Here is a 69,797-nt window from a genome sequence, read left to right as displayed (position 1 = left end):
ATAAATTCCAAGAAGTGGACTATCTGGGAAGGGCATAAGAGTAGTTTTATTTAAGGCTGCTGATACTTACAACAAGTAGCCCCATGGGAAATTTAAAATAATTTACACGCTCACCAATAGTGTGTGAGAACTTGAGTTCCTCTTCTTTCACTGACTTTTGCCAGCACCGCGTATTACTATTCTTTTCAATCTTCGTCATTCTTATTGAGAAAATGGTACGCAGTTGCATTTTCTTGGTTAAACATTTTTTCACATTTATTGGGCATTTGCATTTCTCCCTTTGTGAATTATTGTTAATTGGCATGTTCACATTTTTCTTAGGAATTTGTAATACCACTGTTTATATTGAGATCAACTCTGTATCTGGTATGTTTTGCAAACTTCCATCCTCAGCTTATCACTTTCTGGCTGTCTCAGAAGGGCCTGGGCACATCTTAGCACTGTGCAATTGTACAGTTTGGCTGGGTGGGGTGGGGGGCGTACTCTGCTTTTTAAACCCTGGAAGGCTTTCACTCAGGAGCTCTCAGAGAGCCAAGGGATTTCCAGATCAACTTGGCCACAGGAATTCAGTGGTTTTGGAGGGGGTGGGTAGGGAAGATTTCTTTAAATTGTATCTCCTTCAGATATACAATAAGCATATAAAATATACAGGACAAAAATTGTCATTTTAAGTGTATAGTTCATTGGCATTAATTCTGAAATTCATCTTTTATTGGCTAACCCAGCCCCTTCCCAACCTACTCTCACCCATTTCCTTATTTTCCTCCCTTATCAATAACCTGCCTGTGCTGATTATTAAGCTATGGTCTCTCAGCTCCAAACCCATTCTTCTGTGCTTTGCTTTGTTGCGATGTTGGGCCTGGGACTCCTTAACCACATTTCTGCTCTGTCTGCTGGCTCCCTGTTAGTGTCTGTTAACGGGGACCCGGGAGAGAAGCTGTGAGGCAGGAAGTGGGAGAAAGGACTTGCTCCTTCCTGCCTCCTTGCAGTTCCAGTGAGCCTCACTCCGGGAACTCTGCTTCACCCTGGCTGCAGCAATTCTTTCCTATTGCAGCAGTTGAGTCCATTTTGTGCTGTTTTTAGCACTGGCAGAACCAGCTTCATTGGGCAACTCTACCCCTCACTTTCCAAGACATCAGCACCAACTGAACAGTATCCCCTCCTCAGAGGTCTCAGCCTCACCTTAATGGGGTCCTTTCACTCCATGTCTAAGTTTTTACAGTTCCAAACTCTTCCCTTTGTTCCCCCAGCCCTCGGGCTGGTAGCTATTTCCAGCAGTTGCTACATCCATGGTACCTTAGAGTTCTCTCTCTCTCTCTCTTTTTAACCTTTTAGTTACTTACTTAACAACTTTATTCTTGACATTTATGTTAAATTCTCTCTGGTCAAATAATTAGTGTAATTTCTCTCTCTGGATTTGACCTTGACTTACTTAAAGAATCAAAATAAGTTATTTCTATTTATTGCATTGTCATTGTCTGGGACTTGGAAGGTCTGGATTCCAGACCTGATTCCACCACTAATATATAAAGTGATCAGTATATAAAGTATATACTACATAAAGTAATCAAGCAAACAATCCCTTGACTTGTCCTCTCATTCTGCTCTCATCCCCTTGGATTACAAATTCTGAATCTACTCAGCTCACCTCATTTGCCTTTCCACCAAAATCCAACCTCCCCCTGCCCCATCACCCAAGACTTTCTGATGTGAGACACCCTATGTGTCCAGTCATCTCCCCCTCTCCCATGCTGATCACCTCAAGACACATGCTTACCACTTCCTCTGTTGTACTCAAGAAACTACCAATTCAAAAGAATCAAATTATGCAACAGAGACAGCAATCTAGAGATAGGACTGAAACCACAGTCTAGAGAAAAGCAGAATCTCATGTAGGACCCCAGGGAAGATGTGTTTGAAACTAGGAACAGAGTCTGAACACTCCGAGTCATGAACAGGCCCTTGCCAATGATGAGGTGGGATGGCAGTTCCCAAGATGGGAAAGGGGGCCATGAGGGCCTTGATCTCCCTCCCTTCACTCTGTCAGCTCCACCAGTCAGTGGCAGTGTCCCAGATTCCCCATGATTGTGCAGGGTCCCAGCCTAGGCTGCCCTCTCTGAGCCCAGTACACCATACTCACTGTGCTCGACTGCTCCATCAGACTTCTGCCTTCAGAATGCCCTTGGTCAGAGACAGCTTCATGCCTTGAGTCACATTCACGGAACCTGTTTGTCCAGGCCTTGTTCCAAGATGTCTCCCAGAGGTCCTTGCATTCTCACCTGGAATATGGCTTTTAACCCTACAGGACAGTTTTCTCAATGATGGTCTCAGTTCCTCCTTTCCCATTCACAACAGGAGGAATGAATGGGGTCACAACTGTTCCCCAGTCCTCCTTGAGATTCTGTTCTCACTTCTGGGTCCACCCTTATTTCTGAGAACCAAGGCTCATTTATGTCTGACAGTTGAATTCATACCTTCCTCTTCATGACAGATTCTCTATCTTAAAAAGCTCAAGATGATCCTCAACTTGATAAAGAATATCTACAAAAAGCTTACCACTAACATCATACTAATGGTGAGAAACTCAAAGCTTTCCCACTAAGAGCAGGTACAAAGCAAGGATATCTCCTCTCACCACTCCTTTCTAACATTGCACTGGATATTCTAGCTTATGCAATAAGACAAGAAAAGGAAATAAAAGCTATGCAGATTGGGTAGGAAGAAATAAAACTTTGTTCACAGATGACATGATCATCAATGTAGAAAATCAAAAGAACTGATCAAAAAAAATCTCCTGAAAATAGTAAGCAATTACAGCAAAGGTGCAAGATACAAGGTTAATATACAAAAGTCAATCACTTTCCTGTATGTCAGCAATGAGCAAGTGAAATTTCAAATTTAAAAACAGTATCATTTACATTAGCACTCCCCAAAATTAAATACTTAGGTATAAATCTAACAAAATACGTACAAGGTATATATGAGGAAAACTCTGATGAACGAAATCAAAGAACTAAATAAATGAAATGATAGTCCATGTTCATGGATAGAAAGACTCAATATCATCAAGATGTCAGTTCTTCTCAAATTGATCTATAGAGTCAATGCAATCCCAATCAAAATCCCAGGAAGTTATTTTGTGGATATCAACAAACTGATTCTAAAGTCTAATATGGAGAAGCAAAAGACAAAGAATAGTCAGTACAATATTGAAGGAGAACAAATCAGAGAACTGACACTATCCAAATTTGACTTACTATAAAAACTAGAGTAAGGGGGAGGGTATGGCTCAAGTGGTAGAGCGCGTGCTTAGCGTGCATGAGGTCCAGGGTTCAATTCCCAGTACATCTGTTAAAAATAAAAAATCATTTTTTTAAAAAAAGAATCTTTAAAGCTCAAGATGGAGTCCTGCCTGTCCCGCTCACCCTACCTGCCATGACCTCGCCCCAGCTGACTTCCTAACCTTGCACCTGGTACTCCTGGGCCCCAGGCCTTGGGCTCCCTGATGACAGCCTGCGCCTCAGAACAAATCAGCTTTCCCTGTCACTGTAATCAGCCGCGGTGAGGAAGCCCTGACCCTGGGCAACTGCTGCTCGCCACTAATTTACTCGAAGCCTCTTAGCTCTGAACTCCACTACCCAGAGATCTTGTGAAACACTCAGAAGGGAGTGTGGTTTCTCACGCAGGGATTTTCTTGTATCTCATCATGCAAGGGCAGTTGTTTTATCAGTCTCTGCACAGATGAAATGCTGACAGTCTCTTATCTTTCTCATGACTCCAAACCACACAGTTGAGTTCCTGGTATCCCCTTCACTGCCTTGGCCTACCCTCGAAAAATAGCAGGTGGTTTCATGCTTGGGGGTCGGGGCCTCTTCTGCAGTTCCCCATTTTAGACTCAGGTGCCCCTGCCGGTGAGGAGATGTGTGTTGCGTGCTTCTCTGGCCTTGGAAGAGCTAGTGATCCAGGGCAAAGCTGTTGAGATGGTCCAGGGAGGGCAGTGGGAGGAGGGAATGAAGTCACTGGAACTCAAAACACAAATTCTCCGACCCCATGTGGCCACCCAGCTCCCCCTGCCAGAGAAACCGAGTCCAACCACAAGCCCTGAAAGAATGATTTCTGTGTGCAAGCCTCAGCTCTGGCCGAGAGCAACCGCCCTCGGAGGTCTCATCTCCCCAGAGACCTGCTCCTGCTTCCCATCCACCCACCCAGATATACTGAGAAACGCCTGGTGCCACCCCTCTCAGCCCCGTAGTGTTACACGATGATGTCATCCCAGACCCTGTGATCCTATCCTTTAAATGTGTCTAGAATCCTCTCAACCTTCTCTCCCCAGTATCACCACGAGAGAGTCCCAATTGGCATCGTCTTCTTCCCGACGAGTTCCTGCCCAGTGGTGCCCCGGTCTACAGCTTTCTCAGCCTGGCTGCCTGAATCACCTGTTCCAAAAGCAAATCTGATCATATCCCTCCTCTGCTCGAAATTCCTAGAGCATCTTAGTGTCTGGAGGATAAGTCCCAAATTCTTACTGTGGCCCAACAGCATCCTCAGAACCTGAACGGTCACTGTATCTCACTCTCCTCACATCCCCTACTCTCCCTGGCTCCCCAGATATCTCATACTCTCTTAGGGAGATTGTCGGATACTCTTCCCTCCCTAACCAACTCCTGCCCACCCTTCCCGTCTCCGCTTAAATGACACTTCCTCTGGGAGCGCATCCCCACATCTCCAGGCTAGATCAGGCAGCCATGCAATTTGCCTGCTGTAGCAGTTAAACTCTTCCTTTTACAAAGCTTCAAAAGGTCCATTGTACTTTTCCTTGTTATCTCTGTCCTGCACAGAACTTTGAGCTTCACAGAGGCAGGACCATGGCTGTTTGGTTCACAGCTCTGTTCTCAAAGCCTGCACCACATCCCAAACACTGTAGGAGCTTAATCTATTGTTGAGTTAGGGTTGCATTCATCTGCAATGATTTAATTTCTTTCACAGAATAGATGTGGAAGTGAGGGGGATTCCAGCGTTGGTTCATTGCCTTGATAATGTCAGGTCCAGTGTATGGTTCGTTCTCTTGGCTTTTCCATCTTTCCTGTTGGTCCATGGCTGGAAGATAGCTGTGCTCCAGGCTTCAAACCCATGTTCAAGGACAGAGGAGGGGGAAGAAGGGAGGGCAAAAAGCTGTCTCCTCACAAGCCTATGTCTTTTTATTTGTGAAAAAGAGCTCTCTCCAGCAGACTACCCTTGTTGTTCTGGTTAAAACAGGTGAGATGTTCATCCTTAAGCCAATCACTGCCCAAGCAGAAGAGGTTTCCAAAACTGCTTTATTCAGTCATGACTCTTTTTTTAAAAATTGTGATTCTTTTTGTGGCTTGCAATAAAGACCCATTTTCCCTGAGCCCAAGGGATCTCCCCAACACCTGAAAAACCATGGTTCTGTTAGAAAAGAAGGTGGGGGGTGAGGAGGAATACATAAACTATTGCTGTGTATTGAATTACCCCAAAACTGAACAATTTAAAACAATAAACATTGTCTTACATAGTTTTTGAGGGTCAAGAATATGGGAGCAGCTTAGCAAGGTGGTTCTGGCTCAGAATCTCTCATGAAGTTTTAGTCAAGCTATCAGTTGGGCTGTCGTCATCTGAAGGCTGGACTGGGGCTGGAGGATCCGCTTTCAAGATCCCTCCATGTTTGTTGGCAAAAGACTTCAGTTCCTTGTTATGTGGGCTTCTCCATTGCATTGCTCATGCCATGGCAGTTGGCTTCTCCAGAGTGAGTGATCTGGGCAAGAGGGTTGGGAGGGAGGGAAGGAAGAAAGGAGGAAGAGAGAGAGAAAGACCAAGAGAGAGTGAGCCATGATGGAAGATGCAGTGTCTTTCATAAATGGTATACCAACTTTTGCTCTTTTGGTCACTCAGACCAAGCCCGGCTCTATTCTACTGGCCACTATATGAATATGAATCAGGAGATGGGAATCATTGGGGTGATCTTAGAGGCAGCTAACACAAACCTGTAGAGTAGACAGCAGACCCTGGCTGCCATAGTGCATATTTGTTTAGTTGAACTGAGTTGACATGAAGGAAATGAGTTGAAATTACAAGTTCCTGTTTACAAGTTGAAGAGGAGGAAGAGGGTAAGAAGGCTTACACTAGGGGAGGGTATAGCTCAGTGGTAGAGCATGTGCTTAGCATGGATGAGGTCCTTGGGTTCAATCCTCATTACCTCCCCACTCCCTGGGGGGGGGGGGAAGGGGGAAAAACAGAAAAGAAAAAAGAAAGAAAGCTTACACTAATTTCATGCCTACTATATGCTAGCCATGCTGCATAGGTAATTCCATTGACTTTGTCCCAGAGTGCTGTGACAGGTAGGTGGGGACATCTCCATCATATGGATAAAAACACTAGAAGGCCAAATGTCAACATGCCTTCCCTGCATCTGACCCCATCTAAAGCCATCCTAACCCACAGCTGGCTATCCTTCCATGATACTGGATTAGTTGAGTCTGTTTGATTCTCTTTTGTGAACTTGAATGAAGAAGACTTGGTGAGAGAGTGAGGATCTGGTAGTGAGAACAGAAGCTAAAAACCACATTGTGGTGGACACCGACATAACACTGAGAACCACCCCCAGCAAGGAGGACTTATTACCCCAGGGCCTGGGGTGCTGTTGGCTCAGCTGGAAGCCCCTTAAGGGATAGCTGTGGAGTTCCACCTTGCCCAAGGTCATGCCCTTTCCCAGGGGAGTGGAGTTGGGGGGACATACAGTGACTAATGGATGCAGCATGAAGGCTTGGCTATCTTAGCCAGACTCCAGACAACTATGAAGGAACATTCTAGCTCCTATGGGATCAGCCAGAGCATTTGTGGTCCTGAATCACAGTTCAACTACTCCGTCTACTTAGTCCTTCTCCCATCCCCTCCCTTCCACAGTCTTTGATTCCAAGGTCACTCTTGAGTAAACATCCTGCACGCTAAACTGTCTCAGAGCCTACTTCCTGGGAAACCTGACCCGTAACACTCAGTGGCAGGAATGGTTCAAGACAGCAGGCACGAAGGTGAGGTTTTGGATCTGCCCAGCTGGCAGGGAGACCCCATCACTGGTGACACACAACATAAATGACACCCAGTACAAAGTAGCAGTTCAATTGTTCACACTTTCACCAGTGGCAACTTGTGATTGCAGACATTAATCTCACTCTTAAAGATCTTAAAGGATGCAGAGGTGGTGATCTGCATCATGACCCCACTTAATTCATCAGTTAATGGTCGCTGAAAAAATCACACAAATGGCAGGGGTCTACTACAAATTCTGCCAAGTAGCGGCAGCTCCAGCTGCAGCTGACATGTCAGATGGGTGTCCTTGAAAGAGTGGATGAACACGGCTTTAAGTCCATGGTATGTAGCCATTGATTTGGTGAAAGTGTTATTTTTCCATCCAATCAGAAAAGAGGATCAGAAACAGCTCACACTGGCATCAGGTGGACATAGCATACATTTACAGATTTTCTGTAGAGCTATGTTAACTCTCCCACCCTAGGTCATAAGATAAAGGACTTCTGGACTATCTGGACAGCCTGCAGAACATCACATTGACTCACTGAGTCAATGACATCATACTCATCAAACCAGATGAGGAAGAAAAGGCGACAATGTTAGAAGCTTGGATGTATCACACATACCCCAGGGGACAGGAAATAAAACTTATGAAAATTCAGGGGTTTCCACTTCAGTAAAAATTTTAAGGGTTCAGTGGTCAAGGAAGCACCGGGACATTCCACTCAGAGTAAAGGACAAAGCATTGCATCTTGCACGTTCCACCACAAAGGAGAAAACCCACTGCTGGGTGGGCTTCTGCAGAGCTCATTCTCAACCTGGGAATACTTCTCTGACCCATGTACTGGGCCACGTTAAAGGCTGCCAGAGTTGAGAGGGAGCCAGGGGTGGGAAGGGCTCTGTGACAGGGCTGAGATACTGTGAAGCAGCCCTGCCCCTTGGGCCATGTTGCTCACCAGAATCTGTGATATGAGAACATCAGTGGTGGGAAAAGATGCCACACGGTGAGATCCAGTGAGGGGACCACAACGGAGACCCTTGGAGCCTGAGGCAAGGCTATGCCTTCTGCAGTGGAGAATTGTACACCTTTTGGAAAATAATCCTTTGCATGCCACGGGGTCCTAGTAGAGACACAATGCTTGATTATGAGACACCCTATGACCACATGAGCACAAGTGGCCATCATGAATTGGGTTCTGTCCAATGCACCAAGTCATAATGTCGGGCAGGCCCACAGTATTACATCATCAGATGGAAGTGGTCCACCAGGGATCAAGCATGAACAGGATGCCTGTCTGCACTGATGCCTCTCCCTTAGCTCATGCTTAGACCGCATGCTTAGAGCTCATGCTTAGATTGCATAGGGTGGGAGGGTTCCTTAGGATAAGCTGACAGGGAGAGAAAAGGCTAAGCTTGGTTCAAATGTGGGTCAGCTGGGTGTGTGGGTGCCAGCAGAAAGGGCATGACAGTCACACGGCTGTCCCAGGTAGGAGTGGTCTTGAAAGGCAGTGGCATGAAAAATCTTCCCAATGAGCAGTATGGGGCAGAGCATTTGACCATCTACTTTGTACGGAAGGGAAACTGGATCGAGGTTAGCATATATATAGACTCATGTGCAGACTGTGGTTGGGTCTACATCACAGCCCAGCTGGTGCTGCTAGCCCTACTTCCTCTCCTTCCTTCTTCCAGGTTTTGATCCCAAGAACACATCTTAATAAACACCAACGACACACTAAACTCCATCTCAGAGTCTGCCTAACAGGGAGCCCAGCCTGTGACATAGAGAGAGAAAGCAGATGACAGGGACACTGCAATGGAAGTGGCTGACAATGTAACCAGTCCCTACAGCTACGTCAAATTCTCAGCCACCTGCAAGTCCCCAGCTACTTTCCTAGTTCTGCAAAGTTTGGGTCTGTGGGTTCCCGGGGATGCCCATCATCCCGTGTGGGGCAGAGACTGCCCATTGTCCCCCAGTGTCTGTACTTTCCTTTTCCTAATAAAAGAATGTGTGCGGGATACATAGCATAGTGGGTTGAATGATGGCTCCCCCAAAAGATATGTCCACGTCCCAACCCCCAAAACCTATGATTGTGACCTTACTTGGAAAGAGCCTTTGTAAATGTAATTAAGTTAAGGATCTTGCTATGAGACCATCCTGGATTATCCAAGTGACCTCTAAACCCAATGACAAGTGTCTTCATAAGAAGAAGGCAGAAGGTAGACACAGAGAGAAGGAGGGAAGACCATATGAAGACAGAAGCAGAGATTAGAGTTTTACAGCCATGAGCCACAGAATGCTTGGAGCCACTAGGAGCTGGAAAAAACAAGGATGGATCCTCCTGAGACCCTCCAGAGGGAGCACAGCCCTAGGACATGACAATTTTGGACTTTGGCTCCTGAAACTGTCAGAGGAAAGAAAGATTTCTGTTGCCTTAAGCCACTAAGTTTGCGCCGATTTGTTACTGCAGCTCCAAGAACTGATATACACGGTTTTTGTGAATAAAGACTGAGTTTCCCAGTTTCCCTCGCAGCTGAGTGTGTCCATAGGGCAAAGCCCCATCCGTGGGAATAGGCGAGGTGATGTGTGCCTCTCCCAAGCTCTGCTTCTATTGGATGAGGCAACTTTGAGACTCTTAGAATCCAGGAAGAGGACAAAACACACCTGCAGAGGGATGCTCCCAGGAAGAGCAGTAAACCAGCTCTTCCCAAATTTGTGTCCAAGACCAAGCTCTCACCAGTCTGAAGTGTAATGAGGAAAATTCAAACAATTGTATTTAGTTTATAAGACTATTATTTATTCTGAGATTGTATCTTTTCCTTTAAAATATACCAACATTCTTTCTCTGGTGAAGTCAACAATGGTAGATGGTGTGGTGTCTGGTTTTGACATTTTTATCCCATAGTTTCTTTATTTACAGAACATTCTAGGAAGGGAACTAGAAGAAAGATTAGCATCCCCAATGGAAGAATTGGTAATTGGTGGCAAGTTACATGAGCAGTCTTGAAAAAAAAAAGAACTGACTGACCTACAGTGGCTTTTCAAGATATCTTTACTCACTCAGCACCATCTCTCCACCCAAATGTTGGCAACACTACGGTGGTCACTATAATAATTTGGGGGAAACTGGGGTGGGAAATATTATCAATGTGTGACTTTGCAAAGTCTGAGGCCTTTGAGGTGGAGCACAACGTAGGGCAGATGTCAAGGGCCCAACACCATCTTATTCAAAGAATTCATGGCTTATGTTTCTGTGAGGATTAAAGATGGAGCAAGATGTCTGGGTGTGGAATTCAGAAGGCTTCATGGAGAAATGAAATGAATTTGAAATGGGTTTTTAAGGAAGAATAGAATTTATATTTTTTGTAAATATTTTGAATAGGTAATACAATCAAAAATTAAAATGTATAAAACGATATTCAATGAAGGTTCTCACTTGATCCCATTACAGTCTCCCTCCCACCCAAGGTGATCCTTAAAAGTTGAGGTTTATGGTAATTTTTAAATTATAAAAGTAGTGCATGTCCACAGTAAAAATTTGGAAAAGTCCATCTAGTTAATATCTTTCTACCTCTCTACCCCTCTACCCACCTCCCTACTCATTCCATTTTCCCTTGGAGGGGAGAGAGATTTTGTTTCACGTCTGTTTTGGAGATGTGGGAACCCTGGAGTATTATGCATGCCTCCACATGACACTACCGTGGCCACAAGGTCATGCTGGCTCCCAAGGTTCAGAAGGTGAATTTGCAACCCAGTGCTCTCTCCTTCCAGGGAGGAAAGCCTGGGAAAAGGGGGGCTATCTGGGATCATATCGAAGTGAATGGCAGGCTTACGATGCTGCCAACTTGCGAAGTCCTATCCAGGTTCTCAGCTGGACGTATTAAGTGATCAAGGAAAAGATGCCAAATTCCTTTCAGACCCACAGTTACTTCCTCGTAACTTCTTGGCTGCCAGTACAGAACTGAAAATTCCTGTTGTTTTTAGATTGCAAAAGGATGATAATCACAGATCACAACTACTATCTCATCACAGTGTTTATTACTGATCAGCTCAGACATTATGCAAAATAGCTGAGTGCATGAAAAACTTCAGATGCTAGAATCTCTTCAGGATTATAAAAGTAATAACACAGAATTTCAGGGAAATTTTTTCAAAACATTCAAGTTAAAAAATGGTGTCCCTTCAAATGAACTTATCTACAAAAGAGAAACAGACTCACAGACATAGAGAACAAACTTATGGTTACCAGGGGGTCAAGGGGGTGGGAAGGGATAAACTGGGAATTCGAAAATTCCACCTCTTGGGGAGTGATGGAAATGTTAGCTATCTTGATTGTGGTGGTGGTTTCATGGGTGTACACATCTATCAAAATTCATCAAATTGTACATCTGAAATATGCGTAGTTTACTGTATAGGAACCATGCCACAATAAAGGTATTCTTTTTAAAAAATGGTGTCCCTTAAGTGGATGCTGGCCAGCAGTAGTGCCCCACAGCACCCTTTGCACAAGGCTGTGTGGGAAGGCAGAGCTGCTGGAGGTCGGAGGCTCACAGAGGGGGTTGCATCTGAGCACTGGACACGAAATACCAAAATGTAGGGGGGAGGTATGCAGTATTGATCAAAGGCAGCAATCAATGATATAAAGCAAGAAAAAACATCAAGGAATTAAATAGGTAAATTCAGTGGTGTAGGCTAAACGGTTTAAGTTAAGGAGTTTAAGTCATGCCCTTGCTCTGCAGTCAGATCTTGGGGCAAACAAATGCGAAATGAGGCCAACAAACAAGCAGTCACTAAGGATGGGCTGATATTCTTCTGCCCTATAGAGTGAGAGACCCTGGAGCAGAGTTCCAGCCTGGCCAGATCGGGTCAGGAAACCCACTCAGGGCCTCCACAGCGGCTGCCCTGCCGGTGGTAATGGCATTACAAAGAGGAAAGTTAAACACATATGACAGAGACAGTAGTCAAGGGGAGGCACCATCTGGTCTAGGTCGTTACTCCTCAAGCTTTGATGAGCACAGACATCACCTGGAAATCTTGTTTAAAAATGTATTCTTGTTCACTGGGTCTGTAGTGAGGCCTCCCATCCTACTTTTCTGACAAAATGCCAAGAGATGCTGAGATACCACACTGTGAATTGCAAGAACCTGGTTGGCATCACCCTGTGGGAAGATCTGGGAGGGTTTGTAGAGCAAAGAAGGATGCCATGAAGGGGAAAGAATATATAGTATGTAAAATGGTGCAGTGGTGAGGGTTCGCTCAGCTGCAAGCAACTAAAAAACCACTGAAATTAACTGGGGTTTAAGACACAGTGCCTGGAGGTGGGACAGCACCATGTGAGTCAATGCAGGATCTCAACCTCATCATGAACCCATGTGCTTCCCCTCCTTCTGCTCCAACAGCTCTTTCTAATGATGGCTGGGGTGGCTTTAGATGTCACAGGCAGAGGACAATGTTCAGAGGTAGGAATGACATCTTTCCTTGCAAGGAAATGTTTCCCTTCGGGACTCGATGGTCAGATTGGGTGCAAATGCCTCTTCTTAAGCCAACCTCTGCCAAGAGGAGAATTTACCATGAGTAGCTCAGACTAGTCAAATTCTGCTGGACATAGGAATTTATCTTATATCCAAGATTTGATTATTCCAGTATCTTCGGTTCTTGGAGGTCAATATCTATTGTTTGTTGTTTCTGTTTACTCTCACCCATGGTGGCTAGTTTCCTTGTGAATATGGTTAATTATGGGCTTATGTGGCTGGATGGAGAGTCAACATGGTTTGGCCAAAAAATGGTGTCTTCTACCAACAGTCAACTAGAGCTTGGTACCTGAGATGCATTTGAGGGTCATCTGTCCCATTGTTCCTCCTGGTCAAGCTGGTGTTTGTAACAAGTCACATGGTTCCATGTCCACACTGTCACACCTGCTCCTTCTCTCAGCATGGCTGCCTGGGGGGAAGCCATGGAAAATATAAGCCCAGGAAAAGCAGAAAAGGATGTTCTTTCTTCTAATACCCTGTGTTGGGGTTCACGGTAATCTAGGCAACCTGCCTTTACCATGATTTCAGGGTTGGAAGAAAACAGACCATCACCATCAAAAATGGCCATTCACACCACAAGGAGGTCTCACTGGTGGTCCCTCTCCTTGGGCTTCACTTGTGACTATATTTCCAGGGTCTCTGCACCCCACAACAAGCCTTCTCCTATTTCTCCTCTTATCCTAGACCTTGAGCTCTAACCCAAGCCCTCCACTGCCTTCTTCCTGCTCTGCCAGGAGTCCACCAGATTCCTGAAAATTAGTGATGCTGATCAAGTTTCTGGCAGGAGGGCAGGGGCCTCACCTTCCCTAAACAACAAGGAGCCTGTAGATCTCTCCAGAGCTCAGGGCTGAAACATATTTGGGTTTCCCTGTGTGTATGTGGATGAAACTCTCTTGGGAAAGTGGCTTGAGATGAGCTGAGAGCATGGATGGGCCTTGGAAACACCATCACTTAAGGGTTGGCCAGAGAAAGAAGAGATGATAAAGGAGAAATAGAAGATAGAAAAGTGCAGTGTCCTCAGGCCATGACACAGACACGCGACAGGCACTGACTGTCCAGCAGCATCCTAGCTCTGTTTCTGCAGTGCATAAGGTGACCCTGGGCTCGGCAATGGGGAAATTGCCAGAAGCAGTGTTTATGGAGCAGATTTCCCTGGGTTGAGGAGTAGGGGTGAGGCGAGAAGTGATGGCAGTAATTATAGACAAGACTCTAGAAATGGCAAGAGTCCCCACTGCCCGCGGTGGTGGACCTGCCCATGCCGTTTAGTACTGCAACCTTCTCTCCCCTCGCCCACCCAACCCCTTTACCATGCGCTATTTGTCCCATAGCATTTATCCCCTTCCAAAATATTACCTGCCTCTGTACTTCACTAATCTATGATGCTCCTTACTGATTGTGTGTCTCCCCTGCAAGACTGAAAGAGTCCCAGAGACAGAGGCCCTTGTCACTTTTGTTCGCTGATACGTCCCAAGCGCCTAGAACATAGGGTTGGCACCCAGGCGCTGTTAAAAAAAAAAAAAAAAAAAAAAAAGGTTGAATGAATGAATGAAGAGGGGAAGGACAGGTATTGAGAGCAATGCTGGGGCAAAGGGGGTTTTGTTTTTAAAGAGGCAGAAGCTTGATTATGTTTATGGCTTAGGGGACCTCTCAGTTTGAAAACAGAAGGGAGAAGTGGGAATTAATGACTCAACGTCTTAGAAATGATGAGTTTGAGAGAATACTTAGAGAAAGGGGTCTGGTTCAGGGAAGTTGTGAGTGGTGACATGTCAGGCTGCGAGGGTAGGTTCATGGAGTGTCTTAAATAACTCTGATGGGCTTGGAGTTAATGTCCTGGGTACTGGAAATCCCAGGGTCAGTGCTCTTTTTGAGCAAGTTGGTGACAGATCACTCTGGTGAACACTCGGGGTCACAGTGTTGCAGTGTCTCAGGAGACACCATTCACAATTCCATAGAGCACAATGGGAATGGTGCTTTCTGGAGTTGTGCAATATGGCAGCCCTGTGAGGAAGGGCTGGTGCTGAGAGGGGGTGCAAGCTAGGACTACTGGATAGGAAACTCTTGGGAGACATAAAAAGACTTGCTAGGGGATGGCAGAGGGACAAGTAGAAAGTCACAAAAGGCTGAGGTTTTGCCAGAACAGAATCAACACAAAGTCGGATCTACTAGCAGGTGGGAAGGTAAGAAGTTTCAGAAAATACTGAATATAAACTGTTTATGGAAAGACCTTCAGGACAGGGGCTGGCTGTGCTGAGGAGATAATGAACTGGGGTTTTGGTAGTTGCAGTTGCTCAAGAAAAAAGAAGGAAGTCACTTAGATATCATACAATGTTTTGTTAAAAGTATGATTGTAGATAAATCCCCAGACAAGACCCGTAAAGGGAATTTAGCACTTACCCAAAAAAGGATGATTCGAAGAGTCTGTGACCTTTGAGACTGATGCAGGGAGGCCGCCTGTGTCCCACTGAGATCATCTTCTGGTACATTTACCTTTCTTATTTGATTCAATCCCATCCTGTCCGCTCCATTCAGTTCAACTACATCCTAGTCCCTTCAGTAGACGTTAACTGTCTACAAGTCCTTGGCATCAGAGAGAAGAAAGAAATGGTATGGTCCCCTGCTCCTGACAAGCTGTCAGGCTAACACAGGACAGAGAAATGCAGGCAACTATAATAAATTGTGGACAGTGCTAAGATGAAGGTTCTGCAGGGGACTGGGGGAGGGCAGAGGCAGGAGAAGGTGGGAAAGTGAAGGCTCCTCCTCTCGCTCAGTTTCCTATGGATTTGGAGCAATGTTGAGCTCTGCTTGGTCATCTTTCTCCCCAAAGTCCCAGGAGCTGGAGTGTGCAGTGGGAGGAAAGGGTACAGAAAGCTCAGGATTTCACATTTGCTCCTGGGATCCCTTACTGTGCTCAGAGCCATCAGAGGTAGCATTGACCTCAACTCAGCCTCTAACCAGCTGTGACCTTGGGGTGCTGACTCTGAGCCTGGAAGTGGGGATGTGGACCCAGTCCTATGTGGAGGACCTCTTGACTGCTTGGTGCCCTCCTTAGCGAGCCAGGGACAATAAGTCCGAGAGCAAAAGCCCTCACCTCTAAGAAGCCTGCCCAGAGACCCTCTTCCTCTGCCTGGTAGAGCCTCCGTAAACTCCAAGATCTCGCTCTGTGGGCACTTCCTCTGGGGAGCATCCTCTGACCTCCCAGGAGATGCATCTCCGGCTTCCCGGTCCTTCCACCGTGAGTGGGAAGTCCTCACAGTGCTAGGAGGGAGAGGTTCGCACATCATCCTCCCTGGACTGTGAACTTCACGCAGCCAGGCTGCGGGTTCTACTCCTCTTCATTCCCTAGCACACAGCACGTGTTCAGTGCTGACTGAATGGATGAATACAAGAATGAATGTCAAAATCTCATATCCTCCTTCACTCCACAGAGCCACCGTCACTGGCCCTGAAAGGCTTCCCCGGCCTCCCTGGGCAGAAGTCATCTCTCTTTTCCGCATACTCTCATTGGATGCTCATGTATCCAGTCTTACATTTAGGTCTTTAATCCACTTTGAGTTTATTTTTGTATATGGTGTTACAGAATGTTCTAATTTCATTCTTTTGCATGTAGCTGTCCAGTTTTCCTAGATCCACTTATTGAAGAGACTGTCTTTTCTCCATTGCATATTCTTACCCACTTTGCTGTAGATTAATTCACCGTAAGTGGGTAAGTCATCGGATGCTCTTTGAATCTCTGCTGCGGAACAGGGGCGGGCAAAGGGTTTGTTTTTTTTTTTTTATATATATATATATATAAAGGACCAGGTAGTAAATATGGCTTTTCAGGCCATATGGTCTCTGTTACAACTCGACTTTACCATGGTAGCGCAAAAAGGGTGGAATCATCAAGACACAGCCTCTGTTTCTTTAAATCATCTTTGTAAACTGACTATACTTCAATACACACACACACACACACACACACACACACACACACACACACACACATATATATACAGGAAAAGAAGGAACACAGACAACCTCTGGAGACAGGTGGACCTGTATTCAAATTCAAGTTCCAGACTCCCTCCCTCCTTCTCTTCCTTTCCTGTCCTTCCTAGGGGCTGCCATCACCCCTAGGTACCAAAATTGGGTGGCTCAAAGTGACCGTCATTCACTGGCTCGCAGTGCTAGAGATTTCAAGTCCAAAAGCAACGTGTGAGCAGGACCAAGCTCCCTCTGTCGGCCCTAGGGGAGACTCCTGCCTCACCTTTTACACTTTCCAGGGTTTGCTGACAATCCTTGGGGCCCCTTTGCACATAGGTCATCACGACAGATACATGGCTCTCTGCCCTCTGTGCGCGTGTCTCTGTGTCCACATTTCCCTTTTATAAGCACACCCATCATATTGGATGAGGACCCACCCCAATGACCCCATTTTCACTTGATTATTTGTGAAGACCCTACTTTCAAGCTCACTCCGTAGCCCTTATTAGTATGATGTTCTTGTCAACATTTGGCAGTATTCATAGAACCTGAGATGTCATTGATTGTAAGACACAGTATTATTCTATACGCCTCTGGGTAAATAAAAACATGCCCAGTGAAGCTGACAAAGCGATTCTCCTCACTTAGCATTTTTAATTCTTATTGAAAGAGCTCTTTTAGATTTATTTAAATGTAGACCTTTTTTTTAATTCTATGTCACTCTATGGATTGTATAAAAGGAAAATTACAGGCAAGATGAATTGGTTGAAGTGTGCTTGAGATTTCTTCATATTTGGAAACTGGTGCTCCTGGATCATTTAATTCAAAGTCTCTGTGTCTTTGCTTTTCTCCCCAACAGCATCTTTTGTACAATCGAGGGCATGGGGGATGCAGCATCGCTTATGTGAGTGCTCCACTGTCATCTGCCTCCCACCACGCATCATTCTGTGTATATTCAGACTTGATAAATGAGGAAAACGAAGGAAGGAAGAAAAGAGAGATGGAGGGAGGTTAGGAGAGAGTCTGTGACTACAAATTTTCTCCCTTTCTTACACATGTATTTTCTGTCTAATCTGATTATGCCAGTGTCTTTGTTTCTTGGGAGTCAGTATCTATTGTTTGTTGTTTCTGGTTACTTTCTCCAAGGTGGCTTCTTTCCTTGTGAGTTTGGTGATTGTTGATTGTGAGCTTATAGAAGGGAAACTGAGAGCACTTTCCTGCAGAGAGAGTTTTTTGAATTAATTCTTTAAATTGAAGTACAGTCCCTTTGCAATGTTGTGTCAATTTCTGGTGTGTAGCATAATGTTTCAGTCATCCATATACATACATATATTCCTTTTCATGCTCTTTTTCATTATAGGTTCCTACAAGGTATTGAATATAGTTCCCTGTGCTCTACAGTAGGAACTTGTTGTTCATCTATTTTACATACAGTAGTTAGTATCTGCAGATCTCCAATTCCAAATTTATCCCTTCCCAACCCATTTCCCCACCCCCGGGTAACCATAAGTTTATTTTCTATGTCTGTGAGTCTATTTCTGTTTTGTAAATAAGTTCATTTGTGTCGTTTTTAGAAATTTGCATTTGTTTCCGACGGGAGGCAGGAGCAGTCCTACCCTAGAATCGGCTGCAGCCTCCTCCATGGCCCTCAGTCTAAGCTGAGAATCTTGAGTTCAGCTGTCCACGTTGTTGGGAGCCCAGGGCTTCCATTCCAGTTGGTCGGAACTGCTAATCAGCACTTGAGCTGACTGCAAACTCGACACGACATTTCCTGTTTGCTTAATATTCAGGTTTCAGCTCACTATTTTTGTTGATTTTATTCTTTGTTTTCGGTTTTTGTTTGAAAAGAGGGGGTGCCTACGAGAATCCCTTCTTCCCTTGGGAATCCAGCAATGCATTTAAAGACCACGTTTATCCGCGATCTAGGGGGTTTGCGGTACATATCTAGTTCATCACACCGAGTGAAGTCATAGACCTTCTTCCGCCGTTGGGCATTTGACTCACTATGGGAAGTCACAGTGGAGCAGTGGAGACGGGCCTGACTTTTTTAAAATTTGATCTCCTGCAGGGGCTATGCAGGGGCCTCGAGGGCCTTTCCCCAGGTTTTTGCAGGACGTCTACTTTGACTTTTGACCAGCTCCTCTCCACGGTCAAGGGTACTTCTGTCCCTTGAATTCACTGACTCACCCTCTTTCTCAGTATTGCTTCTGGCTGAAGGGCAGCCTGCTGGCCTCTTCCACATGTTCCTGGCTTCTGCATCGTAAAATCGAGAGCAGGTCACTTCCATGTCCTCCACTGGTAGCTTTGGTTGCTACTGATATGTTTTTGTCCAATTTTCTTTTTTTTTGATTAAAGGATAGTTGATTTACAATATTGTGTTAATTTCTGGTGGGCAGCATAGTGGTTCATTTATACATATACATATGTATTCTTCTTCACGATAGGTTGTTACAAGTTGTTGAATGTAGCTCCCTGTGCCATCCAGTAGGACCTTGTTGTTTATCTATTCTGTATCTAGTAGTTTGTATCTGCTAATCCCAAACTCCTAATTTATCCCTCCCCCTGCCCCTTTCCCTTTGGCAGCCATATGTTTGTTTCCAACGTCTCGTCCGATTATCTTAATGAATTTTGTGTTCGTTTTGATTAGTATCTGGAAGACAGAGTCTACACTTCTGCTTCACTCTCTCGCTTAATCTAGAAATCTAAAATCTGCATTCTAAACAGCACCTCAGAAGTTGTAGGTGGTCTTTAGACTAGAATTTGAAAGTCAGATATGGGGTTACCCATGGCGTGAGCGAGTTCAAATAAATAAGCAGAATGAAGCAGGCTGTGGACAACACTGAGGTCAGAAAGCCTTTGCCTATCACTTTAATTGAAGCCTTTAAGATGCAATTAAGTATCAAGAGATTCCTTAACAAGTGAAGTTCAAAAACAGAGGCAATGCAGAATGACAGTTCCTCAGTCACTTAAACAGGAGGACTGTATGGCCATCAATTCCACTTCTGGGAATAGTCTCAAAGGAAGTGAAAACAAGGACTTGAATAGATATGTCTACTTCAATGTCCATAGCAACATCGTTCACCAGAGCTGCCATGGACCCTGGTGTCCATTGATATCCATACAACGGAATATTACTGAGCCTTAAAAAGAAGGAATTCTGACCCATGCTACAATGTGGATGAACCATGAAGACATTATGGTAAATGAAATAACCCAGTCACAAGTCGATAAATACTGTATGATTCCACTTCAATGAGATACCTAGAATGATCAAATTCACAGAGACAGAAAGCAGAATGATAGTGTCAGGAACTAGGGGGTGGTGGGAATGGGGAGTTCTTGGTTAATGTGTACAGACTCTCAGCTTGGGCTGATGAAAAATGTCTAGAGATGGATGGTGGTGATGGTTGCCCAACAATGTGAAGGTACTTAATGCCACTGAACTGTACAAAGTGGTAAAAATGGCAAATTTTATGTTACATATATTTTACTACAATTAAGCAAAAACAGCTAATTTACAGGGAGAGAAATCAGAGCAGTGGTTATCTTTGAGAGACCGTGACAGGGTGGAGGCTCAAAGGAGCCTTCTGGCATCTGGGAACGTTCTATATTTGATTTAGTGGGGGTTATGTGAGTGTATAAATTTATTAATACTCCCTACACTGTCCATGTAGGATTTGGGCACTACAGAGTATGAAATTTTAAACTATTTTAAATGCAGATATAGTAGAGAGCTCTTGACTCACTGTGGGAATTTTAAAAAATTATACGAGCAAAATTTCTTAGGTTCCAGGCAGAAAGGAGCTGGGCTCCACGACATTCATGACAGTTGTCCAAGAATCACGGAACCGAGAAAAGCAAGCCTGTGAACTGGTGGGGTCCGTGCATCCCCCACCCTCTCATCAGAACGGAGTTGAGTAACCGCGCGCCTCATCCCGCCTCCTGGGAGCGCACAGCCACGTCACAGGGACTCAAGAACGTAATTAAGCTTCTCTTGCTTTATTTTTGCTTGACTTTTTGTTGCTTGTTTGCCTGTTTTTATATCATTGGCAACTTAATTTTCAGAGGCTGACCACTGTTAACCTCGGATGTTCCATTTTCAGGCCACCTCGCTGCTGAGTTTGGGTCCGACGTCCCCATCAGTCAGTGCATCACACAGGGAGCCGGGAGGCTGAGGGGAGGAAAGGGTATGACCCTTGTCCGGAGCTCAGCTGAGCGGGGAGAGAGAGCTGAGTGCCCAGATGTGGGAAACCCGATTATTATAGCAACAAGCTGACAACGGAATCACTTCCTGTGATGGTAGATGATATAAGACCCTATAAGCAAGATTGCAAAGCCCAAGAAAGCACCGACTCCCTGCCACCCTTTCCCTCTTAGGGTCCTCTCACTGTTGAAGCCAGAACACAAGGTTTCTGCCTTTTTATGGACCTTGGGGTTGGGGGAGGGCTCGGAGGGGAAGAGCACAGGGTTCTGAGTCGGACTGGAGAAGGGTCCTCCGGGTGTCCCCCCTTTCCCCCATAAGGAGGTCTCTGCCCAAGGCCTCAGCTAAGAGGCCTAGGAATGCAAATATGCAAAAGAGCACGATGTGGCCGGCCAGGCGCCTGAGTCTTTGACCTTAGCCGCTTCCTCAGAGCTGCCTTGCATTGTGTGCGCCCCATTGGGGGGTGGGGGGAGGGCAGCCATGGAAAGTTTGTGACTGCCTGTGGTTAGGGCTGAAAAGCACACAGAGGTTTTTAACCAGGAGCCAGGCTCCTAAGAGGTGTGGGTCTCTTGCACTCTCTAGGTGGGAAGTGGGGGGTTCGCCCTTCCCTGAAGTGACAGGATGGAGCTCCCCATGCTCCCGGAGACCAGGAGAGCCCAGTGCTATGTTGGGCTTCTCAGGTCCCTGAGCTCAGTCCAGTGATGAGCAGAAGGCAGAAGAACGCTGCCCCATCTTGACCTCTGGAAGGGCCTCTCTCCTCCCTCTAGTGACCAAGCCTGGGGGTGGCCCCTTCCGGGTGGGGTCCCCAGACCCCAGCCCACAACCAAAGAGCACAGCGAGGACGGGGTGGGTGGGAGCCCCTGGGAGAGAAGAAAGACCTAGGACTTTACCAAGATCCTCCTCTCCAGCCCAGGACAGAGGCCCCCACAGACCTCTCCCCACCAGGCAGGGACTTCACAGGGGCAGGAGCGCCACAGAGAAGTCTGGTCCTGCGGCCACCTCCCTGCCCTTCAGCCTGAGCTGTCCCCGCCCTGTGGGGCATTCCAGGCACTTCCCAGCCAGGCCCTTCCTGGCAGGAAGAAAGCAAAGAACAATCAGATCAGGATTCCAGTGGCCAGAAATCCAGCAGTTACAGGTTCTCCCAGGGGCCCCTGCCCTGTCTTCGCTCAGGAGAAATTGTACTGCCTGTTCCTTCTGCCAGACTCCAGTCCGGCTCGGCGTGGCATGTCACCAAGCTTGTCTTTATCTAAAATTTCATATTTTGTTCATCTTGGATTTTTTTTTACAATATTGCATTAAAATATTATCTTGATTACTGAATATTTGGGTGCCTCCTTAAATTTTGTGCCCAAAGGGGATGCTGTACTCATTTGGTCTTAACCTCAGCCCTGCTGTGTTCAGGGAGTCATTCATTCATTCATTCATGCATTCATTTATTCCACAGAGTCACTAAGGGTCCCGTCTGTGCCAGGGCACGCGCTGGGTACTAGGGAGAGAAGGGGAACCCCACACAAGACAGTGATGGAGAGAGACAGCCCGCAGCCCCAGGACTGTGGGACAGTGGGGCCAGGAAAAGGACAAAGCGGTACCAGGGGAATCAAAATCGTTCCAGCTAACCCTTGGGGTTATCGCGCACCAGGCTCTGAGCCGCTGTCTTGCAGTGTGATGTTTCAATGGCTCTTCAATGTTTATAGATGCTTGTAAGTAGCAGATGGGGCTATTGAGCCTTGGTGAAGTTATATGCGTGGAATTTGCACAAGGTTACACTCTGAGCAGCAGTGGAGGTGGGAGCCCAGCCAGGTCCGTGTGGCTCTGGGTTCTCACCTGCTCTGGGGTTGCAGCCGCCTCCCCCTACTTCCCCCCGGGGGGTCAGGGACGGCTGCGTAGGGGGTACTTTGCATTGCCCTGACAGAGGATGCATGATTTCCAGGGAGACAAAGTGTAGAAGGGAGGCGTACTTCTGGCAGAAGGAATAACATTCGCAAAGTCACATCTCAGGAGAAAAAAATGATATCTCGGCGTCCACAGTTCTAAGAAGCTGGGCAATCTCGTGAAGAGTCGCTTGTGCAGAAACAGGCCAGGGCCGGCATCGCTTCCTCTTTCTGCTTTTCTGTTTCCTAACGACGTCAGCATAAATAGGAAGCCGGAGAGACTCCGGGCTGCCTGGAGACTCCAGCAGGAGGTTGGTCTGTCCTGGCACAAAGAGGTATGGCTGGTTTCAGGGGCAGGCTGAAGGGTGGGGTGGGGAGCAGGGCAGGGTGGGAGTCTGGGATGGAGAGGACAGGGAGAGCTGGGGAGTGTGGAGTGGGCAGGTGTGTTCTGGGGACTTGGGCGGTTAGGGCTTGGCCTCTTGGGAAGAGGCGAACCCAGACTCCTCGGGCAGCCCGTGGGCGAGGAGACAGCGGGTGCCGGCTGGCCTGGTGTTGTGTGAAGAGCTCTTGGGGGGCTGGGCCTCACAGGCAGATCTGCCTGTCCTGGCAGAGGGGTGGGGGTTGCCTGGGGTGGTGGAGTGCTCAGGCCTGGGAGTCAGTCACCTGTGTACTGTCCTCTTTGCTTTGTCACTAAAGTGTCACTAAGGTGTTGGTGGCAGTGAGAATATCCTGTCCAGGGCTTCTGTCTCATCTTTGGAACGGGGAGGGAGCGCCAATATTCTCTGACATCCTGGTTTAGAAAGTGTGTATGTGTGTGGTGTGTGTATGGTGTGTGTTTGTGTGTGTGTGTACATACGTGGGTGTCCATGGGGATGCAGAGAAACTAGGAGGCTGAGGATGAAGCGAGAACCTTGCTGCGCTGGAGCCCAGAGCTTGGTGCTCCTTGAGAAGCTCACTTTGGAAGATAAGAAGGGGCCCAGTCCCTTCCACAGAGACATATTGTCCCCTCTCAAAGAATGGTTTCTTTACTGTCGTGCTCCACTCTGAGCCGCAGTTGCCTCGTTGGGTTTGGGCCCAGGTGCGTAGTCCTGTACTGATGTGTGTTGGCTGCTGGTGGGCATCTGGGGGTGTCTGCATCAGGATGTGTGCACTTGCCCTGTGGATGGGTGGGCAGGTGTTTCTGTGGGTCCCCTCTGGGGTATGAACCCATGGGGACTCGCCAGACAGGCTCCAGCGACAAGTTGCAAATATGCGATGTTTAAGTTTTCAAAGGCTCTGCTGTTATATTTTTGCATAACTAGATTCTAATTTTCTCTACTTATCATCTTCCCTGCTTTCTGATAGTTTTATAACGAGTAAAACCTTTCCTATTAATTTTTGGTCACTCCTTTTCCATCCATCCATTTTCCTTATGTTGTGCTGTATCTACCAACACTATGGGATAACTAATGAGTTCTTCAATCAGCGCATTTAATATTAAACAAGTAAGGGTGGAGGGGATGTCTCAAGTAGTAGAGCGCATGCTTAGCATGCATGAGGTCCTGGGTTCAATCCCCAGTACCTCCTCTAAAAATAAATAAACTGCCCTCTCATCTGCCAAAATAAGATAATTAAATAATAGAATAATAAATATTAAACAAGTAAATACATGGATATATGCTTTGTTAAAAATTAAAATGATGCAGAATTATGTAGTTTAAAAGACAAAATCCCAATCATTTCAAACCCCTAGTTGTCTCATATCCATTCTTTTACAACATGTATTCTTTCAAAACATTTTCTAAGCATGCTGCAACTATGTAGGTTTTGTGTGAGTGTGGTTCATAAATGAGATTATCACATACATATTATTCTGTGACTTGATTTTCCACTTAATATTACATTTTGGACAACTCCCCAGAATAATACATATAGACTTAACCCATTAATTCGCCCCAAGAAACACGTGGCATTTATTAGTATAGGCATGCCACAATTTACCCAGTCCCATGTTGCTAGACACTTAGGTTGTTTTCAATTTTTCCACCATTGAGAGTATTTCTCCAGCTCAGATTCCTAGAAGCAGAATTGCTGGGCAAGAGATTTTACCTTTAAAATAGTAATAGATATTGTCAAATCATCCTCAAAATAGCTGAATTAACATAACCTCCACCGCTGTATGTAAAAAGGCTGATTTCTCTTTAGGGAAGCGATTCATCTTTTAATTGTTTCATCCAGTGCAATGGATGAAAATTATCTGGTTCTGGCTTGGATTTTTCCCTTCCCTGATTATAGGTGAAACTATGCATCTTCCATACGTTTATTGGCCATGTGAATTCCTTTTACGATGTGCATGGAAATGTCCTGTGTCCATTTCTTGATGGGTTCTTTGTCTTTTATGTATTATTTTTGGAGTGATTCATCTATTATTTGTATTAACCATTTATTTGCATATGTTGAAAATCGACTCTTCCAGATTACCACTTGTTTTTATTTTTTATTTTTTTTGACATGTTTAAGTTATCTTGCATCACATGAAGATGTGTTAGTTGCATTTAAGTCAAATCTGTCAATTTTTACTTCATGCTTTCTGGATCTGGTGTCTTGTTCAACCCCTAAGATTAAAGAAATAATCTTAATGCTTTTATCATTTTAGTTTTGACTTTTAGATCTTTAATCCATCTAGAATTTGGAGGTGTGGATAATAGGTAAAGTAATAATCTAACTTAAAAAAATGATTAACTAATTGTCTGAATATCATTAATTGTGAGGATACAGCCCATGCTTTCCTCAGTGACTTGAAATGCCATGATTTCTTCCTAAATTCCTACTTGGTTATTTTCCTTACTGTTTCCTGTTCCATCTGTCTACTCTTATATTCCTTATTATTTTTCTAGCTAACAGAGCAAGTCTCTCATGTTTGATTTTTTATAATCTAGACTCTGATGTTGCCACAGGTTTCCAGTAGACCCAGAAATGCCAGCCTTCCCCTCACTTCCTCATTTACTAAGGTTCATTCTTCTATTTGATCAGGAATGGCTTTTGTATCATCAAATATTTAGGAGCATCTGTCGAGATAAACTTATTCTTCTTTTCCTTTTAATCAGTTGATTTTTTTTTTTTTTTTTGGTGTGTGTGTGAAGGTAATTAAGTTTGTTTATTTGGTTATTTAAGTTTTTAAATGGAGGTACTGGGGGTTGAACCCAGGACCTCGTGCATGCTAAGCATGTGCTCTACCACTGAGCAATGATCTACTTCTTTTTATCATGAATAGATTTGATGCATTCTTCTTTTAAAAGTCCTTGTCAGATTGTCCTAGGAAATTGTTTTTGTCCAGAGTGAATGTGCTTTGATTTATTTTTTTCCTTTTCCAGTTTTTATTTTTAGCATTAAATTGCTTTATGAATTGGGGGTTATTTTGAGTGAAAAGGTGTTTGGCTCTTCCCTTCTCTAGCTCCCTCTTTCTTTTGCCTTTCCCCCACTCTGTCATCCTCTTGCTTCCATGCTTACCCCTCACTCTTAGTGATTTTTACTCCTTACATTTTAAACACACATATTTAACTTATATTTTCCATCAGCATTTGGGCTTAATGAGTGTATGTACACTCCTCTAAAATGAGACAAGATCTTTAAACAAGCTTTCAGTTCTCCTCCGCTTTCCCCCTCTCACCTCACAGCCAACTTCCACGTTACAATTATGAGTTTTACTTCAATATTGTTATCATGTATTTATTTTCACTTTATATGGTAACGATTCTCTACTTAGCTATAAGCCCTGTTGGTTTTCTTCTCTCAACACTGATTCCGGTATCACAGGCTGTCTCACTTTCTTGGACTTTTTTTTTTCTTTCTGGAAAAGCACCCTAATTCTTTTTTTTTTTTTTCATAAATGATCTGAAAAGCTTTCTCTGTTTATGCATTTCCAAAATGTTGTGGTTTTCTGCCCTTGGCTTTTGGTAATTTGAGTTTCCAGCATATTTTCCTCTCAGTCTTTTCAAGACATTGCTATCTATTTAGAGTTCAGGGTCACTTATGTGAAAATCTTGCCAACCTGATCTTTGTTTCACTGAAAATAACCTGTTTGTTTCCTTCTGGAAGCTTCTAGGCTTACCCTTTTATTCTTGAAAGACAAAGTTCATTAGCATGTGACTGAGCATGGCACTATTAAAAATGAATCTTGCTTTTCACTTAGTGGACTATCGTCTCCTTTAAAGCCCTGTGAAGCTTTCTTCTATTTCCAATTGTATCTCTTTGGTTATATAAGGAAAATCCCCAAATAACAGTGGCTTAACAACAAAGAAGTTTATTTTTCCCTCGCATAAAAGATGTCCAGAGGTAGACAGTCTTGGGCTAGTGTGATTGCTCCACAGTGAAAAGAGGGATCCAGGTTCCTCTTTTTCTGTTGCATATGAGTTCCATTCTCAAGGTAACCTTATAATTCAAAATGGCTGCTGGAGCTCCAGCCATCACTTCCAAGTTGCAGGCTGGAAGAAGAATGAAAAGCAGGGAGGCAAAAATGGACTCCTCCTGCCTTAGCCAACTACCTTTCAGTAGCCTTTTTTGGAAGGCACACCCAATGACTCCACTCACATCTTCAGGGATAACGTTGAGTTACATGATCATAACTAGCAATAGGAAAATGTAGGAAATACACTATTCTATCATATACTCTTCTGTCTATACAGCAATAAGCCCAGCCAAAACCTGAGCTTCTGTTATCAAGGAGGAAAGGAACTGCTAAGTAGCTGACACTGCTATTCCTGAACTCAGTTCTGTCTGTCCTCTGCTTCTAGATGTTGGAATTCCTGGATTTCTTTCCCAGGTCTCAGCTTTTCTCTAAAACTTTCCATTTCCTTGCCTATTTGCTCTGTCTTCAATACCTACCTTTGTGACACGATTATTTTATATGGTTAATTCTATGATTTAGCCTTATTGAGTTTTGGGGGTTTTGTTCGTTTGTTTTTTATGGATTTCATACCTCCAAATTCCAAGAACTCTGTTTATTTGCTCTTTGCATAGCAGTTTGTTCTTAAATGGCTATGATTTCTCAAATCTCCCTGAGGTCGCTAATTAAAAATTTTTTAAAAATCTTTATACAATATTTAGGGGTTACTTCCCATTTACAGTTATTACAAAATCATTGGCTATATTCCTTGTGTTGTACAAGACATCCTTGAGCCTATGTTGCACCCAATAGTTTGTACCTCCCAGCCCCCACCCCTGTACAGGCCCTCGTCCCTCCCACCTCATCCATTGGTAATCATTACTTTGCTCTCTGTAGCTGAGTCTGCTTCTTTTTTGTTATATTCACTAGTTTGTTGTATTTTTAAGGTTCCACACATAAATGATATCATACAATTGTCTTTCTCTGTCTGATTATTTCACTTAGCATAATGCCCTCCAGGTCCATCCATGTTGCTGCAAACGGCAAAATTTCATTCTTTTTTATGGTTAAGTAGTATTCCATTGTGTGTATTACATCTTCTTGATCCATTCACCTGTTGATGGACATTTAGGTTGTTTCCATGCCTTGGCGATTGTAAAAAATGCTGCTGTGAACACTGGGGTGCATGTATCTTTTCAAATTAGTGCTTTTGTTTGTTTGTTTTTGGATATATACCCAGGAATGGAATTGCTGGGCCATATGGTGGTTCTAATTTTAGTTTTTTGAGAAACCTCCATCCTGTTTCCCACAGTGGTTGCACCAATTTAATCAAGACGTTTTAAAGTTTTGTTTTGTTTTTGCTGTATCTGTGCAAGTCTGTGGAAGTGTCTGTTGGATCAGCAGATGTCAGAAAAGACACGTATGATGCCAGAAATTGGGAAATAGAACCACCATTGGCATAATGGTTAAGGGTACAAACTCTAAAGCCAGTCTGCTGTGGGCTTCAGTCCCAGCCTCTTCCTAACTAGCTGCGTGATCATGGACCTTATATCTTTATCCTCATCTACAAACCAGGGATTTTAACCCACACACTGAGGTATCAATATCTGGATAGCCCTTTGAACAATGCCTGGCTCATGGTAAACATTTCAAAATTGTTAGCCACTAATAGGAATTCCCTACATGTATGTGACTTTTATGCTCATATCCTTTGATGACATTAGCTTGTTTGAACTATGTATAATGTAAAGATAATCACCTGTCCTCCTTGCTTCTGGAACAAACTTTTTTTTTTTTGTACTTTGTCCTTTGCTTTCTGGTTCTGTCATTTTTATAAAATACAGAAGATTTCACTTTTGTGCACTTCTATGTCAGCCTTTGTCCTGATTTCTTCTGGTGCTTTGATGCTTAAGGAGTTCAAAGATATTCACTTCTATGGTTTGCAAGTTTAATATGATTTCCTGCCTACATCTAAATTTTTAATTGACCTTGTATTTGGGGAATGGTGGGAGATAGGGATGTAGGCTGATATGTTTTATGTTGTTATTCAATTATCTCAGCACTTTTTATCATTCCATCACTTCACAGTGATATGTGGTTCGTCCTTCATAACATAGTACATTCTCCAGTGAAACAGAGTTTGTGTGGTCAGTATGTCCATTAATCTATTGTGTGTGTGTGTGTGTGTGTGTGAGCAACCCATTGCTTTCCTTATCAGATCTTTGTATCAATTTTGCTATTGGATAGAGACTCCTTATTTTTAAAAACCTCATTAACTGTCCTCACATATATATTTTTCTTCTAAGTTCTTGCAAAAAGCATCATGTTAATTGTTGATTAGAACTGTGTTAAACCTGTAACTTATTTTGGGATGAATTGCCCCCTTAAGGTAAGACCCAAAGAGGAGCCCTGAGGTTTTAGGCTCATCCCAGGTATGCAGAGGAAGCTGCATCCGCTCTCCAGACTCTCCCACGCCTGCCCCACGGCATTGCCCCCACCTGCGGGAACTAACAAGGACCAATACTCTCCCCTAGCCCCAGACACACCTGCTCTTTTCTCCTGAGCTTTCCTGAGCTAGTTACCCTGTTACATCACCGTGTGTGGTTCTCCTCACCACCGCCATGTGAGATTCACCAGGTTGTGCCCATTTTACAGATACAGAGAGCAAGGTTCAGGGAGCATTGGTGAGTTAGCCCAGGCCATCACCATGGGAGGGGCAGAGCCTGTGCTGAAAGTCCGTTTGGCTGAGCTCAGAGCCACGCTTTTCCCAGCAAGACAGCTGCTGGTGTGCATGCATGTATTTGTGTGTGTGTGTGTGTGTGTGTGTGTGTGTGTGTGCGTGCGCATGTGCAGTTTGAACGAAGTCTTGGACAATCTTACGGGCAGTAAAGGAACCACGGTCTCTGTTCTGCTCTCCTGGGTACTTCCCGGAGCTGGATGAAATGAAAAAAGGAAATCCCCAGGCTTCTGCGGAGAAAAGGGAACTGGCCTGTCACAGAGTGGTGTGGGAGGAGTGAGGTAAATGGAGGAGGGCGGGGAGAGCATGAGGCTCCTGTGAATGTGAGTGTGTGCATGAGTCTGCGTGTGCTCATGCCCATGGAAGGATCACACCCCCCATAGTCAGTGACCCTCCACCAAGAATCCGCAGGGAGCTGGAGACTAACCCAATACCAGGCCTCCCTCTCAGGGGCAGTGCACAGGGGTACCTGATGCGCGACCCCATGGGAACCACCATCTTCAGAGGCTGTTAAGTGTATCCCCCTCAGCCTCATCCCAGGCACTGAGGCTAAGGAGCAGGGACTGTCCCGGGTGCTGGGCTGAGGCAGCGCTGAGGGCTGGAGTCCATATACCAGGGCCCCTCCTGTGTTCATCTCACCATGTGGGCCAAGTCCCATGGGCTGATGCCTCCTTCAGCAGGCCTAGAGGAGGCAGGGTCCTGGAGAGAGGATTCACGAAAGCCAACGACATGGGTCTGCCCTGGCCTCCAGCCAAGGAGGAACGCAAGATTCCAGGACACTGAGGAGCCCAGACCCCACCTAGACCTGGACCCACTGGAGCACCCTGCTTATCAGAGCTGACCCTGGAGATGGCACAGACCCTCCAGCTGCTCCCCATCGCCCTGCTGGCGCTCTGCTGGGGGCCCAGCATGGCAGGGGCCCAAGGTGAGCCGATGGCTTCCCCCCTCCCCATCCACCTCCTCACTGCTGGGCCCCAGCCCCTAGGACGCTCCCAGACCCCAGGGCTCCATTATGCCCTCCCCCCTCCCCGCCCCTCCCCTCCTCATTTCTTCTCTCTCCTGATCTTCCCTTGGTCTTCCCTCTTCCCTCCTCCCTCACTCCCGCTCATTCTTCTCTGGCTTCCTGTAAACTCCATCTCCAGCTGTGTGGCTTCTCTGCCCACACTTCTCAGTGAGGCATTCAAGGCCTCTAACCTCCAGGCAGCCAGTCCAGTCTTTTCTCTGCCCCTCCTTCCCTGCAAAACATTCTGCTCCCCTGAAGGTCTTGACCTGTTTCCACCCCTGTGCCTTTGCTTCTGGGGACCCTCAGCCTGGGGAGGTCTCTCCTCCTGCCTGGAGGCTCCTTGGGCTCCTCAGGCCAGTGAACCCCCCTCCCCAGGGGCTCCCAGAGAACTTGGCTCCTCTGATGACTGGGGGAACCACACTCCCTTTCCCAGCGCTGACCAAGAGAGCAGGCACCGAGGTCCCAGAGGAGGCCCTGCCCCTGGGTGCGGGGTCTGAGGGGTGGGTCTGTGCCTCCGCTCCCAGGCTGCACCGAGGGGTCCCGGGGCAGGGCCTGTGCCTGAGGCCCGTCTCCATCCCGGGGTGGGGGGACCCTGTTCCAGGGGCAGGGCAAGGCAGGGGCTCAGAAATGTGCTGTGAATCAACTAGAATATTGTGTTTCTGTCCAGCCAGGAGGGTCCACAACTGGCACCCTCCCACCTGCAGGGCCCCAGGGACCTCTGTCTGGAAGTCAGGAGCCTCCACGGGACTCTGGGAGACCCCGTGGGAGGCACCCAGGAGGTGCTGGGAGGGGCGGTGACAAGGGGCATCTGGAGGGGGTGTGACCGCCTTCCTGCCTCTCCCCCGTCAGGGACGGTCCCACTGCAGACCCTGCGCTGCCATAACGACTACACCAGCCGCATCATCTGCAGGTGGGCGGACACCCAGGATGCCCAGCGGCTCGTCAACGTGACCCTCTACCGCAGGCTGGACGAGTGGGTGATGTGGGGCCCCGGGCGCAGGGCGGGCGGGGCGCTGCTGCGGGGGGCTGTGCCTGGGCCGGGGCTGGACGGAGGGCACTGTGGGGAGGCCCCTGGAGGCCGCCCTGGGGAAGGAGCCGCTCTCACCTCACAGCATCTTCATGGTTCTGCTCTCTGTCCTGCTCTCCTGGGAGCCTCCATCTTCCTTGTCCACTGTCCTCAGCCCCCACCCCTACCTCCCCCCTCCAGCTGTTACCACTCCTTCCTGCACTGGGACAACAGACACCCCCAGAAGAGAAGGTCCCCACCCCACCCCCACTGTCCCCACCCATAGTCTGCCACCTCCCTGAATCCGTCCAGCAGTGACGACCTGTCCCAGGCCTGTCTGAGTCCACCACGGGGTCCCACCTGGTCTTGCTGACCAAGGACATCCCTGCCACCACAGTCCCCAATCTTCTTGCCATTGACGGGCCCTCTTCTGGGATCCAGTTACAGATGCCAACCACCTGCAGTCCTGGGGCCTCCTGAACCCCGTCTCCTCAAGCCAGCCCTTCCCCTTCTTCCCTCTGAGGCGACCCCCTCTGAAGTGTTGTCTAGACCCCTGTATCCAATGCCTTTCCAGTTACCTTCTCCTGTACCCACTCCCCCAGGACTCTGCTGCCCCCACCAGGTCACCCGAACTCTTCTGGCCAAAGAACTCAGCAATGCCCTTTGGTGCTAAGTCAGTGATCAGTCCTGGCCTTCTCCCAGGGAAACCATGGACAGCACCTGACTCGGACTGACCAGTCCTGAGCCTGGCATCCTGCTGCGGCACCCCTGACCCTGACCCTGGCCAGTACACCTGGCTTTCCCTTGTGTCTCCCCGGCTTGCCCTTTCCTGTCTCCTTGTCTGCTCTCTTCTTGTGTCTCCTAGTCAGAAGGGTAAGATGCCCCAGGGCTCTTAGACTTCCTCTCCTTTGTATCTGGACCCAATGGCAGAGATGCAGCCTCAGGCTTAGTTGATGACGCCCACATGCTCTTTCCAGCCCAGACCATCCCCCAAGTTCCAGACCAACATATGCACTTGCCTCTCCACATCTTCCCTTAGATAATGGGTATCTTCAACCCCAAACATCCTAAACCAAATTCCTGCTCTGTCCCCCAAAGACGCCTCCTGTTCCAAGTCTCCATCTAAATGGGAGCTCCAAGTGGCTCAAGCCAAACAAGTGGGAGGGGTTTTTCTTTAATTTCTGGTTTTTGTTTTTCACTCTCCTTTCCTTCCTTTCCGTCCCCATTGCAAAATCCAATCCATCAGCAAATGCCGTCAACTTTATCTTCAAATAGAATGTGAACCTGGCTAACACTAACACCGCCACCCTGATTCAAACACCTCCAAGCACTGAGATATTCTAGAAGCCCCAACCCAATCTAGCCACAACCCAGCAGCCAGAGGAGTCCTTTCAAAGCACGTGTCAGACTATGTCACTCCTTTGCTCAAAATTCTAAATTTCCCCCACTTACAGTAAAATCAAAATTCCTTAAATTCCTTTTAAGTGCTGGTCTCCTGTCACCTCCCTCAATGAGGCTCCTAGACTTCCCACCCTTCACATTTCTACTCTTTGCACACTGGTTAACTACCTAGTCATACAACACTACAATCCTGTGCCTACCCCAGGACCTTTGCACTTGCTGCTCCCTTTACTCGAAATCCTCTTTCTCCAGAATTTGTATACTCCCTGCCTCACTTCCTTCAAGTTTCTGCTCAAATGTCACCTATTCCATGAAGCCTTTCCTGCCTCTCTTATTTCAAGTCGTATCCCCAACCCAGCCTTTCTGGTCTCCTCATACCTCATTTCTGCTTGATTTATCTATGTAAATCTTTCTCCGCTTGACATGTGACATAGTTTATTCAGTTGCTTTGTGTGTCTCTCTATATTAGGATGTTGATTCTGTGGACAGGATCTGAGTGTTTCATTCCCTGCCAGGCCCCTAGTCCTGGACAAAGCCTTACACATAGAAACTACTCAATAATTTTGGTGAATAAGTGATTCTTCTTCACTCTGAGCTAACCTGTGTCCTCTCCTGGCAGGGACCTTCCACAGCCAGTGTCCTGCGATCTTAGTGAAGACATGCCCTCATTAGACGGCCCTTGTCCTGGCTGTGTGACCAGAAGATGCGTCATTCCCCATCAGGTTTTTGTCATTGCCAACTCTGACTACTTCTCATTCCGACCAGACCGGCCTCTGGGCACCCATCTTACTGTCACTCTGACCCAGCACGGTAAGGCTTGGGGCCCCTGGCCAAGGGTGGTACCCTGTGTGGAAAGTGGGCCCCAGGGTTGTCCAGGCTACAAGAGGTGGGCCAGGGAGTGAGCACTTTCAAGGGGTGGAGACAACGGCTTGAGTTGGGTTTGGTTCTTGGGAGTAGAGGATATGGTCTCTTTGGTCTCCGTGGAGGCTTGGGGGCGGGTACAACTGGAGGCAGTCAGGCCAATGCCTAATGCTCCACCCCCTCCCCTGATGCTCCACCCTCTGCCCTGATGCTCCACCCCCTCCCCTGATGCTCCACCCCCTCCCCTGATGCTCCACCCTCTGCCAAGCCGTGGCTTCCCAGCACTGAAAGAAGAACCGTCCTTCCTATTCAGATACAAACTTTGTAGCTTGAAGATTCTTTCATCAATACGGTCTCATGCAATGTCTGTGACAATCCATTTTATGGATGAGGCACTCGAGACCCAGCGCAGTTACGTAACTTTTCCAAAGTGCCGCCATGAGCATTCCTGATAGTGATGGGCCGGACTTGCCGAGTGTTTCCTGCACGTTGGAGCCGGAGGTCATCCCCGAACTGCCCCCGCTGCGTGTTACTTAATCATTACAATAATGTGTGGCGTCCTGTACTACTTTTGACCCCATTTTACTGATGATGAAACAGGCTGAGAGGGCAGGAGCTTTCCCAAGGCCAGTTACTCAGACGCTGGTGTCTTTAACATCCGGGATCCCAAACACGGAGCCACCTGCTGCTCCTTGCAGATGTGAGATGGGGAGGGGGCTCCGGCCTGAGAGGGTGGATTAGGCCGTGGTGAATTCACTCCAAACAATGTCTCAGCACATGCGTTTGATGGATAAGAAGGAGTCCCGTCCTGCACGAAGCTCAGAGCTTACAGAGCAGGAAACATCAGGTGTTGTGTGGTGTGATCACCTACTGAAGGTGGGTGTGTGCCACATGCCACGGGGTAGTGGACAAGGAGCCCCCGGGAGGTCAGGGCAGGCTTCCCCGAAGAGAGAGCTCTGCAGGGAGATCCGAAGAGAGAGTGGGAGGAGAGAGCAGAAAGAGCATCCCTGGCAGAGGAAACAGTGCGTGCAAAGGCTGGGAGACTCGGGAGCGCGAGGCAAGATCAGGAAAAACGCTAGTAACTGTGTCCCAGGAGCATCAACATCAAGAAGGCTGGACAGCAGGAGGAACGAGAGGGGCAGGGAAGCCAGGGGCTTGACCTGGAGGGGCTTCTGTGTCCTGCAACAGAGTTTAGGGGTCAACATCTAGGCAATGGAGTGGAGAGCCACTGAAAGGGCATGTCATGATCAGATGTGGGTTTGAGGATGCTGGCGGTAGGTGATGTATGAGGTAGATAGGGGACAGGAAGTAGTGGGAGGATGAAGCCCAGACTGTGACCTAAGACATTGTCCCACAGACATGATGGGGATTCAACTGGAGTGTGGCGAAGGGATGGGAAACTGGAGGGATACAAATCAAAGTTGGGGTATGCATGCAATTCATTCATTAATCTGTTCTTCAGTTGAACACCTGCACATACCAGGAAAACAGTAAACAAGCCATCAGTATCCCTGGCCCTTTGAAACTTACCCGGCGACGACAGAACTTGTTATTATGAAGATGGAGCCCACTAAGAAATGGGGAGGGGAGTGTGGTATTTGCTTGCTGGAGCGTATGTTAAGTGGGAAGTTCGGTTCTAGCCCAAACCATTTTGGCAACGAATCAGGGAGGCTCTGAGGTACTGGGAAGGGACAGATGTGCATCTGATCTGCTCTGAAGCTCCCACGTGTGGTGATCTGGATGTCACTTCCTCTGTCAGGGTCTCTATCTGTGACATGAACTGGTAGGCTAAATCTCTCTGGTTGAATGAATAGGTCTTCCAATGGGTTCCCATTCTGTTCAGTTGGTAGCAGCTTCCTAGAGCTCCATGTTGAGAAGGACCCCCACTCCATGTCCGGCTCAGGGGCTAGGAGTGCAACAATGGATTAGTAATGCCTGCTGTGGCTGTGGGTGGGGCAGGGGTCCCCTGGATCTGCCATTCAGGACTTAAGATTTTCTGAAGGCTCCAGCCCTGACATGCTCTACCATGCCCTGTTCTGAGTCCAGCAAAGAACATTTACAACTCTTTTGGGCTCTTACCAAATTTTTGTGTTGGGAAGTCACCTCAGTATTCAGACACAGACGCTTCGGGAAGCCAGGAGTCATGCTATTCATGGATGAATCCGCTCAACTGACCCTGTAGGTCCCGGCAGGTGTCTGCTTGCTGTTGGTCATGGGTGTTTCCATAAAAAGCCTCTGAAGGTGGCCTACATGTGTTCATTCATTGATTCCTTCATTGATTCCTTCACTTTGTCCCCCACAGTCACAGAACCACTGATCTCAGGACCCAACCCCTGCCACCCACAAGCTCCTGGACTACAAAGGGAGGCAGACGTGGAAACACCTAAATCCTCCAGGGTCATAAGGACCGTTCACAGGGCTGTGGTGGGACAGGAAAAGGAGCAAGGGGCTCTGCCTGGGGGAGGGAGATCCAAGAAGGTCCTAGAGGAGGAGCACGTGTGCTGGGCACTGAGAGGTGCAGGAGGACACTGGGCGGTGCAAACAAGGAAGGGGCTGGACAGCAGAGGAAGCAATATGATTCACAGCACCCTCTGCTGGGGAAGAGGCCACACAGCCTCCACATGGTCACTGGGGACAGAGGGAAGGTCCCTTGGGATTTAATCGCTAGCATCTTTTATGGGGCTTCTGTTCTCTGTGAACAACAACCTGCAGAACCTTCATTCCCATTGACTCCCCACGATTTAGCAGATGAAGGTCTGAGGTCCACAGAGGAGAGGGGTCTTGTCCAAGGTGCTGGGCCTGGAACCCAGGTCTGTCCACACACGAGCCACGCAGGCCCTTAACCTCCCGCATGGTCGTCCAGCCCCTTACGGACCCTTGACTTCCTCTCCTTCCAGTGCAGCCCCCCGCGCCCAAGGACCTCCGCGTCAGCCCTGACGGGGACCGTTTCCTGCTGTCCTGGAATGTGACCCATGGGGGTTCTGAGAGCCACTGGCTGTCCAGCCTGGAGTTTGAGGTGGTCTACAGGCGGCTTCAGGACTCCTGGGAGGTAGGGACCCCCACCAGCTCTGCCCTGAGCCCACAGGGACCCGGCCCAGCCGGCCCTTCTCCAGCAGCCCCTGTCTCCCACAGGACGCCCCCACCATCTACTCCAACTCCTCCCGGGCCATCCTGAGGCCGGAGCACCTCACCCCCAGCAGCACCTACGTGGCCCGAGTGCGCACCAGGCTGGCCCCAGGCTCGGGGCTCTCAGGACGGCCCAGCCAGTGGAGCCCGGAGGTTCGCTGGGCCTCCCAGCCAGGTAACAGAGTCGGACTCGGGGGCAGTGCCGCCCCGTGGGGAGGGCGGCTCATTGCAGCTCCCGGCCAGAAGGAGGCCACGGTCACACCACGGGCGGGATTCACGGTGGCCCTGCGCCATGTGTTTAGAGAGGCTCCCCTGGGCCCACCCCGTCCCTGCTGTGACTCTGCAGAGGCAGCGGCTGCATCTTACTCACTTCTGAGCCCCAGTTGGCTGCCGCTTTCTGGGGAGGAGCGATTGCAATTAAATCACAGTGGCGCATGAGCAGCTGCGCTTTGGGGAGAGCGGCGCCACGTGCGGACAGACAAGCGTGATCGTGTTTCCTCCCCGAACGCCGGGGCTGAGATGCCCTCCCCGTCTTGCACAGGGGGCGCAAAGTCTCACAGAAGTCCCTCCCTGACTGCGGCCGCACAGCGGGCGGGTCAGGCTGAGTCAGCCCCTGGGTTTTGGCCCCGACGCCCCGCGGTCCCTCTGTGATGAGACTCACGGTGGGCCCACTGAGAGGGACGGAATGAATGAGCGAGGACTGAATGAGGGGCTGTCTCCTCCCTCCCAGGGGACGAGGCCCAGCCCCAGAACCTCCAGTGCTTTTTCGACGGGGCTGCCCTGCTCAGCTGCTCCTGGGAAGTGAGGTCCGAGGTGACCAGCTCGCTCTCCTTCACCCTCTTCTACAAGCCCGGGCCCCATGCAGGGTGAGTGTCCCCTGCCTCTGGCCCCTCCCCTCCTCTAGGCCTTGCCCTCTCCAAGCCTCCTCCTGCCCCTGGGGGCCCAGCCGAAGCCACAGATCATCCCGAGGCCTCATTCCTCGCATAGCCCTGCCTCCAGATGCGCTCACCTCTGCCGTGCTCCCCAGGGAGGAGGAATGCGCCCCGGTGCTGAGGGAGGCAACCAGCAGCCCCTACGTCCGGCACCGGTGCCGGATTCCCGTGCCCGACCCCAGGAGCCACAGCCAGTACGTCGTCTCTGTTCGACCCAAGGAGGAAGAGAAACTCATCAAGAGCTCCGATAACAGTGAGTCTGTGCCCAGCCTTCTGTGTAGAGTGTCTTGTGTCAGCACAGTTTTGTTTGTAACCCGTGTAAACTCAGGGTTCCTCATGGCCCAGTCTTCATATTTGTCACTTTCAATGAAAGGCAGTCGAGGGAGCAAATTGAACAAAAATAATTCCAATCTTTTTCCAGTCAAAGTGCTCAAGCAGCAATAATACAACAATGACTATGGCAAATAACGTGAAGGAAGATGCAATCGATATTCTTTAAGAACATGCCTTTGAAATCTTTTTACCTCATTATTTTAGCTCTAATTCCCCCTCCAATTCTGCCGCTGCTGTGAAACTCCACTGCCTACCATGGCCTCCTGGTCCTTCCATCAAACTTTCCCTTTCATCTCCTGTTTGGGTTTTTTCTCTCTCAGGTTTCCAAAGTCCTCCCCTGACTGATGTTTTCAGTCTTCAAAGTAATCGATCTATGATTTACTTCTTCAACTGGGGACGAGTGCATTTGCAAATAGACTAGTTTCTTGCAGGTTAAGATCCCTGATTCCTGTTATGCAGCAAGTACCTCATGCAAAGGAATCTCCTACATCGCTTCATGATGGCCAAGTTCTTCCCTCCGCTCTAGTGTGTGTCAGAGGCAGCAGCCAATCTGTCTTAATCGCCTGGGTTTGAATGCACTACTTACTATCTGGGATCGTCCAGATTGCAATCTTTGTCCCTGCCACTTGTTACTGACCTGTCCTTGTCAACCTATTTTCATTCCGGGGCTCAGTTCTTTGTCTGAAAAATTCATTAAGTGTACCTACTACATAGTGTTTTTGTTGAAATGGAGTGAAATTGCTCATGTAGATTTAGTATGTATAATAGTGCCTAGAACATTGTCAATACTCTAGAATGGAATAAATTAATAGTAGTTTTATTTCTACTTAAATACTAGGAGTAAATCATGCTTTGGGTCACCTCACTACAAAACAAGTGTATCTCAGCATCTCCCGAGAGAAGGGGGTCTTGGGTCAAAATGGATGACATGATGAAGTGGGGGTGCAAATACCATGAGATGAGTGGGACCTGGGGTCCTGTGTCAGTGGAGAGAGCGTCTGTCACCAGCATGGAACACAAGGAACGTTCCATGGGAGGAATATTAGGAGCGATGTTCCCTAAAAGTTCCCCTTCCTTCAGTCCAGATGGCTCCCCCGACCCTCAACGTGACCAAGGGCAGAGATGGCTACATTCTGCACTGGAAAGAAGAAGAAATGCACTATTCACACATAGGTTGCATCTTCCAGGTCCAGTACAAGAAAGATGAAGAGACATGGGAGGTGAGGGCCTGTGCCTGGGGAGGGACCGGGATGGGGGGAAGGGACATTGAGACAACACTGGGGACAGTGCCACCTGCTGGATGCCTGGCTCCCAGCAGGCGACCAGTCAGAGGGAACCACTGAGACTTGGTGGTCATGCCCCTGTGCGGTCAGCCAGTCAATGTCCCATCCCTTGGTGAAGGAGCTGAGACTCACAGAGCTGATGTGACTTGGCCAAGGTGAACATGTGACCCTGACTGCAAAGGGGACGTAGCTGTCAGGACGGGGAGGGCGGAAAGGCAGCTGGATGAAAGGATTTCAAAAGTCATCAAGGGGGCGTTTCTTCATAAGAATCTCATGGAGAATGCAAATGTGCAGCTGTTAAGGGGAGAGCGGCTCCTGGTAAGACAGGCAGGGCCCCAGGCCAGGGTTCAGCATCCGGCCCCCACCCCAGGCAGCCCTCAGGCCTGTATGTAGAACCTGGGGCTCGACAGAACCCAGATCAGAAACCTCAGAGCCAGCTTCAGACTTTCAGGCTGGAAATGGGGAAACTGAAGCCAGGAGTGGGTGGGTCAGTGGTGGAGCTGGGAGTGGTCCCCAAGCTCCTGAACATTTGTCTAAGGGTCCAGAGCCCAGTCATCCTGCACCACACTCCTGGGAAGGCCATAATTGGGGTCCAGGCTGCCCCAAGAGGAACTGGGAGATTGAAGGGATCTCAAAGTGGCAGGGGGAGGGTGGCATGGTGACTCCTCAGAGTTTCTGCACCTCGGTGTTGTCATATGTCACAGAGATGCAGTGCAGGAGGGGCTGTCTCTGTGCCCATCCGGGTGCTGTCCCTCTTTGGCCCTGGAGTGTGGTCCTCCATGGTGGGAGTCATGTTGCCTCAGATTGGGGGACATGACTACAAGCTGGGGGACTGATGGGGAGCAGGAAAGCTGGGGCGATGAGGTGGGAGGGCTCTGTAGCTGTGCCCACGTGCGCCAGGCACGTTGCCTCAGCCTCAGCACACCTGCTCCCACACCTGCACCCACAGGAGACCAAGACGGAGCTCTTCCAGAATGCCCACAACATGCCCCTGCCACCTCTGGAGCCGTCCACCAGGTACCAGGCCAGAGTGAGAGTGAAACCCAACCCCAGCGGCTACAACGGGATCTGGAGTGAGTGGAGTGAGGAGCGCTCCTGGGACACTGAGTGGGGTACGTCTCCACAGCCCCCATCCGCCCCTCCTGGTACAGCCCCGCTGGGCAGAGGATGGAGGCGATATGGACACAGAGATGCGGCTTCACCCCACACCAGCATCCTTCCCTCCCAGATGTCATTAGCATTTAGAAGTGACACCTTGTATGCAACACAGACTGCAGGTGAGGTCTTGAGAGGGCAGAGGAAAGCATGTCACATCCACACTTCTCCCTCAGACTGGACCTTAGCCCTCTATTAATGTGACCCATGCTTTCATTAGCCTTTGTGGCAGCTACCACCCAGGGACCACTCAGCCTGAGTTTTTCTGTTGCCATGACAGCAAGCATGAGGAGCTACAGACTGGGGCTTGGGATTGGAAGGCTCTGTACTTGCTACTTTCATTTATCCTTCACCATCACCATAGTGACCACCAGGAGGCAGTACAAGACTAAGTCCGAGAGGTGGTTGCAGAGAGGGGGTGAAGCGTTGGCTGCAAGGTCCTCCGTCCCAGCCACCTTAACAGGGAAAGAGCCCCCAGGAAGAGGGCCACAATCAAATAGAAAGGAGGGCTGGACCACTGGACCTAAGGGAAAGAGACCAGGGGAGTCCAGGAGGGGCCTCCTTGTGAGGGGCTAGAAGCTGCCAAGCAGAAAGTTGTGGGGGCCCCTGATGGGCCTTTGCACCTTCAGGTTCCTCCACCATCACTGTTTCCCCATCTCTGGCTCTCCAGTCCTCCCTGTCCTTGATGACCACCTTGTATGCTACCTCCTTCAGGAAGTCCCCTGTGATTGCCACTGGTGGCAGTCGTTGACCTCATGCAGCAACTCCTGCTACTGAACAGGATCTAACCCTCTGTGTCCTGCCAGCAATTGAACTTTGTGGGTGGTTCAGACAAAGGCCCTCTTCTTCTTAGCATGTTTCTGGTCTCCTCTTCTCCTCTGCACCCCACGATGGTGATGTCACCCAAACTCCTGAGCCTTCAGCCCTTTCCCTCCCCAGATGCTAATGTGCCTTCTTCCTTCCTGTCTTCCCTAAAGTGCTGCCCACCTGGTTCCTGGCCCTCATCCTAGTGGTCATCACCCTCATCCTGCTCATGGCCCTGCGCTTCTGTGGCATCTACGGGTACAGGTAAGGGGACTCCTTCATGTGTAGGGGGAGGGACCACTCAGGACCCCAGGGGTCACCAGGGACCCCACAGCTGACTTACTCCAGTCTCTGCTCTGCAATCCACACCCTGTGGGGCCTTGGACAAATCCCGTCCTCTCACTGAGCTCAGTTTCACATCTGTACGTGAGCACGAGGCAGCTTCCTAAGGTCTAGGGCAGCTGTCACCTCCCTGCTGTCTTTCCAGGCTGAACCGGAAGTGGGAAGAGAAAATCCCCAACCCCAGCAAGAGCCACCTATTCCAGGTAGGAGCGGTTGTGAGGGCGGCAGAGGTGCTGGGGGCCAGTGCTCCTGTGACCATGTCCTCAGACAATGTTCTCCTCACCTGCCTTTGAAGAAACTGGACTCTGAGTGCTTTGAGGCAGGGGTGTAGGAGGCAGGGAAGTGCTGGGAACCGCTGAGGATTGGGCCAGCCCATGCAAGCCCAGCGCGGCAACGCCCCAGGTCCCACGGATGCACGAGGCGCCCTGCCCGGGGGACTCCCGTGGAGCAGGAGAGATGGCTGGTGTGGGGATGCCAGGACCCAGGGGGCCCAAGGAGGGGCTTAGTCTTGCCAGGGGGCAGGTGCGGTGGTGCGAGGCAGAATGGCTTCCCGAGGGCAGGATAGTGGATCTGAGTTTTGAAGGATCCAGGGTGGTGGCAGGAGGGAGAGGTCGCTGCACGCAGAAGGGAAGCATGTGGAGGGTGGAGACAAGACTCCCACAGGAAGGGAACTGAGGGGGCTGGGCAGTGAGGCTGGGGGCGCATCTCAGGAGGCAGGGACGGGAGCAAAAGGGGAACCAGAGCCCTTGGGTCAGGCAGGCAGGGCGGGAACTGCCTTGGGAGCGTCTGGTGACCAGTGTGGAGAAGGTGAGGTTGCAGGCAGAGATATTCCAGACTAGCCTACTCATGGGAACGGGGTCCCTGTCCTTGGATACCCCATGACCCCAGGGGAGTCCCAGCCCCTCACTGGCCTCATCTTCCTGGTGTTACGAGGCTGTGGCCGGTCTTGCTCATGCTGAGATTCTGCTGTGTCTGGGGGCCCCATGAATTCCCGCGAACTTCATGGCCCTTCCCACACCTGCACCTTCTCCATCACCCCCAACACCACAGACACAAATGTCCTTTCTCTTGCCAGAACGGGACTGCAGGACTCCGGCTCCCAGACAGCATGTCCATCCTCACCAGCGGGAGCTGCCCACACAAGGGGCCGTGGAGCAGCAGCTACCCTGAGCTGGATGGGTGAGTGTGGGGCCTGGGATCCCTAGGAGGTGGGACGGTGGCCTCACCCTGCACATCAGGGGCTCAGAGGAGGTGGCCTTGGACTGGGGCTCAGGATGAGGAGATCCATGGAGGCTGGTGGCTCAAAAGCAAGAGGTATCCCAGTTAGACATCGAGAAGAACTTCTTGATTCCCAAGTTAGCAAGGGCTTGACCTCACACTTGACCAGAGGCAGGAGACTGGACCAGATGACCTCCCCTCTTCCTGCTGCCCAGGCAGACCCCACCCTGCCTTGGCCCCATTGGTGGTGGAGGCTCTGGGAACCCCGTGGCCTCAGCACCTGAGCCATCAGCTCACCACTAACCTCAGGGGAGGGAGGTGAAGGACGTGGAAATGGCTGAGCCCAGGTTGGGCACTGACCTGGGCCCTGAAGCTGGGTGATGTCAAGGAGCAGAGGGTGAGCAGGGCCACACCTGGTGGAGGCCGGCTTTGAGCAAGAGCATGGGGGCTAGGGGGCGAGATCCTCGGGGGCTGCAGGAGCGCCTGGTTTCCTGCTCTGGGCCTGCTCCCCCCTTGCCCTGCCCTGTGTTTTCTGTGAGGCCCACCCCGGGCGGGGGCGGGGGCAGGGCATGAGCTGAGGCATCTGCCAGGGATGGTCCCAACATCTCTGCCCCTGTTCACCCTACAGGGTGTCCCCCGTGGACTACAGGCACAGTGAGGTGTCACCTCTCACCACAGAGGACCCTAAAGAAGCTTGTGACTCATCATGTGAGCCTGCCATGACTCTGGCCACCTCGGATGTCCCCACGGAGCAGCCCCCCAGACCCCCACCAGGCCTGGCAGCCCCCTCAGGCCAGCCTGAGAGCCAGGTTTCCAGCTTTGACTTCAATGGTCCCTACCTGGGGCCGCCCCACAGCCGCTCCCTGCCTGACATCGTGGGCCAGCAGGTGCCCGCACAGACAGATGTGAGCAGGAGGCCACCGCCCCCAGGGTCCCTGGAGTACCTGTGTCTGCCCCCAGGGGGGCAGGTGCAGCTGGTCCCGCTGGCCCAGGTGATGGGGCAGGGCGAGGCCTGGGATGCAGAGAAGAGGTCCAGCCCCGGGGCCGAGGGGAGTCCCTCCCTCAAGTCAGGGGCAGGCCCCGCCCCTCCAGAGCCTGGGCGAATGGTGGGTGGTCAGGGCCCGGAGGACAGGGCCCCCGCAGTTCTGCCCACTGGCTCTCAGGGTCCTGAGGATGGTGTCGTGGCCTCTGGTTATGTCACCACTGCAGATCTGACATTCACCCGGCCCACAGGGACCCCATCTGCCTCCCATGCTCCCCCTCTGGGCCTCCCCTCAGACCAGAACCTCAACCTCTGTCCTGGACTGGCTGATGGGGCCCCTGCACCCACAGCCCTGCTGAAGCCAGAGTTTGAGGGCTATGTGGAGCTCCCTCCAAAGATGAGCCAGTTTCCCCAGCCCCCTGTGGCCAGTTCTGCCCCTCCTGTAGCCAGCAGCTCCTTCCTGAGCCCAGGGCAGCCCCGGGCAGATGTGTCCCCAGCCTCCCCAACCCCCGAGGGGCTCCTGGTCCTGCAGCAGGTGGGTGACTATTGCTTCCTCCCTGGCCCGGGATCTGGCCCTCTCTGCCCCCAGAGTAAGCCCACTTCCCCGGGACCCTGTCCTGAGATCAGAGACCACAACCAGGTGTTCCAGGCCAAGAAGCCGCCGTCTCAGGCCCCCCCGCAGGTGCCGGCCATTCAGCTCTTCAAAGCCCTGAAGCAGCAGGACTACCTGTCTCTGCCTCCCTGGGGTGTCAGCCGGCCCGGGGAGGTGTGCTGACGCCCTGCAGGCCCTGGGGGAGGGGAGTAAAAGGAGAAGGTCTGCCTTCCCTCCCGCCCTGCCTTTCTCTCCTGCCAGCCTCTGGTCCCTTCCACGGCCACTTCTGCAAAGCCAAGGAGAAGCTTCCATGTTGCACCACATGGAGACCAGAAAGACGAGTCAACCGTCTACCTCCTCCCTTGACCTTCAGCACGGTCAAGCTTCTCTCCTCTCCCTCTCTGTCTCTCTATCTCACACACACACGCACACACCTTTCTTTCAAGTTAACGTATTTTACGTTCTGAATTATTCAAGCTTTCCACACAGATCCATTTCATTTGCCTTCATTTGCCTTTCTACCTGGTTTCCTTGCTTTTACTCTTCTTTCTCTCTCCACCGATTTATTATTCGAGTGAGTCTGAGGTCTGAGCTAAGCCTATTCTGAGATGTCCTGTCTCCACCAGAGCCTATTCTGATGCTGAAGTGCCTGGCTGTGTGGAGGGCTTCTGTCTGTCCCCAGGAGGCAGGAATGCGCAGGACAGGTTCCAGCCCAAGGGCAGGAGGCAGGAGGTTCGGGGTGGGGGCCTTAGGGGTTTAAGGCTTGGAAGAGCAGCCCAGGGCCGGGCATCCTTATGTCAGGCACCATAGCCCCAGACACGGTGACAAAGCACCAGTCTTGAGCATCACTCCAAGAACTGGGAGTGGCTTGGGAAGGACTGTTCGGAGCTCCCGGGAAGCCCTGCTGGTCTCACCGAGGTGACGGTATCCTCAGGGACTGCAGGTCCTGCATCATGTGGAGACCACTGACCTGAGCAGTGGGCAGCTCTGGTTCTCGGCTGAAGTGCTCTCCCTCCTACACCCCGGGGCCTGGGGAAATTCGGGAGAGAGAAGGGTCCAGAACCCACGTCTACAGTAGAAAAGCTGGAAAAAGGAAAATGATCCAAGGGCAGGGACTCTTTAAAGCGTATAGTCTGAATCACCTGACTCCTTCCAGAAAGATCTGATGACTCCCGCCCCCACCAGCCACATACGAGGGGCTTCACTGGGGGTCGTGGTCTTTTCACAGCTTTGCTTTTCTGATATGCAAAAAAAAAAAAAAGGCATTAGATTGTTCTAATTGGCATTATTTGATCACTCTCAAGTTTGCACATATTTTCGTATTTTTGGGGCGTTTGTATGTTTCTACTGGGCTAAGCCCGTGAAGGTCTTTGTCCTGTCAGATGTTCACCTTTTTCTGACTCAGTTTCAAAAACAATTTACCTGTCTATGGCTTTTCAGGTATGATGCAAATTTGTTTTCCTATTTTGTGGTTGGTCTGTGAATTTCGTCTGCAAAGCTTTGGGGTGTACAGAGTATAGGTTTGTCCGTGTGGTCCAATAGCTCTACGGGTGAATGGCTTCACGGCTCCTCTTTTGATGTGAGATTCATAAGGGTCTCTGCCACTTCAAAATCACATTTGTCCTAAGTTATGTTTTTTGGGTTCGTTTTGCTTTCAAGATTTTGATGTAAAAATTGTGATGATTTGGGGAGGTACGCATGTGGGATGGACAGCTGGCTTGTCTGGTTCCCCAAAATCAGTAGCCCAGGTATTCTGGCATCATTGGTTGAATCACCCCTTCTTCGTCCATGTATCTGAAATGCCACTTGGCTTTACCATTTGTTTTAATAAGTGGCAGAGCAAAATGTTCTGGTTCCTTTTGTCCACAAATCCCTGTTCATTACAGCAATGTTGGTGGTGGGAGAAAATGATAAACAACTTAAATATTCACCAGTAATGAAATTAATCACATTTGAGACCCTAAGGTGGAATCCTGTGTTAAAAATGAATAAAGTGAACCCACATGCATTAGAAGGAAGTCCAAGATATTAATTGCCAATTGTTCAGACATTGTTAGCCGAAAAAATAATTGCAATAAAATATTTTTTATGATAAAACAAAACCAAACCCAAAATGTGTGTATGTGTGTTGGGGTGGCTGGGGAGGGGTGCTGTTTGAAAGTACAGTTGCCTTAAGGAGGTTGAATCTGTTCAGCAGAAGGGCCTTTGGTCTTTGAGGTGCTACAGTGAGTTAGGGGCAATTTCAGTGAGAATAGAAATGCTGTGTCTAACAGAGTGAGAAGCAGGTGGCACTCCCAGGACAAGCCAGGAGGGAGTGAGGGAAGGAGAAAGGGGTTGGGGGAGAGGAATATAAAGGATACACTCACTTAAAAAAAAAAAAGTATTCTTTATTATCTGAAATTCAAATCTAACTGGACATCCTGTGTTTGGTCTCCAGTGAGAGTGGAGGAATAGAAAGAAAGAGACTGAATTCTCCGTAAAAATGGATGAGAATTATTAACAGCTTACTCTTGGCAGGTCCTGCTCAATTGATTTAAGGGATCACCACCCTCTGAGGCAGATACTATATCTTTATCATACCCTTTTTGTAAGTGGGGAAACAAAAGCACAGAGAGGTTGTAGAACTTGCCCCAGGTCAACCAGCCGGTGGGGGACAGAGGTAGGCTTCGAACCCTGGTCCTGTGGTTTAGAGTCTGCCCTCGAAAGGGAGGTCTCTCACCGGAAGAGCCACACGTGAATGTAAGGTGATCCATGTTGCTTGCAAGACAGAGAAATTTATAAACCGAGCTAGTATGGTGGCGGGAGGGAAGATTGAGCCAGAGGTGAGCGTAAAAAATGTTTTTATTTCTTTGAAGATAAGTAATGAGGGTGTGGGTTCTCACTCGCTGATGTCCTGAGAGACCTTGAGGGATCTGGTCTCCCTCACCTGTCTGCCCCTGAGGACCCAACCCACAGCCGTGCACATGGCAAGGGACAACTGAGGAATTGTCAGACCAACAGCATCAGTGTCACCTGGTAACTCCTGAGAAATACAACCTAGGGGGTGTCTCACCCCAAATCTACAGAATCAAAAGCTCTTTTGCTATAACCAGTTCTGCAGTTGACTCTGGTGCAGGATAAAGTTTGAGAACCACTGCTCTCTACCACAATGGTCTCTGGACCCACAGAAAGTTCTGGGGAAGAAGCCAGAGGACAGAACAAGGAAGGAGGCGGATGCAGAGCCCCAGCTGAGGCAGGGGAAGTGGCCACACCTCTCCAGGCCTGTTGTCACCCCTCAGTGGTGCTGGGTCCTGCAGTGGCTTCACACTTTGAAGACCCAAGCTTTACTTTGTCCATCACACTTGGACTGGCAAGAGCATCTTGGCCAGGGTCCCTTGGTCTGAGCCCCCAGTTCCAGGAGTGGAGGGTTGGCCCTGGGAGGAGCCTAGGGAGCTCTAAAGCTGGAGGGGAGGCAATAGTTACCCACACTCTGTGGGAGGAAAGCTCTTTGTGGGGTGGAGACGCTGGGGACACATCTGCCTGGGGGTACACATGGCTCAGTTGGGGCTCCTGGCTGCAAGATGAGTAAAACTGACCAGAGGGCACTGGGGAAACTGGCTCATCTTTGGAGGGAGCTCCACATAGCCCTCATACTCTGGCTTCAGCCAGGCGGAGGATACAGGGGGCCCATCAGCCAATCTAGCACAGAAGCTGGGGTTCTGGTCTGAGGGGAGGCCCAGAGGGGGAGCCTGGGAGGCAGACGGGGTCCCTGTGGGCCGGGTGAATGTCAGATCTGCAGTGGTGACAAAACTAGAGGCCACGACACCACCCCTAGGACCCCTAGAGCCAGTGGGCAAAACTGTGGGGGCCCTGTCCTCCGGGCCCTGACCACCCACCTTTCGTCCAGGGTCGGCAGGGGCAGGGCCTGCCCCTGACTCGAGGGAGGGACTCCCCTCGGCCCCGGGGCTGGACCTCCTCTCCGCATCCCCAGCCTCGCCCTGCCCCGTCACCTGGGCCAGCGGGACCAGCTGCACCTGCCCCCCTGGGGGCAGACACAGGTACTCCAGGGACCCTGGGGGCGGTGGCCTCCTGCTCACATCTGTCTGTGGGGGCACCTGCTGGTCCACGATGTCAGGCAAGGAGCGGCTGTGTGGCAGCCCCAGGTAGGGACCATTGAAGTCAAAGCAGGAAACCTGGCTCTCAGGCTGGCCTGAGGAGGCTGCCAGACCTGATGGAGGGCTGGGAGGCTGCTCCGTGGGGACATCCGAGGTGGCCAGAGTCATGGCAGGCTCACATGACGAGTCACAAGCATCTTTAGGGTCCTCTGTGGTGAGAGGTGACACCTCACGGTGCCTGTAGTCCACGGGGGACACCCTGTAGGGTGAACAGGGGCAGAGATGTTGGGACCATCCCTGGCAGATGCCTCAGCTCATGCCCTGCCCCCGCCCCCGCCCGGAGTGGGGTCTCACAGAAAACACAGGGCAGGGCAAGGGGGGAGCAGGCCCAGAGCAGGAAACCAGGCGCTCCTGCAGCCCCCGAGGATCTCGCCCCCTAGCCCCCATGCTCTTGCTCAAAGCCGGCCTCCACCAGGTGTGGCCCTGCTCACCCTCTGCTCCTTGACATCACCCAGCTTCAGGGCCCCGGTCAGTGCCCAACCTAGGCTCAGCCATTTCCACGTCCTTCACCTCCCTCCCCTGAGGTTAGTGGTGAGCTGATGGCTCAGGTGCTGAGGCCACGGGGTTCCCAGAGCCTCCACCACCAATGGGGCCAAGGCAGGGTGGGGTCTGCCTGGGCAGCAGGAAGAGGGGAGGTCATCTGGTCCAGTCTCCTGCCTCTGGTCAAGTGTGAGGTCAAGCCCTTGCTAACTTGGGAATCAAGAAGTTCTTCTCGATGTCTAACTGGGATACCTCTTGCTTTTGAGCCACCAGCCTCCATGGATCTCCTCATCCTGAGCCCCAGTCCAAGGCCACCTCCTCTGAGCCCCTGATGTGCAGGGTGAGGCCACCGTCCCACCTCCTAGGGATCCCAGGCCCCACACTCACCCATCCAGCTCAGGGTAGCTGCTGCTCCACGGCCCCTTGTGTGGGCAGCTCCCGCTGGTGAGGATGGACATGCTGTCTGGGAGCCGGAGTCCTGCAGTCCCGTTCTGGCAAGAGAAAGGACATTTGTGTCTGTGGTGTTGGGGGTGATGGAGAAGGTGCAGGTGTGGGAAGGGCCATGAAGTTCGCGGGAATTCATGGGGCCCCCAGACACAGCAGAATCTCAGCATGAGCAAGACCGGCCACAGCCTCGTAACACCAGGAAGATGAGGCCAGTGAGGGGCTGGGACTCCCCTGGGGTCATGGGGTATCCAAGGACAGGGACCCCGTTCCCATGAGTAGGCTAGTCTGGAATATCTCTGCCTGCAACCTCACCTTCTCCACACTGGTCACCAGACGCTCCCAAGGCAGTTCCCGCCCTGCCTGCCTGACCCAAGGGCTCTGGTTCCCCTTTTGCTCCCGTCCCTGCCTCCTGAGATGCGCCCCCAGCCTCACTGCCCAGCCCCCTCAGTTCCCTTCCTGTGGGAGTCTTGTCTCCACCCTCCACATGCTTCCCTTCTGCGTGCAGCGACCTCTCCCTCCTGCCACCACCCTGGATCCTTCAAAACTCAGATCCACTATCCTGCCCTCGGGAAGCCATTCTGCCTCGCACCACCGCACCTGCCCCCTGGCAAGACTAAGCCCCTCCTTGGGCCCCCTGGGTCCTGGCATCCCCACACCAGCCATCTCTCCTGCTCCACGGGAGTCCCCCGGGCAGGGCGCCTCGTGCATCCATGAGACCCATGGGATTGCAGCGCTGGGGCTGGGGCGCTGAAGAGCTTCCCAGCCCTGCCCTCAGCACCTGCTCCCCTGACTCAAAGCCCAGAGGATGGGGAGGAGAGCATACATGGGGGTGGGGATGTGGGCTCGGGGACACGAGTGCAGGAGCAGAGGCCCCCAGCACCTCTGCCGCCCTCACCACAGCTCCTACCTGGAACAGGTGGCTCTTGCTGGGGTTGGGGATGTTCTCTTCCCACTTCTGGTTCAGCCTGGAAAGACAGCAGGGAGGTGACAGCTGCCCTAGACCTTAGGAAGCTGCCTCGTGCTCATGAACAGAGGTGAAACAGAAGCCCAGGGAGAGGGCGGGATTTGTCCAAGGCCCCACAGAGTGTGGGTTGTAGAGCAGAGACCAGAGGAAATCTGCTGTAAGGTCCCTGGTGCCCCGTGGTGGTCCCTCCCCCTACGCATGAAGGAGTCCCCTTACCTGTACCCATAGATGCCACAGAAGCGCAGGGCCATGAGCAGGGTTAGGGTGATAAAGACCAGGATGAGTGCCAGGACCCACGTGGGCAGCTCTTCCAGGGAGCCAGGAGGAAAAAGGAGGTTAGATTCAGGGGAGGGTAAGGGCTGGAGGCTCAGGAGATCGGGGCAGGTGGGGCCAGGTCAGTGCTCTCCAGACCCTCTCTGTGCTTTAGAATTCATTTCCTTGAATGGGGCAGGACACAGAGGGTTAGATCCTGTTCAGTAGCAGGAGGTGCCTTGGTGGGGTAGGGGTGACAAGCACTGATTGCAGCCCACGGCAGTCATGGGAGACTTCTTGAAGGAGGCGCCATATAGACAGGTGTCTAGGTACAGGGAGAACTAGAGAGGCAGAGATGGGGACAGGCCTGCTGGCAGAGGAACCAGCAGGTACAAAGCCCATCACGAGCTCCCACACTTCCTGCTTAGCCGCCTCAAGCCCCTCACAGGCTGAGGCCCCCAAGGACTCCCCTCTTCTCCCTTTCTTGGGCCTGGTGGTCCAGCCCTCCTTCTTGGTGGATCATAGCCCCCTTTCTGGGGCTCCGCCTCTAGCAAGACTGGCTGTGGACTGGAGTCCTTGCTGCCAGCTCCTCCTCCATCCCCTCTGAAAACACCTCCTAGACCTGGTCATGTACTTGTCCCTTGGTGGTCACTCTGGTAAAAGGTGAGAGATAAATGAAAATAGCAGTGTAGGGAAACAGGGAGATTAAGAAATCAGACGAGAACCTTTGAAACCCAGACCCCGGCCTGTAGCTCTTTTGCTGCCATGGTAACAGGAAGCTCAGGCTGAGTGTCTCTGGGGAGTGGCTGCCACAAAGGCTAATGAAACTGTGGGTCACATCAGTAGAGGCCTTTGCTCCAACTTGAGAGAGGTGAGACAGAAGAACCTGCTCTGCTCTGCTCTGCTCTGCTCTGCTCGTCTGAGAGGCCATGATGGGTCTGTGTTGCACATGAGGTGTGACTTCCCAAGGGTTGTCAATAAGTTAAGATGTATACAGAGACAAAAGCGGGTTCCCCACAGGTAGGTATGCAGGTTGTTCTCTGCACAGGGACACCATGTAAGTTCAAGTGGCAGGAATCCAACCTGAGGCTCATATGTTGTGGCCGTGGGTCTGTGGAAGATGCATTTTCTAATTCCCACTAGCTTTTAGTTAGCTAGAAGGAAGGGAGCGCAGAGGAGAATAGCACTTGGGCATGGGGTCTCCATGTCCAACACATCCCCGTCCTCTGCCCAGCGGGGCTGTACCAGGAGGGGCGGATGGGGGCCGCGGAGACGTACCCCACTCAGTGTCCCAGGAGCGCTCCTCACTCCACTCGCTCCAGATCCCGTTGTAGCCGCTGGGGTTGGGTTTCACTCTCACTCTGGCCTGGTACCTGGTGGACGGCTCCAGAGGTGGCAGGGGCATGTTGTGGGCATTCTGGAAGAGCTCCGTCTTGGTCTCCTGTGGGTGCAGGTGTGGGAGCAGGTGTGCTGAGGCTGAGGCAACGTGCCTGGCGCACGTGGGCACAGCTACAGAGCCCTCCCACCTCATCGCCCCAGCTTTCCTGCTCCCCATCAGTCCCCCAGCTTGTAGTCATGTCCCCCAATCTGAGGCAACATGACTCCCACCATGGAGGACCGCACTCCAGGGCCAAAGAGGGACAGCACCGGGATGGGCACAGAGACAGCCCCTCCTGCACTGCATCTCTGTGACATATGACAACACCGAGGTGCAGAAACTCTGAGGAGTCACCATGCCACCCTCCCCTGCCACTTTGGGATCCCCTCAATCTCCCAGTTCCTCTTGGGGCAGCCTGGACCCCAATTATGGCCTTCCCAGGAGTGTGGTGCAGGATGACTGACCCTTAGATTTTCATGAGCCAGGGGACCACTCCCAGCTTCACCACTGACCCACCCTCTCCTGGCCTCAGTTTCCCCATTTCCAGCCTGAAAGTCTGGAGCTGGCTCTGAAGTTTCTGATCCGGGTTCTGTCGAGCCCCAGGTTCTGCATGCAGGCCCTGAGGGTGGGGGCCGGATGCTGAACCCCAGGCTGAGCCCTGCCTGCCTCACCAGGAGCCTCTCTCCCCTCAGCAGCTGCACATTTGCATTCTGTGAAGAAATGTCCCCTTTATGACTTTTGAAAACCCTTCATACAGCTGCCTCTCAGCCCTCCCAGTCCTGACATCTACGTCCCCTTTGCAGTCAGGGTCACATGTTCACCTTGGCCAAGTCACATCAGCTCTGTGAGTCTCAGCTCCTTCACCAAGGGATGGGACATTGACTGGCTGACCGCACAGGGGCATGACCACCAAGTCTCAGTGGTTCCCTCTGACTGGTCGCCTGCTGGGAGCCAGGCATCCAGCAGGTGGCACTGTCCCCAGTGTTGTCTCAATGTCCCTTCCCCCCATCCCGGTCCCTCCCCAGGCACAGGCCCTCACCTCCCATGTCTCTTCATCTTTCTTGTACTGGACCTGGAAGATGTGACTTATGAGTCCACTGTGAATTTTTTCTTTTTTCAAGTGCAAGATGTAGCCATCTCTGCCCTTGGTCACGTTGAGGGTCGGGGGAGCCAACTGGACTGGAGGGAGAGAAATTTTAGGTAACAGCGCTCCTAACATTCCTCCCATGGAACGTTCCTAGTGTTGCATGCTGGTCACAGGTGTTCTCTCCACTGACCCAGGACCCCACATCCCACCATCACGGGTCACTGTGTGCCGACTTGGGGTAACAGCATCTACCACTGCCAGACCTGCTCCTCCCCGGGAGATGCAGGGATAAGCTGCTGTTCACTGATCAGTAATGAGGTGGCTGGGTTGCTGGTTACTCATGGTTGTGAAAGTAGCGATGTTTGGCAATTTGTGCCTTTTACTTGAAATTAACCTAGGCTGAGTCAAACTCGTCACTTTGATAGCACCTGTCCCAGGCACCTGCCTTGAGAAGGAGAGGTAAGCAGAGCTTCAGGCCCTGGAAAGGTGCCCTTCTCCACCCACGGCTCCAGCCTGTCTTCTCTTGGCTGCTGCTCATGTGGGTTTGCCAAGCATGGGACAGGCTCATGTCCACCAGAGACTGGACACAGGCGCAGACTGACCACCTTGAGGGAATTCAGAGGTGCTCGCTGGGGACACACCATCCGGGCTCTGAGAGGCCATGCCTTCATTAGCACTGGACACAGGCCGGGCTATTCCAATAGCTCTGTGCTCACCCCTCCCTGAGGCTGACCCTCGGGCAGGATTTGGAGCTGCCATGATGAAAAGACCAGAGAGAAGTTGTGGAAGGGTAAACAAAGGCCCCCGAAGGTACCCAGGTCCTGCCCCCGGAACTTGTTATTTTAAGTGGCAAAATGGACTCTCGCAGGTGTGACTGAGTTAAGGACCTTGTGATGGGGATGTTATATTTCATTATCCACTCCTTCCTTCTGCCCCGACCCTTCCCCACAGCATCCTCGGCCCCTCCCTTCCCCATCCCCACACAAGGAGGGTACATTGTGGTAGTGAGAGAGGGAGAAATTTGGGAGGAAGAGGAGGACGAAGGACAGAGAGCGGACAGGAGATGGGGAGAGGGCTGCTAATGTTGGGCAACGTCAGTACATTGATTCAACACATCTTGAGGGCCTACTGTGTGCCAGGTGCTGCTCTGGACACAGGAACAGAGAGGGGAACAAGGCAAGGTCCCTGCATTGACAAAGCTTACATGATAGATTAATACACGTCAGGTGGTGGTAAGTACCATGGGAAAGGAAAGTGGGGTAACTGGTAGACGTAGGATTTCAGCGTTGAGTGCTATTTTCAATAAGCTTTTCAGAGAAGATGTCACAGAGATTGTGACATTTGAGCAAAGGCCTGAAAGGGATGAGGGAAGGAGCCTTATAAACTTGAGAGGATCAAAGGAAGCAGGAGCAAAGGCCCTGAGGCAGGAGTGTGCCCAGGGAGTCCCCCAGTGTGGAGGAGGCCACGAGGCTGCAGTAGGGAAAGAGCGAGAAGCAGGCGAGAGAGGCCTGTGGGCTGTGGCAGGGCCGTTGGTAGCTCCTCTGTGCAGGCGGGAACTCGCAGAAGGTTTGGGGTGTTGGAGGGGCATAATTTGATTATGTGTTAACAAAATCACACAGGCTGCTGATGGGAAAAGACTTAAGGGACAGCAAGGATGAGAGAGGGAGACCTTACTGCACTTAGATGAGCAGTAGACACGTGGCCTAATTCTAGGTGTGTTAAAAAGATAACAGTGACAGAATTTGCTGGGGGACTGGATGTGGCATTTGAGAGAAAGCTAAGACAAGGATTTCTGGCTTAAACAACTGAAAAAGACTTATCATTCAGGGAGATGGGGAAGAAATGGGAAAGCAGGTTAGGAGGGACAACAAACATTCACTTTGGAGCATGTTTAGGTGTGAAATGACATTGTTCATCCACTGTAGACGTTGAGAGGGCAAGTGATACCAAGTGGTTCAGATCAAAGTTCTCAAAACTCAGATTGAAAAAAGAACTCAGAGCAAAGAAGGGGGAAAGTATTTTCAGAACCGCAATGGTATGTTATCAACCTCATCATTTATATATATTTTTGAACACTTAAAATAAGTATTAGAATTACTCCTGTTCACATTGGGTTGCTGGATTGCACTTCATTGAAAATGAGAAATATGAAGACTGGGCCATGAGGAACCCTGAGTTTACATGGGTTACAAACAAAACTGTGCTGACACAAGACACTCTACACAGAAGGCTGGGCACAGACTCACTGTTATCGGAGCTCTTGATGAGTTTCTCTTCCTCCTTGGGTCGAACAGAGACGACGTACTGGCTGTGGCTCCTGGGGTCGGGCACGGGAATCCGGCACCGGTGCCGGACGTAGGGGCTGCTGGTTGCCTCCCTCAGCACCGGGGCGCATTCCTCCTCCCTGGGGAGCACGGCAGAGGTGAGCGCATCGGGAGGCAGGGCTATGCGAGGAATGAGGCCTCGGGATGATCTGTGGCTTCGGCTGGGCCCCCAGGGGCAGGAGGAGGCTTGGAGAGGGCAAGGCCTAGAGGAGGGGAGGGGCCAGAGGCAGGGGACACTCACCCTGCATGGGGCCCGGGCTTGTAGAAGAGGGTGAAGGAGAGCGAGCTGGTCACCTCGGACCTCACTTCCCAGGAGCAGCTGAGCAGGGCAGCCCCGTCGAAAAAGCACTGGAGGTTCTGGGGCTGGGCCTCGTCCCCTGGGAGGGAGGAGACAGCCCCTCATTCAGTCCTCGCTCATTCATTCCGTCCCTCTCAGTGGGCCCACCGTGAGTCTCATCACAGAGGGACCGCGGGGCGTCGGGGCCAAAACCCAGGGGCTGACTCAGCCTGACCCGCCCGCTGTGCGGCCGCAGTCAGGGAGGGACTTCTGTGAGACTTTGCGCCCCCTGTGCAAGACGGGGAGGGCATCTCAGCCCCGGCGTTCGGGGAGGGAACACGATCACGCTTGTCTGTCCGCACGTGGCGCCGCTCTCCCCAAAGCGCAGCTGCTCATGCGCCACTGTGATTTAATTGCAATCGCTCCTCCCCAGAAAGCGGCAGCCAACTGGGGCTCAGAAGTGAGTAAGATGCAGCCGCTGCCTCTGCAGAGTCACAGCAGGGACGGGGTGGGCCCAGGGGAGCCTCTCTAAACACATGGCGCAGGGCCACCGTGAATCCCGCCCGTGGTGTGACCGTGGCCTCCTTCTGGCCGGGAGCTGCAATGAGCCGCCCTCCCCACGGGGCGGCACTGCCCCCGAGTCCGACTCTGTTACCTGGCTGGGAGGCCCAGCGAACCTCCGGGCTCCACTGGCTGGGCCGTCCTGAGAGCCCCGAGCCTGGGGCCAGCCTGGTGCGCACTCGGGCCACGTAGGTGCTGCTGGGGGTGAGGTGCTCCGGCCTCAGGATGGCCCGGGAGGAGTTGGAGTAGATGGTGGGGGCGTCCTGTGGGAGACAGGGGCTGCTGGAGAAGGGCCGGCTGGGCCGGGTCCCTGTGGGCTCAGGGCAGAGCTGGTGGGGGTCCCTACCTCCCAGGAGTCCTGAAGCCGCCTGTAGACCACCTCAAACTCCAGGCTGGACAGCCAGTGGCTCTCAGAAACCCCATGGGTCACATTCCAGGACAGCAGGAAACGGTCCCCGTCAGGGCTGACGCGGAGGTCCTTGGGCGCGGGGGGCTGCACTGGAAGGAGAGGAAGTCAAGGGTCCGTAAGGGGCTGGACGACCATGCGGGAGGTTAAGGGCCTGCGTGGCTCGTGTGTGGACAGACCTGGGTTCCAGGCCCAGCACCTTGGACAAGACCCCTCTCCTCTGTGGACCTCAGACCTTCATCTGCTAAATCGTGGGGAGTCAATGGGAATGAAGGTTCTGCAGGTTGTTGTTCACAGAGAACAGAAGCCCCATAAAAGATGCTAGCGATTAAATCCCAAGGGACCTTCCCTCTGTCCCCAGTGACCATGTGGAGGCTGTGTGGCCTCTTTCCCAGCAGAGGGTGCTGTGAATCATATTGCTTCCTCTGCTGTCCAGCCCCTTCCTTGTTTGCACCGCCCAGTGTCCTCCTGCACCTCTCAGTGCCCAGCACACGTGCTCCTCCTCTAGGACCTTCTTGGATCTCCCTCCCCCAGGCAGAGCCCCTTGCTCCTTTTCCTGTCCCACCACAGCCCTGTGAACGGTCCTTATGACCCTGGAGGATTTAGGTGTTTCCACGTCTGCCTCCCCTTGTAGTCCAGGAGCTTGTGGGTGGCAGGGGTTGGGTCCTGAGATCAGTGGTTCTGTGACTGTGGGGGACAAAGTGTGAAGTGTGAAGGAATCAATAAAGGAATCAATGAATGAACATATGTGGGCCACCTTCAGAGGCTTTTTATGGAAACATCCATGACCAACAGCAAGCAGACACCTGCCGGGACCTACAGGGTCAGGTGAGCGGATTCATCCATGAAGAGCATGACTCCTGGCTTCCTGAAGCGTCTGTGTCTGAATACTGAGAGGTGACTTCCCAACACAAAAAAATCAATAAGAGCCCAAACGAGATGTAAATGTTCTTTGCTGGACTCAGAACAGGGCATGGTAGAGCATGTCAGGGCTGGAGCCTTCAGAAAATCTTAAGCCCTGAATGGCAGATCCAGGGGACCCCTGCCCCACCCACAGCCACAGCAGGCATCACTAATCAGTCATTGCCCTCCTAGCCCCTGAGCCTGCTTTCATGGCCTAGAACTGACATCCTGACTTAGGGAATGCTCTAGGAGCCCAAGTGCCACGTTGCCCCATCCCTAAGTTGTCTGATCTCCACCATGAAGCCTTCCCTGGTTGCCAGATCGTAAGCTCAGTTGGGACGGGGATACTGACTGACCACTTCAGTGCCCTCCGGGCCTCTGTAGGTTCTCAGTGAAGGAGCAAATTAATGAATGAATCCCTGACTGTGATCTTCTTTTCATGGTCCATATTCTATCCATGGGCTGCTCACTGCAGCTTTGCCCTCACCTCCCACCTTGAACCTCAGCCCCGTGGCCCACTGACCCTCACCTCTGCTGGCTGCCTCACCCCTCTGACATGTGATGTTCTCTCCCCACTGTTATCCAGAGCAGAGATTGATACAGGGAACAAATCTGGCCCACATCTTGTCATATGGCCCAGGAGTTGAAAATGGACTTCATGTTTTTTTAGTTTTTTTTTTAAATCAGAAAAGTATTTGCCACAGATGAAAATTAAATCAAATTCCAGTTTGTGTCTATGAGTAAAGTTCCATCAGAACACAGCCAACATGTTCATTTATGCGTTTTCATGTCACAATGGTGGAGTTGAGAATTTGCCCCCAAGGCGTTTGCCGACCTTGGATGGAGGATGACCCCTAAATTCCTTTGCAGGACACACAAGCTTCTTCCAGGTCAGCCCCCAGCCTTCCCTGCCCCTCTCGTTCCTCCTGCTGTCCAGCCTTCTTGATGTTGATGCTCCTGGGACACAGTTACTAGCGTTTTTCCTGATCTTGCCTCGCGCTCCCGAGTCTCCCAGCCTTTGCACGCACTGTTTCCTCTGCCAGGGATGCTCTTTCTGCTCTCTCCTCCCACTCTCTCTTCGGATCTCCCTGCAGAGCTCTCTCCTCGGGGAAGCCTGCCCTGACCTCCCGGGGGCTCCTTGTCCACTGCCCCGTGGCACGTGGCACACACCCGCCTTCAGTAAGTGATCACACCACACAACATCTGGTGTTTCCTGCTCTGTAAGCTCTGAGCTTCGTGCAGGACGGGACTCCTTATCCATCAGGCACATGTGCTTAGACATTGTCTGCAGTGAATTCACCACAGCCTAATCCATCCTCTCCTCCAGGCAACTATTTTGTGCTGCTGGGATGAAAAGAGGCAGGAAACAAAGGCCAGAGCCCCCTCCCCATCTGACACGTGCAAGGAGCAGCAGGTGGCCCTGAGGTTGGGATCCAACACACTAAAGTCAGACCTCCCTGGGCTTGAATTTCAGCTCTGCCACCAGCTGCTGCGAGGCTCTGAGCTTTCACTTCCCTCTGCCTGTTTCATCCCCAAATGGCAGTAACAATGGTATTTAAGTTCATGTCGTCGTCTTGAGAGTTAAATAAGATTAAGCTGTGTCTCCTGAAAGCTGGGACAGGCGTGGTTTTTGCCAGGTCAGTGTAAACTTTTATAATATGACTCCCCTCCTCTGTTTAGCATCATTGTAAGAAATAACTGCCTTGAACACACAAGTTTGAAGCATTGGTTATACTTCTTTCTAATATATAGTTAAATAAAAATCTGACTATAGAAAACAGTCATTCAAAACCACCCAAGACCACTGAGTTTCTCAGACGCACGCGGCACACACACTGGGGGCCACGCGGCAGGGGCAGTGCGGGGATGACCTCCGGCTCCAACGTGCAGGCAGCACTCGGCAAGTCCGGCCCATCGCTGTCATGACTGCTCATGGCGGCACTTTGGAAAAGTTACATAACTGCTCTGGGCCTCGAGTGCCTCATCTATAAAATGGGTTGTCGCAGACAGTGCATGAGACCGTATTGACGAAAGAACCTTCAAGCTATAAAGTTTGTATCTGGACAGGAATGATGGTTCTTCCTTCAGTGCTGGGAGGCTATGGTTTGGCAGGGGGTGGAGCATCAGGGAAGGAGTTGCCTTTGGCCAGGGCACCTCCAGCTGTACCCAACCTAGCACCTCCATGGAGACCAAAGAAAGCATATCCTCTACCCCCAAGCACTAAATCCAACTCAAGCTATTGTCTCCACCCCTTGAAGGCTCTCCCTCCCTGGCCCACCTCTTGCAGCCTGGACACCCTTGGGGCCCACTGTCCACACAGGGGGCCACCTTTGCCCAGGGACCCCAGGCCTCACCGTGCTGCATCAGAGTAACGATGAGCTGGGTGCCCAGAGGCCAGTCTGGTTGGAATGAGAAGTAGTCAGAGTCGGCAAGGGCAAAACTCCAGTAGGGAATGATGCATCTTCTGGGCACACAGCTGGGACAAGGGCCGTCTAATGAGGGCATGTCATCACTGAGATCGCAGGACACTGGCTGTGGAAGGTCCCTGCGGTGGGGGGGGGGGGGGTACAGATCAGCTCAGAGTGAAGGAGAATCACTCATTCATAAACACTGCTGAATGTCCCCCACGTGCCTGGTTTTGCCTGGGGCCAGGGTGGGGCTGGCAGCGAACAAAACACACAACTCCCTGCCTGCCCAGCTGACTTCCTGGTGGAGGGAGACACACAGGAAATAATGGAAAAAACTATGTTGTAGGTCAAATGGAGAAAGCTTTCTGTAGATAAGCCCAGCAGGGAAGGCGGAGACAGGGTGCAACTTGAAATGCACTGTCAGGGAAGGCGGCATCAGCCGGTGATGTGAGCACTGGAACATCCCACCGAGCTGAGTCAGGGGTATCAGGTGAGCAAGCAAAAGAGATCAATTCGGGGGCCAGAGTGGCACAAGGCACCCCTGGGAGCAACTGTCCCAAAGTCAACTGGCACAGGTGATGCAGATGGGTCAGGTAAAGGAGGCTGAGAAATGACCTTTACGCTCAGCAACGTGAGAACACAGGTAATCCTGACAAGGGAGGCTGACTGACGTGGTGGGAGTGAAATCCTTACTGGATGGGTTCTTGGAACCCCAAGGGAGAAGCCTTGATGTGAAGAGAAGCAGAGGACAAGGGTGGGGGGTGTGGCCAGGAGGACCCTGAGCTGCAGCCTGGTTGGCATCTGTAAGCAGATCCTGGGAGAGGGCCCGTCAATGGCAAGGAGACTGGGGACTGTGTTGGCTGCTATGTCCTTGGGCAGCAAAACCAGGTGGGAGCTGGGCTGCAGCCTCACACAGGCCTGGGACAGGTCATCACTGCTGGACGGATTCAGGGAGGTGGCAGACTATGGGTGGGGACAGTGGGGGTGGGGTGGGGACCTCTCTTCTGGGGGTGTCTGTTGTCCCAGTGCAGGAAGGAGTGGTAACAGCTGGAGAGGGGAGGTGGGTGTGGGGGCTGAGGACAGTGGACAAGGAAGATGGAGGCTCCCAGGAGAGCAGGACAGAGAGCAGAACCATGATGATGCTGTGAGGTGAGAGCGGCTCCTTCCCCAGGGCGGCCTCCAGGGGCCTCCCCACAGTGCCCTCCGTCCAGCCCCGGCCCAGGCACAGCCCCCCGCAGCAGCGCCCCGCCCGCCCTGCGCCCGGGGCCCCACATCACCCACTCGTCCAGCCTGCGGTAGAGGGTCACGTTGACGAGCCGCTGGGCATCCTGGGTGTCCGCCCACCTGCAGATGATGCGGCTGGTGTAGTCGTTATGGCAGCGCAGGGTCTGCAGTGGGACCGTCCCTGACGGGGGAGAGGCAGGAAGGCGGTCACACCCCCTCCAGATGCCCCTTGTCACCGCCCCTCCCAGCACCTCCTGGGTGCCTCCCACGGGGTCTCCCAGAGTCCCGTGGAGGCTCCTGACTTCCAGACAGAGGTCCCTGGGGCCCTGCAGGTGGGAGGGTGCCAGTTGTGGGCCCTCCTGGCTGGACAGAAACACAATATTCTAGTTGATTCACAGCACGTTTCTGAGCCCCTGCCTTGCCCTGCCCCTGGAACAGGGTCCCCCCACCCCGGGATGGAGACGGGCCTCAGGCACAGGCTCTGCCCCGAGACCTCTCGGTGCAGCCTGGGAGCAGAGGCACAGACCCACCCCTCAGACCCCGCACCCAGGGGCAGGGCCTCCTCTGAGACCTCGGTGCCTGCTCTCTTGGTCAGCTCTGGGAAAGGGAGTGTGGTTCCCATAGTCACCAGAGGAGCCAAGCTCTCTGGGAGCCTCTGGGGAGGGGGGGTTCACTGGCCTGAGGAGCCCAAGGAGCCTCCAGGAAAGAGGAGAGACCCCCCCCAGGCTGAGGGTCCCCAGAAGCAAAGGCACAGGGGTGGAAACAGGTCAAGACCTTCAGGGGAGCAGAATGTTTTGCAGGGAAGGAGGGGCAGAGAAAAGACTGGACTGGCTGGCCTGAAGGGGCCTCGAATGCCTCACTGAGAAGTGTGGGCAGAGAAGCCACACAGCTGGGGATGGAGTTCACAGGAAGCCAGAGAAGAATGAGCAGGAGTGAGGGAGGAGGGAAGAGGGGAGACCAAGGGAAGATCAGGAGAGAGAAGAAATGAGGGAGGGGAGGGGCGGGGAGGGGGAGGACAGGCTGGAGCCCTGGGGTCTGGGAGCTTCCTGGGGGCTGGGGCTCAGCAGTGAGGAGAGGTCCGGGAGGGGGTAGCGATCAGCTCACCTTGGGCCCCTGCCATGCTGGGCCCCCAGCAGAGCGCCAGCAGGGCGATGGGGAGCAGCTGGCGGGTCAGCGCCATCTCTGGGGCCAGCTCTGATGATCAGGGGCTGGCCAGCACGAGTGGGTTCTTCTGTGGCGGAGTTGAGGGTCAGACACTCTGTCCGGCTTCCCTCCCCCGGGAGCCTCCGCCCCACAGTGGGGATGCTGTCTTTCCCTTTCCAGCCAGGTCTGTGAGTGCTTCTAGTCCTCCGAAATTAGATTCATAGCATCTTGTTTAGCAATACATGGCCAAACTTTAAGGAAAAACCAGGAAAACATTAACATAGAGTTTCGTATGAAAGTTATCTTTCACTTTGGAAAAGGGTGAGAAGGAGGACCTGATTGAGATGGAGTTTGCAAGGAGGCAGTGATGTTTATAGGTACAGAAAATGACCGTGTTTTATACTCCATCAGAATCCACCTTCAGCTCTCCCTTGGCCTGTCTTTCTCTGCGTCTAGGCTAATCCACAATCTTGGCTAACTCTGACTCTTGACCCAGCTGCTCCTGCACAGCTAAACAAAACCACACCAGTTGGTCTTACTTTAAATTCTTGACTATGGTCCAGAAGGGCCATCCATCCCACACTCACCCAGTCCATTCTCTCTCCCAATCTAGGAGGTTATTTCACACCTTCTCCACTCCCCTTACACCTACAATTCCAGTGCACCCATTTCCACTCCCAGCCTCTGCCTGCTTTCTCCCTGGTTGGGAAAATTGATCAGAAAAGGCCTCCACCCCCTACAGATCGCCATCACTAGCATCTGCACTCACACACTCTGTGCCCTGGCCTATTGCCACCAATAGACTCTCCGTGCTCCCATCCGAAGCCAAGTCCTCACCTAGCGCACAGGACCCAGCCATGCCTGCCCACTCAAAGACATGACTCCAAAAGTTCTCCGTCCCTCTCTCTCTCCCACAGCATCAGTCTGGGTCTCACTACTGGCTCACTCCCGTCACCTTACAACATGCTGTAACTTCTCCCATCTTTAACAAAAAAAAACACACTCTTTCTTGGTCCCACTTTCCCCCATCATCTCACACTTTATTTCTCTTCTCTTCTTTTCAATAAAACTCCTTCAAAGTTGTTTGCGTTCAGCGTCTTAACTCTTCTCCATCCATTCTGTCTTTGTGCCTGCTCTAATCAGGATTTTGCCCACTCCAGCTACCACTTCTTACCACCCCCACTGCTGACGTCTTCGGCCAAGTCTCCATCGTATCTCATCTAGAATTACAGGGAAGCCTCCCAGCAGTTTCCTGTTTCCATTCTCGACATCATCTATTCACAATACGGAAGCCATAAGCAGATGTCAATCTTCAGACAAAAACTAGCCAATGATTTCCCCACTACAGTTAAAGTAAAGGCAAAGTCTTTCCGATGCTTATAAAACCTGGCCCCCTATTGCCTCTTTGATCTTGTTTATTACTCCCTCCTAGATCACTGCCTCCTGGGGATTCCTCAAACACTCCAGGCCTGCTCTTTCCTCAGAGTCTTTGCACTGGCTGTTCCCTCTGATTGGAATGCTCTTCCCTTACAGATCCACACACCTAACTGCCTCACCTCTTTCAGGTCTCTGTTCAAGTAGCACCTTCTCAATGAGACCTTCCTTAACCCACTTCCCTCCTCCTCCACACTCCGGTGTCCCGTACCCTGTGCAGTACATTTCATTTTCTAACACACTATACGGTATATGAATTTTTGTGTGTTTATTGTTTCTCCCTCCCTACTAGCTCCATTTCTTTCGATTGTCTTTCTCTCCCCACATGATCTGTAAGGATAAAAATTTTTGTCTTCTCTTTTCATTGATGTATCTTAAGTACCTAGAATAGTGCTCAATACATATCTGTGGGATAAATAAATTTTTAGTATGAGTGATGGGTAAACTGTACGTGTAAGTTTTTATACTCATCTGTATGCACAAAATAAGATATTCAAATTAAACACAAATAAGTAAAAGGAGGAATAATAGATTAAGAGTAGAAATCACTGAAATGAGATACAAAAATAATTAGAGAAAATTTAAATGCTGTTTTCTTTTCTCAATAATAAAATTTATATACCTCTAGCTAGGCTAATCAAGAAAAAAAAAGAGAGAGAGATGACACAAATTACTGAAGTCAGGAAATAAGTAGTTATCACTAAAGATTCTACAGACGTTAAAAAGATAATAAGAAAATGTCATGAGAAATTTCATGCTTGGGGGAGTGTATAGCTCAAGTGGTAGAGTGCATGCTTAGCATGTACGAGGTCCTGGATTCAATCCCCAGTATCTCCTCAAAAAATAAAGAAATAAACCTAATTACCTCTCCCACCAAAAAAAAAAAAAAAAAAAAAAAAAAAAAAAAAAAGAAGAAGAAGAAATTTTATGCCAATACTTTTGTGAACTTAGATAAAAATGGGAAAAAATTCTAAAAGACAAAAATGGCCAAAACTAAATCAAAAAGAATTGTAAAGTTTGGATAAGCCTATATCTGTTTAAAATGTTGAATTTATAGGGAAAAACTTTCTCACAAATAAAATACCAGGCCCAGATGGCTTCACTGATGAGTTTTAATGAATAAAATCAATTCTATACAAACTTGAAGGAGGGGATATTTCTCAACTTATTTTATGAAGTCATCAATACACTTACAGCAAAATCAAAGATACCACAAGAATAGAAAATTACAGACCAATATTTCTCATGAACATAAATGCAAAAGTCCTTAACAAAATATTATCAAATTGGAAGCAACAATATATAAGGAAGATAACACACCATAATAACAGTGTAGGGTTTATGCCAGATATGCCAGATTGGCTTGACATTTGAAAATACGTCAATATAATTTTACCACATTAACAGACTAAAGGAGAAAAGTCATATGATATCTCAAAGAGAAAAAGCATTTGACAAAATTCAACACCCATTTGTGATACAGTAAGAAAAACAAGAAGCCTGCCAGCAAAGTGGGAATACAAGAGAATTTCTTCAACCTGAAAAAGAGCACCTATGAAAAAGTTACAATCGCTTTCCCCCAAAGGTTAGTAACAAGGCAAGAATGTCCACGCTCATCATTGCTATTCAGCATTTCACTGAAGGTCTTAGCCAATGTAGTAAGTCAAGAAAAAGAAGTAAAAAGCATACAGATTGGTAAGGAAGAAATGAAACTGTCTTTATTCATAGAGGACACTCATGTACCCAGATAATATTAAGAAAACTACCAAAAAAAAAAAAAAGCTATTAGAACTGAGTGAATTTAACAAAGTTATGGGATGCAAGGTTAATGATACAACATTGGGGGAAATGAATGACTGATGCTCAAGAAGAGTCAATGCCCTTCTACAGCTCTGGAATAACCCTCTCAACTCCTAAATGGAGCTCACTAAGCCACAGTGAACGTTGAGCCTAAATAGGGCAGATCTCCAAGTTCCACCTTTTACATCCCTCTTCCTCTGTCCTCACAACCCCCCAACACACACACACACACACACACACACACTTCTAAATGTTTGTGTCAGAGCTGGAAACGGTCTCAGAGGTTGTCAGCTACAATACCCTGATTATAAAGATGGGGAGACAGAAGCCCCAAGGTGGGGAGAGAATATTCTCACTGTTACCAAAGCCTTAGTGACAAAGCAAGGGACAGGAGACAGATACCTGATTTCAGAGCTCTCTCCTCCAACTCCTCATCCCAATGTCTGCCCAAGAGGTCAAGCCCTAACCGCCCAAGTCCCCAGAACACACCTGCCCACTCCACACCCCCCAGCTCTCCCTGTCCTCTCCATCCCAGACTCCCACCCTGCCCTACTCCCCACCCTACCCTACAGCCTGCCCCTGAAACCGGCCATACCTCTTTGTGCCAGGACAGACCAACCTCCTGCTGGAGTCTCCAGGCAGCCCGGAGTCTCTCCGGCTTCCTATTTATGCTGACGTCGTTAGGAAACAGAAAAGCAGAAAGAGGAAGCGATGCCGGCCCTGGCCTGTTTCTGCACAAGCGACTCTTCACGAGATTGCCCAGCTTCTTAGAACTGTGGACGCCGAGATATCATTTTTTTCTCCTGAGATGTGACTTTGCGAATGTTATTCCTTCTGCCAGAAGTACGCCTCCCTTCTACACTTTGTCTCCCTGGAAATCATGCATCCTCTGTCAGGGCAATGCAAAGTAACCCCTACGCAGCCGTCCCTGACCCCCCGGGGGGAAGTAGGGGGAGGCGGCTGCAACCCCAGAGCAGGAGAAAGCCCAGAGCCACACGGACCTGGCTGGACTCCCACCTCCACTGCTGCTCAGAGTGCGAGGACTATGGCCTGCACTGTGTCTCCCCTCCCCATTTATATGCAACTGCATTGGAGATGGGGCCTTATGGAGGTAATTAAGATTAAATGAGGTCATAAAGATGGGATTCTGATCTGATAGGATCATTGTCCTTGTAAGAAGCAGCACCAGAGCACCCTTAATCTCTCTCAATCTCTCTCTCTCTTTCTTTCCACCATGTGAGGACACAGAAAGAAAGCGGCCATCTCCAAACCAAGAAGAGAGTTCTCACCAGGAGGAACCTTGGCCAGCACCTTGATCTGGGACTTCTAGGCTCCAGGAAGATGAAAAAATTAACCTCCACGGTGTGATCCTCCTAGCCTACGGTATTTTGTTACGGCAGTCCGAGCAGATTGAGACAGGGACCTTATGCAAATACCTCCATGTCTCAAGATCCCCAGCTGTTACTTGGAAGTGATCATCTACAAACCTCAAAGGAGCTTTAAATGAATCACATAAGGTGACACCTGGCACCTGATAACCCTCACTCCGTGGTGGCTGAAAGTACTTTCCCGCCCCTGAGTTCCTCCTCTTCCCTGCACCCTCCCACACTGTCCTATGGACCTCAGGTTTCATGTCCACCCCTCAGCCTGGTTAGTATCACTTTCCTGGGTTGTCTGCACATGGCCCGGCCTGGAGATGGCGCTCAGGACTCTGTGTGTGGAATGAATGAACGGACGAACAAATGAATGAATGACTCCCTGAGGACAGAGACTCCAGAGCCCACACGTCTCCCTTCTCTCTGGTTCTGTCCAACCAGGTCTGGGTGGGGGGCACATGAATTGGAGATAGAATGAGCTGGGTGTGGTGTGTAGACCACAGGGATGGGCACGCTGAGTCCTGATGTTCAGAATTCAGACACTGGTATCCTGTTTTTTTTCCTAGGATGGGGAAAAGGGCAAGGAGGAGGAGAGGGAAAGAGTGGGCAACCACTGGCATTGTCTCCTTATGGTTCTTTGATTACTTTCCTCCAGGAAGAGCACATCTGTCCAGGAAGAATGTAGAGTATCCTTCCTGGTGGGGAAGTCCTGGCCCCAGGACAGCAGCTGGGGGTCAGCCGGGCACTCGGGGCACATCGAGGCCCCTCTTGGATCCAGCACGCTCTCTGGCACTCCTGCATGTATGTGATCACCATCCTGGCGTGGAGAGAGCGTTCAGGGGTTCAGTGCAGGGCACAATGTGTCTGAGCTGGAATCCTGCCCCTAGCCTTCTTTTTCCACTGAGCTTCCTGGAACCCCTAGGCTGTGCTGGCCGTAGGGGAGCTCAGTCTGGAGGTGTGTAGAGCAGAGGGAGGGAGATGCTCCTCAGAGGATCACAGTTCCTCCCTGTTCTCCACCTACAGCTATACCGGAAACATCAAGGCTTGGGGACACCAACACGGGTGCAGGGGCTGCCAGGGATTTCTGCTGCCTGGGAGCTTAGGAAGCTGCACTGCTAACCCCATAACTCACCAAGAGAGTGCTGAGAGATTCACATGGCTGGTGCCTTCCCTGGTGGGCAAAGGTGCCCCTTAGCTGTCTGGCACCCTGTGTGCCAGGAGCTGAGTCCCCTGGCCAGGCTGCAATGAGATGGGAACTGGGTAATGGAGCACAGGAAGTTATGGAAGCAGAAGCTTCCTAAGACAAACAACTACAAATTTTAAAACAACAAGTTTATACTTTGCAGCACAGGCAACTATATTCAATAGCTTGTAGTAACCTATGGTGAAAAATAATATGAAAACAAATATATGTATGTTCCTATATGACTGAAGTATTGTGCTGTCACCAGAAATTGACACATTATAAACTGACTGTACTTCAATAAAAAATATATTTTTAAAAATAATGACAGATTTAAAAATATTACCACTTATGGATATACTAAAATATTAAACAACAAAACATCTAAAAATTAAATGATGAAAAGGGAGCTTTGAGGGATGTCCTGGGTCTAGTTATGAGAATCAACCATAAGGGTAAATTTGGGGCAATCATTTTCCACCACATAGTTCCGGGAGATGGTTCCGAGAGAAGCAATGTCCTTTCTTATATACAAAATAGATAAATAACAAGGACCTACTGTATAGCACAGGGAACTATGTTCAAAATCTTGTAATAACATATAAAGGAAAAGAATCTGAAAAGAAAAAAAATATATATATGTATGTATGTGCATAACTGAATCACTTTGCTGTACACCTGAAACCAACACTGTAAATCAATTACACTTCAATAAAAAAGTAAGAATCAAAACAAAACAAAAAACCAACAACGACAACACCACCAAAAAAAAAAGAGAGAGAAGTGATGTCTTGTAATGAATAGTTAACTGCACAGTTGGAACTGACCTATCTGAGTTCAAATCTCAGCTCTACCACTTGCTGGCTGTGTGACCTTGGGCAAGTTACTTAGCCTCTCTGTGCTGTTTTCTGATGTGTAGAATGAGGATGATAATAGCTCCTCACTCACAAGGTTATTATAAGGATTGATCAGTAGGTGTGTATAAAGCACTTAGACACATAGTTGCTCACGCCATATGACAGTTGTTACCAGTGAAGTCACAGGTGGGCGTCCCGGCCAGTATCCGGAAGGCCTCATTTCTCAATCTCTGGACAACAGTCTCTTCAGCCTGGGCCCCAGTCATGCTTCTTCTTTCCATCCCCCTGTTATGGTTAAATAAAGTCTCTAAGCCAAGGCCTCCTGGCTCCAGAATTTTTCCAAGCCTGCCCTGAGGGGAGAGATTTCCTGGCTATTCACCCTGATAAACACCA

The 69,797-nt window shown here is 50.3% G+C and overlaps 2 protein-coding genes across 4 annotated transcripts; one reads left to right on the top strand and one right to left on the bottom strand.

Moving 5' to 3' along the window:
* Nucleotides 1-22,701: 22,701 nt before the first annotated feature.
* LOC105105202 (cytokine receptor common subunit beta) lies at nt 22,702-46,760 on the top strand. Of its 2 annotated transcripts, none has more exons than XM_064491482.1 (14): nt 22,702-22,943; nt 30,386-30,633; nt 31,561-31,684; nt 33,738-33,928; nt 36,877-37,028; nt 37,112-37,280; nt 37,836-37,971; nt 38,133-38,290; nt 39,451-39,590; nt 40,603-40,765; nt 41,786-41,876; nt 42,100-42,157; nt 43,030-43,133; nt 43,801-46,760. In XM_064491482.1, exons 2-14 carry the CDS (start codon nt 30,558-30,560, stop codon nt 44,927-44,929), a joined length of 2,691 nt encoding a protein of 896 aa, XP_064347552.1. In that variant the 5' UTR covers nt 22,702-22,943; nt 30,386-30,557; the 3' UTR covers nt 44,930-46,760. The 2 variants fall into 2 exon arrangements, with proteins under 2 accessions (XP_064347552.1, XP_064347553.1); XM_064491483.1 differs by having other exon boundaries at nt 22,850-22,943; nt 30,389-30,633.
* Nucleotides 46,761-47,569: 809 nt separating this feature from the next.
* On the bottom strand, nt 47,570-66,866 carry LOC105106568 (cytokine receptor common subunit beta-like). 2 transcript variants are annotated; one of them, XM_031463202.2, is made up of 14 exons: nt 66,584-66,866; nt 62,716-63,005; nt 61,669-61,792; nt 60,334-60,524; nt 57,017-57,168; nt 56,765-56,933; nt 56,074-56,209; nt 55,755-55,912; nt 53,461-53,600; nt 52,322-52,484; nt 51,008-51,098; nt 50,735-50,792; nt 49,768-49,871; nt 47,570-49,099 (listed from the first exon to the last, which is right to left on the bottom strand). In XM_031463202.2, exons 2-14 carry the CDS (start codon nt 62,789-62,791, stop codon nt 48,283-48,285), a joined length of 2,379 nt encoding a protein of 792 aa, XP_031319062.2. In that variant the 5' UTR covers nt 62,792-63,005; nt 66,584-66,866; the 3' UTR covers nt 47,570-48,282. The 2 variants fall into 2 exon arrangements, with proteins under 2 accessions (XP_031319062.2, XP_064347551.1); XM_064491481.1 differs by lacking the exons at nt 62,716-63,005; nt 66,584-66,866 and having other exon boundaries at nt 61,665-61,794.
* Between the last annotated feature and the right edge of the window lie 2,931 nt (nt 66,867-69,797).

Source organism: Camelus dromedarius, chromosome 11 (genome assembly GCF_036321535.1).
Source record: "Camelus dromedarius isolate mCamDro1 chromosome 11, mCamDro1.pat, whole genome shotgun sequence".
NCBI lineage: Eukaryota > Metazoa > Chordata > Mammalia > Artiodactyla > Camelidae > Camelus > Camelus dromedarius.
This window is presented reverse-complemented; position numbering and strand designations above follow the sequence as displayed.

What these genes read in the sequence shown, in the direction of transcription:
- LOC105106568 (XM_031463202.2), bottom strand. Translation starts at nt 62,791, where the DNA reads ATGGCGCTGACCCGCCAGCTGCTCCCCATCGCCCTGCTGGCGCTCTGC. An exon ending in AAGATGAAGAGACATGGGAG is followed by an intron (nt 52,485 to 53,460) that starts GTGAGGGCCTGT and finishes CTGCACCCACAG; the next exon opens with GAGACCAAGACGGAGCTCTT. An exon ending in GCAAGAGCCACCTGTTCCAG is followed by an intron (nt 49,872 to 50,734) that starts GTAGGAGCTGTG and finishes TTCTCTTGCCAG; the next exon opens with AACGGGACTGCAGGACTCCG.
- LOC105105202 (XM_064491482.1), top strand. Translation starts at nt 30,558, where the DNA reads ATGGCACAGACCCTCCAGCTGCTCCCCATCGCCCTGCTGGCGCTCTGC. An exon ending in AAGCCCGGGCCCCATGCAGG is followed by an intron (nt 37,972 to 38,132) that starts GTGAGTGTCCCC and finishes CGTGCTCCCCAG; the next exon opens with GGAGGAGGAATGCGCCCCGG. An exon ending in TGTGGCATCTACGGGTACAG is followed by an intron (nt 41,877 to 42,099) that starts GTAAGGGGACTC and finishes CTGTCTTTCCAG; the next exon opens with GCTGAACCGGAAGTGGGAAG.